Below are 72089 nucleotides of genomic sequence, written 5' to 3' on the forward strand. Positions count from 1 at the left end.
TTTGAGTTGAGGTTTAGGGTCTTTCCCTCTTGTTTTTGCTTTTCTAGGATAATAGCTCAGCTAAGTTTTGGTTTTGTCTTTTTGGTGTTTTTTTTTTGGCACAACCTAACTGTCCCTTTCTCCCCCACATTTGTTGTTTGAATCTGGGTTATTTAATCTGTGAGAGCGCTGCCATTAAACCTTTTTCATAACACCTGTACCGAGTTTCCGGAGTTGTTGTGTTATCCCCTCCTGCCCTCGAGGAGACGTAACAATGGTCAACAGTATCGAACGCTGCACTAAGGTCTAGCAGGACAAGCACAGAGATGAGTCCACTGTCAGAGGCCATAAGAAGATCATTTGTAACCTTCACTAAAGCTGTTTCTGTGCTGTGATGAGCTCTGAAACCTGACTGAAACTCTTCAAATAAACCATTCCTCTGCAGATGATCTGTTAGCTGTTTGACAACTACTCTTTCAAGGATGTTTGATATGAAAGGAAGGTTGGAGATTGGCCTATAATTAGCTAAGACTGCTGGGTCTAGAGATGCTTTTTGAGTAAAGGTTTAACTACAGCCAGCTTGAAGACCTGTGGTACATAGCCGATTATTAGAGATAGGTTGATCATATTTAAGATCGAAGAATGAATTAATGGCAGGACTTCTTTGAGCAGTTTTGTAGGAATGGGGTCTAAAAGACACGTTGATGGTTTGGAGGAAGTAATTATTGAAGTTAACTCAGAAAGATCAATTGGAGAAAAAGAGTCTAACTTAACATCAATGGTACTAAGAGTAGCTGTAGATAATATTACATCTGTGGGATGATTATTGGTCATTTTTCCTCTAATGATAAAAATTTTATTTGTGAAGAAGTTCATGGAGTCATTACTAGTTAACGTTAAAGGGATGGTTGGCTCAAAAGAGCTCTGACTTTTTGTCAGCCTGGCTACAGTGCTGAAGAGAAACCTGGGGTTGTTCTTATTTTCTTCAATCAGTGATGAATAGTAAGATGTTCTGGCTTTGTGGAGGGCTTTCTTATAAAGCAGCAAACTATTTCTCCAGGCTAAATGATGATCCTCTAAATTTGTGACACGCCATTTCCTCTCCAGATTACGAGTCATCTGCTTTAGGGTACGTGTTTGAGAATTATACCACGGAGTCAGGTACTTCTGATTTGAGACCTTAGTTTTCACAGGAGCTAGAGTATCCAGAGTCGTACGTAGTGAGGAGGTAAAATTATTAACAAGATAATCGACCTCTGTTGGGGTAGCATTCAGATAGCTGCTCTGCTCTATGTTGGTACAGGGCATTGAAGATGATAACAGTGGGTGGATTATATTCTTAAACTTAGTCACAGCGCTTTCAGAAAGACATCTACTTTGATAAAGTCTACTCTCCACCGCTGTGTAATCAATTATTGTAAATGTAAATGTTATCAGGAAATGATCAGACAGGAGAGGGCTTTCAGGAAACACTGTTAAATGTTCAGTTTCTATGCCATATGTTAACACAAGATCTAGAGTGTGATTAAAGTGGTGGGTGGGTTCTTTTACATTTTGAGAGAAACCAATTGAGTCTAATAACAGATTAAATGCCATGTTGAGGCTGTCATTTTTAGCATCTACATGGATGTTAAAATCACCCACAATAATTATTTTATCTGAGCTCAGAACTAAATTAGATATAAAGTCTGAGAAATCAGACAGAAACTCTGTGTAAGGCCCAGGTGGACGATAGATGATAACAAGTAAGACTGGTTTCTGAGTTTCACAGCTGGGGCGGACAATGTTAAGCATCAGGCTTTCAAATGAATTAAAAGTCTGTCTTGGTCTTTCATTAATTAATAGGCTGGTGTGAAAAATTGCTGCCACACCGCCCCCTCGGCCTGTGCTTCAAGATTTCTGGTAGTTAGAATGACTCGGGGGTGTTGATTCATTTAAACTAACATAATCATCCTGCTGCAATCAGGTTTCTGTAAGGCAGAGTAAATCAATTTGTTGATCAATTATTAAGTCATGTACTAACAGAGACTTGGAGGAGAGAGACCTAATATTTAATAATCCACATTTCACTGTTTTACTCTTTGGTTCAGATGTGGATACTGTATTGTTCTTTCTTTGTAATTGTTTATGTTTAAGTTGTTTGTTGCTGGTTTTTAGTTTGTTATTTGTCTTTTTGGAAGCTGACACAGTGTCTATGGAGATGGGTTTTTGGGGGGGTAGCAGGAGGAGAGAAGCTGCAGAGAGGTGCTTCCTGGTCCCAACTCTGGATAGTCATACAGGGAGTGCAGAATTATTAGGCAAGTTGTATATTTGAGGAATAATTTTATTATTGAACAACAACCATGTTCTCAATGAACCCAAAAAACTCATTAATATCAAAGCTGAATGTTTTTGGAAGTAGTTTTTAGTTTGTTTTTAGTTTTAGCTATTTTAGGGGGGTATCTGTGTGTGCAGGTGACTATTACTGTGCATAATTCTGATTTATTGATTTTATTGATTAACATTCAAATTCAAATCTCAGTGAAAACAGTGAAAAACAAAACAAAACAAACAAACAGTGAAAACAGAACAAAAATCTACCATAAAGAAAGAAAGCATGAGACAAGGCTAATCAAAAGGTATTGGCTGAAGCATTTGCTTATTATGCCAACCCTTTTCTCAAAATATCTTTTTGTATGCAGCTCCTGTACACAGGGCTTGAAGAAAATAATAATTATTAGGCAACTTAACAAAAAACAAATATATACCCATTGTCAAGTGTTCTCTGACTGTGAGGTGTCCACACTTGAAAAAGACCAGACTTTGAATTTCACTCAACTTTATTTAGACCAACTAGTTTGATAGCTGGTAGGTAGCAGCAGGTAAAAAACCTTTCAACACAAAAATAAAGAACATTTCATTAATCATTCAGATAAATTACACAGAAGACAGATGAAATAACAAAATACACTTCAGTAAAGCCATTTACCATGTAATTAACTGTGGTTCTTAAATAAATATACACAATGTGTCTTCTTTGCATTTAACACTTTTTTATAAACAATTGTATTTTAAAGTATACATTTTAGCGTTCACAAACATTTTAATAGACTTTAACTAAGGATTTTCTTTACAAAGAATTATTTTCTTTAAATCAAAACCAAACATTTATTCACTAGTTTTACGATCCACCCAAGGATTTGGGGGGGTCGCTATTTTTAATATTAAGTAACATAAGTATGTGGGAACACTAACTGCACAAACAATTTATTCAAACTTAAACATTCTTTTCTGTCAATATAATTAAACTTAAATGCAGCAACTATTTCCCTAAGTGTAAAACATTTGCACAACTGAGCTTCCATAGTCCCAGATACATCTGCAAAAGCAAAATGTGAACTCAAGAGCTTACCGATAGCCTGTCTTGTTCAAAGTCTTCCTCACAGTGGAAAAGTGCTTTGTTTGCCGTCCTCTCAGTATGTTGCACCCGGGTCAAATGACTGCTGCATGCATTTAAAGGTTTACTTGGCACGCCCACCCTTGATTGCTCTAATGTGGCTCACCTGGCAGGGCGGCGCACACCAGGCCGTGCTTAGTTGTTGATTGCACCCAAGGTCTAATCAGCGGCCATGGGTAAGCAGCAGCACCGAACAGGTAGAGGGCAGGAGGAGGAAAAGAGGAATAACAGCCACACCTACTAGGTCAGCGCGACACCTCCCACTCGATCTTTGCTCAGCACTGTCTGGAAAGATCGCACTCAGGTGGGCTGGTCCCTTACTTGATCTTCCACCGGTAAAAGGACCACAAGACGCCGGATGTCCCGATGTAAGGTGGTGCCCAGCTCAGGACTTGTGGTAGCGGGTTTTGGACTCTTGATCGCAATGCTGGAACTTGGAGAGACCCTCACATGCACATCTCGAACGGTCCCTTTGGAATCAGGATTCACGCTAATGACTTTTGCGAGTCTGAACTGCCCTCTAAGGGCATTTTGGTCGCAGAGCCAAACTATGTCTCCAACAGCAATGTTTCTCTCTGCAGTATGCCATTTACTGCGGATGAACAGGTTTGGTCCAGCGAGTTGGCTCCAGGACCTCCAGAAGTTGTTGACTATGGTTTGTATTTCCTTCAGCCTTTTGAAAGGATAATTTGTGAAGTCGACAGTTTTGAAGTCCCCACTTTGTGCGGCTCGACCAAGCAACAGATTATTCGGCGTGATGTAGTCAATGCGATCTTCTCGGCTCTGAATTCTGGCATCAATGGGTCTCTCATTTGCAAGGTTGGCGGCTAGCTGGAGTGCTGTCAGAAACTCACTAAAGGTAAGAGCCTCTGTATTGCCGAGAGTATGGAGGGCTCTCTTGATAACTCTGACAGCAGCTTCGGCGGCCCCATTTCGGTGAGGTGAGTCAGCGGGAAGAATCTTCCATGCCCAGGTGGTCTCATTTTTGGCAGAGTATTCTTCAAGCGACTCCTTGTTTTGTTGTCCCAGGTAAGCATACATTTCTTCCAAGACAGGTTTGGCGCCGACAAAGTTTGTGCCAGGATCTGACCAAATTTTCCGGGGATGGCCTCGGACAGAAGTGAACCTCTGGTAGGCAAGCAGGAAGCTCTCTGTTGATAGTGTGCTCGCTAGTTCGACGTGAATGGCTCGGCTTGCCATACAGCAAAACACAACTCCCCAAACTTTCATGGTCACTCTTCTCTTGACATCATCCCTCACATGATAGGGTCCAAACAGGTCAACAGATGTAAATTCGAATGGTGCAGCAGGATTTGACCTCTCTTCAGGTAAGTCCCCCATTACTTGCTTGCAGGTTCTTGCCTTTGCCTTCTTGCAGATGATGCACTGGTCAACGACCTTTTGGGCAATAATTCTTCCTCTGACAACCCAAGCCTTCATTCTCATCCGCAGTAAGGTTTCTGCCACTCCGCCATGTCCCTCGCTGTGTGCTTCTCTGGCAAGGAGGGTGGATAGCCAGGCTTGGAATGGTAGAAGGGGAACGGCTTTGCGGTCTTTTTTGAAGGTTTGGATTCTGCCACCACAAACTAGAAGTCCACTTGTTTGGTCTCTGTAAACGACTAGTCTGTCTGTTGTGGTGCTTGGGAAGTTGACGCCCTCTTGTGCTGCTAGGCAAAGGTCTCGAAAAGCATCTTGTCTCTCGCAGACTGTGAGGACACCGGAAGATGGTACTACCTCCCACTTTTCTTGGTCTCTGGTCTTTGATCTCATGAACTTTTTGGCAACCCTCCAGACCCACGCCACGGTCCCAATCAGCCTTCTCAGGTTGCTGAATCGCCTTTCGTCGATTAGCTGTTGGGTTGCTACTCCTCGTGGTCTTCTCGACTCTACGTGTGCTGAGTCCTGAGCTGCCTTGATGTGGACTCCGGTAAGGACCGCAACAAAAGTCTTTTTCTGTAGCTTTGTGACCGTTTCTCGAGCTTGGGCAGCGACTTCTCCGGCGGATTTCTTCAGCCACTCATCTTCAGGAAGTTGGAGAAACTTTGGACCCGACTGCCACTCGGAGTCCTCTGTTAGGGCATTCGGACTGGCCCCTCTGGTGAGGATGTCTGCAATGTTTGCTGACCCAGGAATCCACCACCAATCCTGGGCATCAGTGCTACTCTGGATTTCACCAACGCGGTTTGCGAAGAAGGTCTGGAAACCGTAGCTCTCACGCTGGATTGCACCCAAGACGGTCTGGCTGTCAACGAGGTGGTACCATTTTTTGACCTGGATTCTGCAGTGTCTCTGGAAGTAGGTCTTCAGACGGGCAGCAAAGACTGCGCCACACATCTCTGCTTTAACAGGATCGCCTTTGTGATTGAGAGGCGTCAGTTTGGCTTTGGACTCTACTAGTCTCACAATGACACTATGGCTGCAGCTCCAGCGAAGGTACATCACTGCACCATATGCATGTTCACTGCCATCAGAGAACGTGATGGCACTGGGCTCTGCACAAGGATCTGGTGGAGTCAGGGCTCTAGTGAAATGCAGTTTCTTCAGGTCAGCATACTCTTCCAGAACCTTTATAGCGTCTTCTCGGAGACCTTCAGACAAGGCTGCGTCCCATGTGTCTTCGAGGCAGTGCTTTACTTTTGCTTCTTGGAAAGCTCTCCTTACCAGGATGGCACCCTTTTGTTTGACGGGAGTCACTAGACCGAGTGGGTCGTATAGGCCGGAGACTTGGCTTAGCAGTTCTCGCCTGGTGAGTGGATCAGGTGTTTGCTCTCTGACTTCTTCTCTGAGCAGGTCTTGACCAAGGCGCATTTTCCTCCTTTTCTTTGAGAAGTTCACTGCGACCATGACATGAAGCTTGTCATCATTGATGGTGTAGCCAAGGCCAAGGGCTTTGTTGTCATCTTCCGTCAGCTGGTTTGGCAGGATCATAGTCTTTGGCTCTGATCGAGGCAACTCTTTCTTTGACTCCTCCCTCCCACTTTGACTGGAGTAGACCCAAGGCTTCATGTAGAATCCTCCAGCTCTCAGGATGTGCTCGATGTTGGCTGTTAGGCGTCTCAAATGGTCGAGGTCATTGTGTGATGTCAGAATGTCATCGACATAAGCATCTTCTTCCAGCACACGTTTCTCCTCTGTGAAGTGACTGAATGAAGGTAGGTTTGCAGTTTCTCTCATGGCGACTTGGGCTATGCAACCAGCAGGTTTGTCTCCAATGTTGACTCTTGTTATGGCATAGTCTTCTACGTCTGCATCTTCTGTGTCACGCCACAAGAATCTGTGCAAGTGGACTTCTCGATCTTCCAGCCAGACGGAGTTGTACATCTTGCGGACGTCACCAAGGGCGGCGTAGACACCAGCTCGGAACCTCAGCAGGACAGCTCTTATCGGGTTCAGGACATCAGGACCTTTGATGAGGATGTCATTCAGGCTGAGGCCTCTGTACTTCTGGCTGCTGTTCCACACCAACCTCACTGGGGTAGAGACAGAGTGTGGATTTGGCGCGATGAGGTGGCTTATATACCATACTGGCCCAGTCCAACTCTGCAGGACTTCTTTGGACAGCTTCACTGCAGCTCTGCGGTTTACCATCTCATGAACTTGTGCAGCATAGGCCTTCTTCCATTCAGGTTCTTTAGATAGCTTCATCTCGGTTCTGATGAATGTTGCTTCTACTGCTTTCCTGTTATTTGGCAAGGTTGCTGGGTCTTCTACCCATGGGTATTTAGCATGCCAATGCGGTTCACTGTTGTGGGCATCTCCAGTTGAGTAAGTCAGGCCATTCCTCACGATCTCCATCTCCCTCTCTTCTGCAAGCGTCATTTCTTTACCCCCTGGCTGGCAGCTCCCACAACGACACCCTCCACATCTCGGCTGGCAAGCGGCTCCGATGCTTTCCCACCTCCACCACTTCAGAAAGTCTCTGCTGCTGGTAGCTGTGGTGGATAGAGTCTCAGGGTGATCAGGGTGCTGACAGGAAGCTAGGTCTTTAGTGAACTCTTGGTACTTGAATGCAGCAGCTCTCATTGATCTTGCGAAGTGAGTTTTGGAGGTGTGGGCCATCAAAGTGACTTCCTCAAAGAGGTCTGGATGCGTGCCCCCGATTGTTTTGCCAAGTGGACCGTCCCAGAGAACCAGGTCACCGATGGAACGGATCTTTTGGGGCACCAGCTGGCCTTCTTTATGGCTGATTAGAAGCTGGATCTCTCTGGGTCTGATGAGGTCTTGGAGAGGGATGTCAGGGAAGATCTTTTGTAGCTTTTGAGGTGGAACATGTCTTGTCACTTCAGCAATCTTGTCAAGACCATAGCAGACTAACTGGTGAGGCTTTAAAGTTCCTTTTGAGGTGTTGACACGGATCTTGAGAAGGTAGCGCTTGGTTGCCACAGACACCTTCATACCTCCGATACCCTGGATGACAAGCATGACGTCTTCACTGCGAAGGTTGAGCTTACTTGCGGCTTTATGGGTTATGTAGTTTGTGTCAGATGCTAGATCAATTAGTGTCCCAACTCTCTGCCCATCATTGGCGATGACGTCAAGGAGCATCAGGATCACAGGGTACTCTTTTAGACCAGTCCCCTCCAGTAGACCTCTCTCTGCTGCCATGGAGTTGAAGGCTCGTGATGAGACGTTGCAGAAAGCTTTCCGACACTCCTGCGCTAGCTCTGGTGATAGTTTAGAGATGAACTCTTCTTGAACCTCTGTATACCTCCTCCCCTCAGCTCTCGCCGGACCAGACTTGGGCCTTTGTGATAAGGGTCGTGGCAAGGGACAAAGAAGGTAATGATGCTGGTCTTTGCACTCTGGTTTTCCACACAGGTAAGTAGTCTTTCTGCAGGGTTCGTCGTGGATCTCGAGGCACCTCTTGCAGGCTCCAAGTTGCCGCACTGCATCTTTTTTCTCCTGTAACTTTGTGTTGGTTCAAAACCGTCTGCAGATGTAGAGCTTTCTCTTGTGCTTTGGGTCCCCACAGATGATGCAGCCTGCTGGATCAGTACTGGATTTAACTGACTTGGTACGGGCGTACTTTACTGGGAACTTTATTCTCTCCTTGGCAGGGTCGATGTCTCTCAGCTGGTCTAACTGCTCGTAGATGGACTCTTGAGATTGGAGGTATGCGAGCAGCTTGTCAAACCGGTTCTGATGAGTCACAGCATTCTTTGGATCAGCAGCGTGGGTAAGCCAGTCTTTCTTTAGGGACTCAGGCAGCTTGCTTTCAATAGACTTTATTACTAAGAGGTTCTTTATGGCATTTGCTTCATCCAGCTCACTCAAATCATAGAGGGCCTTTTCAACTGCGTGGATAAGCTCTATAATTCTTCTAGGCTGGTTGCTACGGACAGGAGGGATAGCTTGAAGCTCCTCAATGATTTCAATGGCGATGGTGGCTTGATTTCCATAGCGGTTCTCGAGGACTCTGAAGATCTCATCGGCTGAGGTGTATGTGGACAGGCGCAGATCTTTGGCCACTTTATCATCGAGGCTATCGAGAAGTTGGAATTTCTTTACTTCCACGGACCCGGTTGGTTCACCTTGCTTTTGCAGAGCCTCCCATTCCTTCCGCCATCTGTAGAACTCACGCTGGCTGCCGGTGAACTTTGGTAAAGCTGTGGCTTTCAATTTTATGGCTGCGACTGAGGCTGCGTTGCGGACTGTGACAACTGCTTGGTCGGCATCTCTTTTAATCCTCTCTGCTTTGATCAGGACTGCCTTCCCTGACACCAGCTTTGGAAGGCAGGTTTCGAGCTCCATCAGTCGACGATCACAATCTCGCCTCTCAGCAGGTGGAGCCCAGCGGTTCCATGTCTGGTGTGCCTGCTTAGCTTTCTTCACCAGTTCTTCTAGATGGCGGAGCATAAAATCATATGCCTCCAGGGGTGTATCAGGCTGAGTGGATGTGACGTTCTCACACGCCATTTCTGCTGATTTCAGAGCAAGGGTCAGTTCTTTTTCACCATATGATGTCCACAGTGTCTCTCTGATCAGGTGCTTCACCTCCTTCAACTTCTGCTCACATTCTTTCTCCGTTTTTTCGACGTCTGCTCTCTGTTGGCCCATCAGCTCCGGTGTGCCCTCTGCTTCACACTGCGTGATGTAGGCGGCCTCAAGCTCCTCGTTCGCGTCAATCACTTTGGAGCCCTCTACTGTGAGTCTCTTGAAGGAATCCTGCAGCTCCTCTACAGACATATCCATGTGGGTCCTTATTATATGGTTGGTGAGTCTGGAAAATAGTCTCTTTGCAGTGGTTCGCTCTATTTTCAGCTCTTCGAGTGACTTGGACTCAGCCATGCTGTTTTCTCGGTTGTTGATTGGACAGGCAAACGGTGTGCAATTTCCTCCAGGCCCCCAGGTGGAGTCTTCTCCGTCTTTGTGGTGAGCTTTTGTGGAGTCTTCACTGGTCAAGGCCGGTTTCTCTACTGGCCAGGCCGGTTTTTTACTGTCAAGTGTTCTCTGACTGTGAGGTGTCCACACTTGAAAAAGACCAGACTTTGAATTTCACTCAACTTTATTTAGACCAACTAGTTTGATAGCTGGTAGGTAGCAGCAGGTAAAAAACCTTTCAACACAAAAATAAAGAACATTTCATTAATCATTCAGATAAATTACACAGAAGACAGATGAAATAACAAAATACACTTCAGTAAAGCCATTTACCATGTAATTAACTGTGGTTCTTAAATAAATATACACAATGTGTCTTCTTTGCATTTAACACTTTTTTATAAACAATTGTATTTTAAAGTATACATTTTAGCGTTCACAAACATTTTAATAGACTTTAACTAAGGATTTTCTTTACAAAGAATTATTTTCTTTAAATCAAAACCAAACATTTATTCACTAGTTTTACGATCCACCCAAGGATTTGGGGGGGTCGCTATTTTTAATATTAAGTAACATAAGTATGTGGGAACACTAACTGCACAAACAATTTATTCAAACTTAAACATTCTTTTCTGTCAATATAATTAAACTTAAATGCAGCAACTATTTCCCTAAGTGTAAAACATTTGCACAACTGAGCTTCCATAGTCCCAGATACATCTGCAAAAGCAAAATGTGAACTCAAGAGCTTACCGATAGCCTGTCTTGTTCAAAGTCTTCCTCACAGTGGAAAAGTGCTTTGTTTGCCGTCCTCTCAGTATGTTGCACCCGGGTCAAATGACTGCTGCATGCATTTAAAGGTTTACTTGGCACGCCCACCCTTGATTGCTCTAATGTGGCTCACCTGGCAGGGCGGCGCACACCAGGCCGTGCTTAGTTGTTGATTGCACCCAAGGTCTAATCAGCGGCCATGGGTAAGCAGCAGCACCGAACAGGTAGAGGGCAGGAGGAGGAAAAGAGGAATAACAGCCACACCTACTAGGTCAGCGCGACACCCATTTCAATTATTTATTTTTACCAGTGAAACCAATATAACATCTCCACATTCACAAATATACATTTCTGACATTCAAAAACAAAACAAAAACAAATCAGTGACCAATATAGCCACCTTTCTTTGCAAGGACACTCAAAAGCCTGCCATCCATGGATTCTGTCAGTGTTTTGATCAGTTCACCATCAACATTGCGTGCAGCAGCAACCACAGCCTCCCAGACACTGTTCAGAGAGGTGTACTGTTTTCCCTCCTTGTAAATCTCACATTTGATGATGGACCACAGGTTCTCAATGGGGTTCAGATCAGGTGAACAAGGAGGCCATGTCATTAGTTTTTCTTCTTTTATACCCTTTCTTGCCAGCCACGCTGTGGAGTACTTGGACGCGTGTGATGGAACATTGTCCTGCATGAAAATCATGTTTTTCGTGAAGGATGCAGACTTCTTCCTGTACCACTGCTTGAAGAAGGTGTCTTCCAGAAACTGGCAGTAGGACTGGGAGTTGAGTTTGACTCCATCCTCAACCTGAAAAGGCCCCACAAGCTCATCTTTGATGATACCAGCCCAAACCAGTACTCCACCTCCACCTTGCTGGCGTCTGAGTGGGACTGGAGCTCTCTGCCCTTTACCAATCCAGCCACGGGCCCATCCATCTGGCCCATCAAGACTCACTCTCATTTCATCAGTCCATAAAACCTTAGAAAAAACAGTCTTGAGATATTTCTTGGCCCAGTCTTGATGTTTCAGCTTGTGTGTCTTGTTCAGTGGTGGTCGTCTTTCAGCCTTTCTTACCTTGGCCATGTCTCTGAGTATTGCACACCTTGTGCTTTTGGGCACTCCAGTGATGTTGCAGCTCTGAAATATGGCCAAACTGGTGGCAAGTGGCATCTTGGCAGCTGCACGCTTGACTTTTCTCAGTTCATGGGCAGTTATTTTGCGCCTTGGTTTTTCCACACGCTTCTTGCGACCCTGTTGACTATTTTGAATGAAACGCTTGATTGTTCGATGATCACGCTTCAGAAGCTTTGCAATTTTGAGACTGCTGCATCCCTCTGCAAGATATCTCACTATTTTTGACTTTTCTGAGCCTGTCAAGTCCTTCTTTTGACCCATTTTGCCAAAGGAAAGGACGTTGCCTAATAATTATGCACACCTGATATAGGGTGTTGATGTCATTAGACCACACCCCTTCTCATTACAGAGATGCACATCACCTAATATGCTTAATTGGTAGTAGGCTTTCGAGCCTATACAGCTTGGAGTAAGACAACATGCATGAAGAGGATGATGTGGACAAAATACTCATTTGCCTAATAATTCTGCACTCCCTGTATTTTTGGGGGGTTTAATAAATTTGTCCATATTTCTAGAAATGAGAGCTGCTCCATCCAAAGTGGGATGGATGCCGTCTCTCCTAACAAGACCAGGTTTCCTCCAGAAGGTTTGCCAATTATCTATGAAGCCCACTTCGTTTCTGGGACACCACTCAGACAGCCAGCAATTTAAGGAGAACATGCGGCTAAACATGTCACTCCTGGTCTGATTGGGGAGGGGACCAGAGAAAACTACAGAGTCCGACATTGTTTTGGCAAAGTTGCACACCGATTCAATATTGATTTTAGTGACCTCCGATTGGCGTAACCGGGTGTCATTACTGCCGACGTGAATTATGATTTTACGGAATTTACGTTTACCCTTAGCCAGCAGTTTTAAATTTCCTTCAGAATTTGACCCCTGGCGGGTGTGTCGCCGAGTGGGGAAAAACGGTTAGACACATTAACGGGTTGGTGGTGTACCTGGGGCTTCTGTTTAGGACTATGCTTCCTCCTCACCGTGACCCAGCCGCCCTCTTTCCCCAGCTGCTTGGGGTCTGCCGGGGAAAAGCTAGCGGGGCCTACGCTATCTTCGGCTGCACCAGCTACAGGGGCCTGGCCAGCTACGGGTGAATGAAGGGTGCGAAGCAGAGTCTCCAATTCAGTAATCCTGGCCTCCAGAGTTGCAAATATGCTACATTTGTTACAGATATCATTACTGCTAAAGGAGGCCGAGGAGTAACTAAACATCTGACATAATGAGCAAGAAAGTGCAGCAGCGACAGGTGAAGTAGCCACGGTGCTAACGAGTCGGCTACGAGCTAAGCTAAGCTAGCGAAACAGTACAGAGACAGTGAGTGAATACTTTGGCTATAAATTAGGTAGTGAGTACACAGAAAGTGTGCTTCGGATGAAGCACGTGAAGATTATACTATGAAAGAAGAATGTATTTAAAAGTTTTTAATTAAATTGCTAAGCAAATAAGCTACTCAGAAACACCACTGTGTTTGAGCAGGAACAGGAAGTGATACTCTACCGCAGAGAGAGCGAACACCAAGTGATAGCACCACCAAGAGTATCAGTACGGTTTTCAATTCCATGTTCAATGGAACCGATAAAAAGAGTTGTATTCAAGTGGATCTCCGTTGAAAGTTGGAATGGAGATGTCAGGTAATAGAGAAGCTTTGTGATTCTTTACCACATACTGTAGGTGTCAAACTCTGGCCCGCGGGCCAAATTTGGCCCGCAGCCTAATTACATTTGGCCCGCGAAGCCATACCAAAAATACTATCAGAGCTGGCCTACTGGTATTATACAGCTAATATATATATTGTTTAGTATTAAGCTTTGCTTGTTCCATATTCAGTTTTTCAGCAAAACGTGTTTGAGTCCATAAGAAAAGATTCATTCTTATATCTGGAGGAATAAATACAGTATATTTCAATAAATATATTTCAATAAATATTAACGTTAGCCCGCAACTTTGTTCCAGTTTTGAATTTTGGCCCACTGTGTATTTGAGTTTGACACCCCTGCTTTACCAGGTACTCAGTGACATTAACTTGCTGAGAAATGGCTTGACACAAACTATCGAGCATAGGTTCACCAGCCCTTTCAGTACTTGGCGCAGGCACTGTCCTTTCTTGCATTGGTGTCTGAACATCATTGTCGTCGTAGGGTACAGATGAGACGTATTGCAATGTTGGGTGGAATGTGGTTTTAATTTCAGTTTTGCCATTCTGATCATCATCTGCAAAAATGCTCATGCCTGGCTGTGTATCTTCATATTTTTGCAAAACTTCCAGTTTTGCGTCTGACTCAACAAGGGCAGTCTGCATAGCATGCATTTCCTTTTTAGCCTTTATTGCAGCCTCTCTTTGTTTTTCTTCCACCTGCAATTGAGCCTCTTTTCCTTTCATTTCTGCATACCAATCCGCTTCTTCCTTTTCTATTGCCAAACTCTTCTCCAGAGCTGCAGCCTTTGCCTTTAATGCAGCACGCTCCATTTCTACCTTTAATCTAATAGAGGAAGATGTAGAGGAAAGGTTGTGATCCAGATCTACTGGAGCGTTTGCTTGCCGACTTGATGATATGGACCTATTATCTGCCTGCTTTCCTATGCCGTCCTCTCTGTTCTGTTCAGAGCGTTTCATGACTTCATTCATCCACCCTTCACATTTCCAAAATAAATCATTCAGGGACTTGTTCTTTGGATCAAACCAACTATTTTGATCTTCCAAAAATTCATCTTCACTCATAAGTTGTTGCAGTTCAGAATTTAGGCTTGCAAAGTCTTGCTGCAAAGAGCTAAAGTCAACTCGTAATTTAGTTTTAACGAGGTCAACATTTGCATCATCTTCCATTAATTGCTCAATTTCTTTTTTCATGCCTGTTAATTGAGAGAGCTTATGTCTACGTTTGTTGACATTTCTAGTCTTGCAGTCTTCCATAACCTTCTCAGTCATTTTTACAATCCTTTTTCCACTGCTTTGTTCGTCCATGGGCAGCAAAATTCCAAACTCAATCAATACACATGCACCTCAGCAAATTGAAAAAGGGCAAGGCAATTTAAAACTTACGGTTTTCCATCTTCAGTTTTTCCTCGGTTTGGTATTTCCTTCTTACTTACAGTTTTTTCTGAATGCTTAAACCCTAACTGTGATTCCTGTAGCACAATCTCTAAAACTATTCAGACTTATAGCAAAACCACTCACTGAGTTTGCAAAACTAAAAGCACAAAAACTGCTTTGCACTCAGTTTGCAATTTTGTAACACACACTTTGCAAAACTGTAGGCACAATTCACTGCACAACACTCAATTACCAAATTTCCAACACACTCCTAGCAAAAGTATACACATGTATGGCTATCATTAACACTAACTTGCCAACAGTCTGCCAGACTTTCACACGTGAAAACTTTTTTAGATAATTAGTTCACTTTGCAATCAGCCTAAGCACTATAATACAGGTAAGCTGTGTGTGCGGAGTACAATGGAGGGAGCAGAAAGAGTGAGAAGTAGAGGAGGCCGAGGAAGAGGACGAGGAGGTGAAGAAGTAGGATGAAGAGGACGACAAGGACAAGGAGGAGCAAGAGGAAGACGAGGAGGGGGGAGAGGAAGATGAGGAGGGGGGAGAGGAAGGGTAGGAAGAGTAAGAAATAGAATTGCTGATGACATCAGAGCTACAATAGTGGACCATGTAATCAACCGTGGAATGACCCTGAGGGTAGCTGGCCAACGGGTCCAGCCTAACTCGAGCCGCTACACTGTAGCAAGTACCATAGGGACATCTTGAAATGAGAATCGGTTAGTACAGTCACTTCGCACAAAGATTTGTAGCACTGCCATATGCCAATGAGAAACACACCAATACCATTGGTGTAAAAATACTGAAATTGTTACTTTACAGAATTGCTAGATGACCAGATGCTGGGGCAGAGGAAGCATGTTCACTGCAGACCAAGTAACCCATATAGTCATTATGGCGATTGCAAATAATCCTATACTTGGAAATAAACACTTGTGTTTGTTTTGATGTGTTTGAATAAACACCAGTACTTGAAGTTTGGATCCCTCTATGCTTATGGATCTATGACAGAAGTATGAGCTCAAACTGACATAGCCTACCTTGTGCACAGAGAAAGGAAAAGCCAGATGTGTTTTGTATTCATACCATCAGTGTGCAGTTGGCGCATTTTGTGCTTAGTAGATGATGGCTTGTGTGTACTGTTTGATACGGAAACACCATTTTTACGAAGGTGTGAAGAGTTAATCTAGCTGTGTTTGCTTTTGCAAGAGAACTACAATGTTTTGATTATTGGGTGACAGGTTTTCTTATTTGTGTGAAGAGTTTTGCAAAATTAGCCAATAGTTACAAAAAATGTGCTTAAGCAATCAGAAAAAACTGTAATAGTCAGGCATTTTCAAACTCCATTAATCCGTGAAGAGCAGGTTTTTTGACTAATGTAGGTTTCCTTTGAATGGAGCCTTAGCTTGACGCTCCGCTTAGTCCCTCTTTCCATATCCAAAAAACAAAAAACAAAAACAACAGTCCTTGATAGTTTCTCAATATTTATTTCAAAAGTCCAAACAGGTACACAGCAACAGAATTCCAAATTACGAAAACTTATAAAGCTCAATTCAAAATGGATGAAGAGAGATTGCGAGGTCAAAAAACCATGTGGCTCCACTGTCCTCTCGCCCAACTTCCTGTTTTTTCTGCACTATCAAAATAAAAGCATATATTTCAAATTAAACTGCATGTAGGCTTCTACAGTACTCATGGCCAATGATCAGTGGTCTTTGATCAGTGTTGGTGATCAGTGGTCATGACAATTTGCATATTAATGATCAAGATATTGACCTCACAGCCCATTGTTCACCAGTTTCATTCATTGTGCAAATGTTCTGTCTCACTCAGGAGTGGGCACACTTCCATCCTCTCGAAGCCATTCAGTGTGTCCACTCCCAAAGTATGTGGGAAAAAAAGCATGTGAAAAAGGTATGTGAAAAAAAAATCCATGAATTCACATGGTAGGATTTGTAAAGAATTTATTCGTAAATTAGGGTGGAAAATAAGTATTTGGTCACCTCAAACAAGGAAAATCTCTGGCTCTCACAGACCTGTTACGTCTTCTGTAAGAAGCTTTTCTGTCCCCCACTCGTTACCTGTATGAATGGCACCTGTTTGAACTCATCATCTGTATAAAAGACACCTGTCCACAGCCTCAAACAGTCAGACTCCAAACTCCGCCATGGCCAAGACCAAAGAGCTTTCGAAGGACACCAGGAAAAGTATTGTAGACCTGCACCAGACTGGGAAGAGTGAATCTACAATAGGCAAGCAGCTTGGTGTGAAAAAATCAACTGTGGGAGCAATCATCAGAAAATGGAAGACATACAAGACCGCTGATAATTTCCCTCGATCTGGGGCTCCACGCAAGATCTCATCCCGTGTGGTCAAAATGATCATGAGAACGGTGAGCAAAGATCCCAGAACCACACGGGGGGACCTGGTGAATGACCTGCAGAGAGCTGGGACCAAAGTAACAAAGGTCACCATCAGTAACACACTACAACGGCAGGGAATCAAATCCCGCAGTGCCAGACGTGTTCCGCTGCTGAAGCCAGTGCATGTACAGGCCCGTCTGAAGTTTGCCAGAGAGCACATGGATGATACAGCAGAGGATTGGGAGAATGTCATGTGGTCAGATGAAACCAAAGTAGAACTTTTTGGTATAAACTCAACTCGTCGTGTTTGGAGGAAGAAGAACACTGAGTTGCATCCCAAGAACACCATACCTACTGTGAAGCATGGGGGTGGAAACATCATGCTATGGGGCTGTTTTTCTGCCAAGGGGACAGGACGACTGATCCGTGTTAAGGACAGAATGAATGGGGCCATGTATTGTGAGATTTTGAGCCAAAACCTCCTTCCATCAGTGAGAACTTTGAAGATGAAACGAGGCTGGGTCTTCCAACATGACAATGATCCAAAACACACCGCCCGGGCAACAAAGGAGTGGCTCCGTAAGAAGCATTTGAAAGTCCTGGAGTGGCCTAGCCAGTCTCCAGACCTCAACCCCATAGAAAATCTGTGGCGGGAGTTGAAAGTCCGTGTTGCTCGGCGACAGCCCCAAAACATCACTGCTCTTGAGAAGATCTGCATGGAGGAATGGGCCAAAATACCAGCTACTGTGTGTTCAAACCTGGTAAAGACCTATAGTAAACGTTTGACCTCTGTTATTGCCAACAAAGGTTATGTTACAAAGTATTGAGTTGTATTTTTGTTATTGACCAAATACTTATTTTCCACCCTGATTTACCAATAAATTCTTTACAAATCCTACCATGTGGATTCATGGATTTTTTTTAAAAATTCTGTCTCTCACAGTTGAAGTGTACCTCTGGTGCAAATTACTGACCTCTGTCATCATTTTAGGTGGGGGAACTTGCACAATCGGTGGCTGACTAAATACTTTTTTGCCCCACTGTATGTGTAATGAGAGTGTGAGTAATGTGAATGTCTAAGTTGTGGGATAAAATTGAGGCAGAGGCAGCCAGAAGGGGACAAAGGGGGGGATGCCTCATCTGCACCCTGGTGACACACCCCTACTCCAAGGCCCTGCAAAGGCAAGGGCCCCCACAGCAGCAGTGCCACCGAGCCCCACAGAGCTCGAGGCAGCCTACCCGACCCCACTGCACAGGGAAAACTACACCCACCGCAGCATTCAGTCAACTCCCACACAACACAAGTTGTGCTGTCAAAATTAATGCGATAATTTATCAGATTAATGTGAAACATTTAATGCGTTAAAAGAATTTAACATAATTATTGATTAACATTCAAATTCAAATCTCAGTGAAAACAGTGAAAAAAAACCAAAAAAAAAAACAAACAAACAGTGAAAACAGAACAAAAATCTACCATAAAGAAAGAAAGCATGAGACAAGGCTAATCAAAAGGTATTGGCTGAAGCATTTGCTTATTACGCCAACCCTTTTCACAAAATATCTTTTTGTATGCAGCTCCTGTACACAGGGCTTGAAGAAAATAATAAAACAAAGCAAAAACCAAACAAACAAAGAAAAAAAACAAAAAAAAAACAAAGAAAAAAAAAAAACTTTCCACCTTAGATAAGTAACTACATCAAAGCAAAAGGATCAAGAGGTTGGTTTTTTTTTTCTCCTTTTTGCTCTTTTCATTCTTGATTTCTATATTTTTCTATTACTCTATTTTTAAACATGTTTTTAAACAAGGAAAATGAACTCCACCTTTTTAAATCACTGTCATAACTATTCCACAGGTTAACTCCTCTAACAGAAACACATCTCTGCTTTATTTTTGTCCTTATCTTGTTTTTTTTTTAAAGAAATCTGTTCCCCTTAAGTCATATTGACTCTCTCTGACTTTGAACAGCTTCTGAGTACTGGGGCAAAGCAAGGTATTTTGTGCTTTATACATTATCTGTGCCATTTTATATTCAACTAAATCATAAAATTTCAGGGTATTCAGATTAATAAACAAAATGTTAGTTGGTTCTATATAGTTTGATTGGTTTATAATTCTTATAGCTCTTTTTTGTAACTTGAAAATATGAAGAGTGTTCGTTTTATATGCATTACCCCATATCTCCAGACAGTAAGTCATATATGGAAGCAACAGAGTACAATAAAGTGTGTATAATGATTTTTTGTTCAGGACATGCTTTGTTTTATAGAGAATAGCAATGGTTTTTGACATTTTTGTTTTCACATGGTTTATATGAGACTTCCAACTCAGCTTATCATCAATTATCACTCCAAGAAATTTATTTTCGTACACTCTTTCAATTTCAATTCCATTAACCCTGATTTTAGATACATTTTTCATTTGTCTAGTGCCAAAAATAATCAATTTTGTTTTCTTTATATTTAATGATAACTTATTTACATCAAACCAGTTTTTTAATATATTTAACTCCTTTTCCGCTGTAGTCAGAAGCTGTTCTAAGTTTTTACCTGAGCAGTACAGAGTGGTATTATCAGCAGACAATACACATTTTAACAGTTTGGAAACACTACATATGTCATTTATATATAATATAAATAATTTAGGGCCCAGCACAGAGCCCTGAGGAACACCACAAGTTACCTTCAACTGCTTAGATTTTACATTATTGAATTCGACATATTGATATCTTTCATCCAGGTAACTTTTCATCCACTTGTATGCTATCCCTCTTATGCCATATCTCTCTAGTTTATTCATTAATATAGAATGATCAATTGTATCAAACGCCTTTTTTAAGTCTATAAAAACACCAACAGTATATTCCTTATTATCTATTGCATTAGATATCCCTTCAACAAGTTCCATCACTGCCATTGAAGTGGACCTTTTCACTCTAAAGCCATATTGGTTATCACTTAGGAGATTATGCTTCTCAATATATTTATCAAGTCTATTAACAAATAACTTTTCTAAAATTTTGGAGAACTGTGGGAGTAGTGATATTGGCCTATAATTGGTAAACTGACATCTCTCTCCGTTTTTATGGATTGGAATAACTTTTGCTATTTTCATTTGTGAGGGAAACACACCAGTTTGAAAGGACAGATTACAAATGTATGCGAAAGGTTGCACTATATATTCTATAATACTTTTAACTAATATCATGTCAATACCAAAACAGTCAGTGGACTTTTTATTTTTAAATGTCTTCACAATGTTAATTATTTCTCTATGAGTTACAGCACCAATAAACATGGAGGACACATTCTGAGTAATATGTTTATTTAGGTCGTTATTATTTCTTGACTCTGGAATTTCTTTTGCTAAATTAAAGCCAACATTTACAAAGAAATCATTAAATTCATTTGCAATGTCTTTAGTTTTATCAAGCACAATATCTTTATCTTTTTTAAAATAATCTGGATAATTCTTATTTTTTGAGCCCTTTTTGATTATACTGTTTAATATCCTCCATGTTTCTTGTGTGTTACTTCTACTTTGCTCCAATAATTTGTGGTAATATTCTTTCTTACTTGTTCTTATACTATTTACTAATCTATTTTTATATAACTTGTACTTTATTTCAGCATCTTTTGTCCTCTGTTTTATGAATCTCTTATATAGATTATTTTTCTTTTTACATGCATCTTCTATCCCCTTTGTGATCCATGGCTTATTTGATCTGTGATGCTTTCTAGTGATTTTCATTAAAGGACAGTGTTTTTCATATAGTGAAATTACAGTTGATAAGAATGCATCATACGCACTATTTGAATCTTCATTTGCAAAAACCTCATTCCAATTGTGTTCCTTTAAGTCCACCTGGAGGGCAGCAATGGCTCTTGTTGTTCTATGTCGTATCATATCAAATATTTGATTCTTTTGTTTAGTTTTAATCCCAAAACAATTTTGAAAAATTGCAAAAACAGGAAGATGATCGCTTATATCAGTTATAAGAAGTCCACCTACTATTTCATGGTCAATTTTATTTGTGAATATATTATCTATCAATGTAGCTGTATCAATTGTTATTCTACTTGGTTTTATAATTACAGGGAAAAGGGAGTTACTATACATTGTATTTATGAAATCTGTTGTTTTCTGATGTCCATTTGGGTTTAGCAAATCTATATTAAAATCACCACAAATTATTTGCACTTTTTTATCATTTAGGTTGCTAAACATAGCAGCAAGTTTTTCATTGAATATCTCAAGGCATGAACCTGGTGTCCTATAGATGCAACTTATAATTATATTGTTAGCTTTTTCAACATGAATTTCAATAGTGACACATTCCAATATGTTATCTATGGTGCTTGACATGCATTCAATCAGACTACATTTCAAAACTTTATCTACATATAAAGCAACACCGCCTCCTTTTTTATTCACCCTGTTCATTGTAAATAATTCGTATCCTTCCAGTCCCATTTCACTAACTTTCTCATTATCGAGCCATGTTTCTGATATTGCAATTATGTTAAACTTTTTTAACTTACTTAAACATTCTGTAATTTTAGAAAATTTTTTATACAGGCTTCTACTATTGAAATGTATGACCGACAATGCATTTGCCATTTTAATATTCACATTGAATTGGTCATCTGTATAGTACTCACAAGTATTATTGGTGTTATTGTAGAAGTGGGTATCTGGGTCAATGTTACTTTCAGGGTCATTCATGTTGTGCTCTGCATAGTTAAACGTTTTGAAGTTCGTTTTCTCAACGTGTGTGGCAAAATAACCACCTTGACAGTCCTTTTCATAATCAAAGTCTTCCTCTTCAATATCTCCGAATGGAAACCTATAATCTGTGTCCAAACTTGTCATTTATGTGTTTTTGTTGTTGTTGTTTCCATTGTTTTTGAGCCATAAGGCCAGAAACACTTTCCATACCCATTGTTCATTATCCAATCGTCACTTTTCCAATAGATTCCATAGCAGATTCCTGATTATTTATATTGCTCTAAGTCTTTGAGTTCTCTTATCATCACAACTTTCGCTTCTTCGGGATTGCCATTTAGTCTTATCATTACTTTGCAGTTCCTCGTCCATGTCGCTTGTATCTTATTTTGTTTTCTCAGGCTGCGTGCCTGTCTTGCAATTTCAGCAGTCTTTTTCGTTAAATGTTCATTTAAATACACACCAGTCCCTTTTAGCTTCTTACCCTGTTTCAGTAACTCAATCTTTGTTTTGCGACTCACAAACCGAAGAATGATTGCTGGCTTTGTTTTACTGTCTTTTCTGGGGAGCGTGTGGCATGCTGCAATATGATGGCTCTGAATACTTACATTCTTCGTTTGAAGGAATTTTATCACTTGCTGTTCAAGCGTTTGCAGCTCCTCTACCGGGGCATCTTCACCGTCTTTACCTCCGCCAGCTGTTACTCTGGCGTAGGTTCGGTGTTGCGTCTCCAGACCACTTATGACTAAATCATCCATTCTTGTGTATTGTTCAATTAATGCAGTTTTCTTGTTTTCCTATAATCCAAGACCTTTAAACTTGTGAGCAGCTCTGAAGGAGGGGGCAGCATTGCGCTGTACTGGCATTTTGGCTTGCTGGAACAGGTTAGAAGAAGAAGTGATACCATGCTACAGGCTACAGACGCAAGCATGGACAAGAACGGACGGGCTCAGTGGTCCAGCAAGCTTGTGCAAGTGAGGAATGTCGCTCTCAAAGGAGACCACTGGACTTTGGTGAACAACGATAACTACTTGGTAACAATATTGACTCGACTCTACAATCGTTTGCACTAACGGTGAGTAAAACTGAAGAGAGACACTATGCTGAGGCGTGTGCTGGACATTTTTTGACTATTGCAAATGAATGGAAAATCAAGGACAAGTTAACCACCCCTGTCATCGACAGTGCTCGTAACATGGTTGCAGTTGGCAGACTACTTCCATTTGAACACCTGCCCTGCATGGCCCGCATTCTGCAGAGAACAGTCACAGTTTCTCTCATGACAGAAGCGCCTTGAGGCGACTTTTGTTGTGATTTGGCGCTATATAAATAAAATTGAATTGAATTGAATTGAATTGACAGTGGATTTGAAAGGGTTTTGGCCAAATGTCACAAGACTGTTGGATATTTTAAGCATAGTCCAGCAAACGCTCAGGAATTTAAAGGAACAGCAAGTTGTACATGGACATAAAACAGTGTGAGAGATTATTCTCACTCTCATGTCACATCATTCAAAATAAGCGTACTTCTTTGTCCTCAGATAATGTAAACAAAACAGTCTGCCTCAGTTATTGGCTGAGTGCAAAGGACCAGGTCAAATTACTTCTTTGGAGTGAAAAATTTTCAACATTCTGGGTTTTCAGCTGTGTCTTTTTGTGTTTTAAATATTGACTTTTGTGCATTAGGATGTTACACATTTTGTTGTTTACATTTCTATTGTTGCTAGATTCTATAAGACAGTATTATTATTAAAACTAAAATCTCATTTTAATGTCCTTTATTGTTATGGTATTCTGCTTCCACTTTTTAGGCGTGGGTTCAGTATTATTTCCTATGAGCAGATACTAGAAAGATGTCTTTAATGTGAGTCACTGTTGATGACCTTGAAGGTTTTTTTTTAAAGTTGTATTTCACAGGAGAGAACCCGTGTTAAAAGATTGAAGAAAACTATTAAAATTCTCTTTGAATTTAAGCGTACATTCTTGTGCGATTAATTAGTTTTTTTTTTTCAATTGATTGACAGCCCTATACATAAGACTACAGACACCCAGGTTGAGTTCATCCTCCACCTCTGCTAGATTTCTGCTAGAAGTTTAGAGTCCACCTGCCACTAGGTAACAAAAGGTCAACACTGCCCCCTAGCATCCTGGAGCACTTCCGTTGTGTTTTAGAGTTTGTACGTGTTTTGGAGTTTGTACGTGCTTTGTCTCTAGGGTACGGTAGCCCTGAAGTGCAAATCACACCAACAAATTGCTAAACACAACAAAAAAATTGAGAAGCTCTGAAGCACAAAAACAAATTAAGACGCACAAAAACAAAACTGAGAAGCACAAAAACAAAATTGAGAAGCACAAAAACAAAAGAAGAATCACAAAAACAAATTGAGAAGCACAATTACATTAAGAAAACCGGAAAGGGTAGGTACCAGTCGGCAACAGGAGACATCACTGATTGGATGTCCGATCTGTTCGTCTTTGGAACCGGAAGTTACTCTGCCTGTAGCGCATTTCGTTTGAAGAAGAACGGCGGAATGTTTTGTCCTAGCTGTGGGAAAAAGCTGGTTGAGGAGTCGCCGAACTTTTGCAGCGGCTGTGGCGAGAGGCTTTATCACGCATCTTGCATCGGAGACACTTCACTCCCATTGAGTAAGTTACAGTTTTTTACAGAAGCTAGGACACATTTCCCAATACTTAGGTCACTTTTGCAAAACACTTCACACAATCCTCCTAACTGACCGTCAGCTTGGCAAAGCAGTTCATTTCACATTCAAAATGCACTACAACTACCAAAACACTTCATTCAGGTCTCAAATAAACTCATTCTTCCAGAACACTAGCAAAGGTTGACAGCCGACAAACACACTTTGTCACCCACAAAACAATGACCTAAAAAACACTAACAACATGTAGCATTACACAGTGTTTTCTTGTGTGAAACAAGGACACATCTCTGTTTATAATTTCAATATATGTTACTGGAATGAATCAGACATCATGCAGAATTTGTTAATATTTGTTTATGTATTTTTATTTTTTTTGCACTAAGTAATCCCAAAATACAAGAATTTGTATACACACCATCCACTGATACACATACAATAGTAATGCTAATCTACTCGGTCTTCTCCATTTGGCCACAGGTTCTCATCCACATCACATCTTATGTCATCTAGGGCAACACACCTAGGAAAGAATCTTCTGGCTGCCAGAATTGAAGGAGTTGAACAATTGAAGGAGTAACACCTGTGTAGATGTTCATCTACAATGAGAATCAGCTGTGGCTGGTTAAACTGCATTTTTAGATTTAAAATATGTTTCAATAAAATATTGCTGTTGCATTTTGCTGTCTTTTTAAGTTTTGCATTGTGTTATTGTTTTGGCCATAAGTTTAACAGTTTTGAAAACAGTATGTAAGCACATGCAAAATGTCCTGTCCGTAAAAAGATTTTTGGCAGTTGTTGTGTCTGAGTGAGAAGATAATTCATGAAATTTGAGAGATGTAGTCATTGAATGCATTTTGTGCCAAAACAATGATAACTGGTCCTCAGTTTAGCCCACATAGACTTCTGTTGTGCTCACTGTGTGAGGAGTTTTGCAAACGTGACCTAAGTATTGAGAAATGTGTCCTAGCGTCTGTAAAAAACTGTAATAAGCATAATAAAATGTTTATTATTTATTGATTTATTAGCCTAGCGTTAGCTGTTTCCAGACCATAGCAGACCAGAGGGCTGTTCCACTAAGCGAGCTCAGAAAATCGAGGTTCATTTGAAAATGCACGCAGCTGTCAAAATGACTGCTCAAGACCTTTCTAGTAGTGAAGGTTTGAGGGCAGTTCTGGTGTTAACAAACCTCGCAGCTAGGGTGCCACCGACCAGACTTGTCCACAAGCATATTGCATAATGAATGAGCAGAAAGACTGCAGGTTAGCCTCGTTCCTGGAACCGAATTTGGGGCAATCGAGCCTGGATTTTCAGAGTGAGCCTGGCTTTTGGGATTAGCTTGCTTCGTGGAACAGTCCTCTGAGCATTTCCACAACTGAAACGATAATAAATTAGTTCATTTATTATGTTTGGTTAACTTTAGGAACTAACACTATTATGTGTCTATACATTAAAACTTACTGGTGTAGAATTGTATTGGTCAATAGTATCAGTTGCATTGTCATTCCTTGGTAGAAATTTTCTAGTGAGATTATTCAGTGTTGTCCTTATTTGCGTGTTGTGTGGACAATGGAATGTCACATGAATGAATGTCTTTAATGTGTGACATTGTAGTACATTTTTCCTTTGTTTCCCTTTAGCATCACAGACTACCTCAAACTGCCCGACTCCAACCTTCAGCACCTTCATAGAATACAGAAAAAAGAAAAATGAAGAGAGGCAAAAGTTTTCTGAAGGGAGGAAGGGCTTAAAGAAAAAGGAAAAAAGAAAGGTTCAGGTAGTTTGGCTAGCTCAGTCTGAAAACAAGTTGAGGTTAATTTTCTAATGACATTCTTTTGTTATTCCTTAGGGGAGTTGTGTAAAAAATGTTCAGTGTAGTAAAGCTATCCAGAATAAGAACAATTGTTTAGGAGTAATTGTACATTTAGGTTGTCAGGAAGATCCCTCTTTTGCAGTTAATAAATATTCAAGTTTGAATAGATCTGCTTAGAGTCATATTAGTATCTACTTGGCCCATTGTTCATGTCTTTTTCCCAACCCGTTCTCACTCCCGACGCGTAAAATAATGACGATTTGTCACGTCCCTTAACTTCTCATGCTGACGCCTAAGGTACCCTTCCACGTTTTTATGTGACGCTGTGGGTTGTCAATTCATTCCAATATGAACCCGCTCACAGCGATCAGAGACGCTTCGAGCAGAAGCTCCAGCCATCCATTTACTCCAATAATAACCCCGTCACGGCGAAACATGACGCCGTGAAGCACAATCTAACTGGAGAACCGGGGACCCTCTCCGCGAACAGGTTTTTCTCCCTAATTTAATGCTTTCTTTTAATGACATCGTTAACATTTCTCAACAAAAACACGTGAAAGTATCACTGATAATTCAACAATAAAATCACTTCATGTTGTGGCCATCACACAGTGTTTTCCAAACTGATTCACGATCTGAAAGTGCGCAGATTTAACGTATACATAATCCTTTGTTAGGTTTATTATTTTCATTTCACACGTAAAACACATTTATAGATTCATTCACCACTCCTGCTAGTTTTGGATGCGCTCGGCTCCAACCAATCAGACCAATTTACGCAGATGCACTAATCCCGTAACTGCACACTACCCATAATCCTCAACCGCCGTCGCTATGGAAATGAAGATAACAACAGCTTGGTGCTACCCGTTATTCCTTTATTTACTCTAAAATAATAACCAGCGATAATACGAAATTAAACTGGCCCAGTGTTTAATTATGTAATTAAAAAATGCAAATTGTAGTATTTTATTTTTTACAAATTGCAATATTTATCTACAGCGCGCCTTTAGCGACACGTCAACAGATCTTAAGCAAGGCGATTGGATGGTTTTTACTTCAATGCATCTTGGGAGTCGTAGTAAATGTATCTTTCAACTCACGGTCCTGCAGCGAAGTTTTCGACTGGACACGAGGCAGATCCTAGCTAAGTAAGTTGTGATAAACTGTGGGTAATTTGCATGTTCACTGAAATATTAATTTCAGTGATATTAAACTGATATTAAACTTGAAATGTTTTCACAGAGCAGTCTGTGTACCAAGAGAACTACTTCTGCAAAAGTTTATTTAAATTTTTTTGTGATGTATTCTCATGTGTAAGACACTTGCTTGGCCACCCAGCTAATGTTAGTACTGCTCTATTTTAGCAATGTATCTTTTCTGTAATCAATTCAGGTTTTTTTTTAACCCTATTCACGTAATTAACTCAATATTAATGACTTTAATCTCGTAATTGATTTTTTTTTTCTAAATATGGTGTAATACTGCCTCGTAATATAAGTTATTTCTTTGGTCATAAATTATTTTTGTAATCGTTTCACCAAAACAGACCTGAAATAATCCCTACATGTTCCATTTTCATTTGCAGAAATGACAGAGCCAAAAACCAAACCATGCCCTTCCTGTCAGGCCCCAAACACCTGCAACAGGAAGACATGCAGTGGATGCCTGGGCAGCCTGAACCTAAAGGAGGGATTGAAAAAGAAACAAGAACAGTTTAAAAACAGTAACTGGGCTGCCTCTGTTAAAAAAAACAGAAATGCGAGCAGGGTGGTTAATTCAGCCCAGTTGTCAGTAAGTTTAAAAGTTCTGATCTAATAAGTGGTTGGTCTGGTAGACAATTCTTTATTAATCACAGTTGTCAATGTTTTCTTGTATATCATGAAGTAAGAAACTAACAAGACATGTATATACACATAAAATATTAATTTATAAAAGAGCATAAATAAAAAAGTTATGCACATCAGAATAACATCATCACACTAAAGACATCCAACTAGAAAAAACTTGTTAAAAACTATTTTTATTCAAGCTACTTCTGATTTTTAATTTAATCGGCTATTAACTGAGAGACAAAACATTTCAAGATGGATTTTATCATACATTTACAGGTTTGGTCACCATAAATACTTTTTAACTATCGACAACAATAAAACAACAAAGATGTGAAACTTAAAGGTTTGTTATACATCCGTTTGCTTACATGAAAGACTGGCTGCATGTTTTTCTTTGTTGTTCTTGCAGGTTTCAAAGCTACATGCCCTGGGCTACCAACCAATTCTGTTTCTTGGACAGTTTGACCGTAAGGGCCGTATAGTAGGGGACGTGATCACTCAGATCGAACCAGCGGAAGGTGCTGCACGTGACATCCTCATGAAGATGAGGAAGCTTTATGAACACCTTCTGAGAAGTAAGATATGCTTTGTCCATTATCTGTAACCAGGTGTCCTTATCAGGTAGCCTATCCTAGCTGTCTTTGGGTGATACTCATGGTACACCCTAGATAAGAAGGCAGATCATCACGGGGTACATAGAGACAAACAAGATGGTGAGGATGAGGATAGTTAACAGTCACCAGCTATTCTGTTCTACTCTACTCTATTCTGTTCTGTTCTATTCTATTATTCAGCCAAGGTTCAGACCAGTAACCTTCTTGCTGTGAGGTGACAGCTGCCCTACATGTCCTGTTGCTAACATGAAAATAGTGTTATATCTGCCTTATTACCTCCCCATGTGTCGGTCACATCACCAAAGCTAGCCATACTGAACCTCTGGTGTTACCCACCTGAACAATTTTGTATGTGTGTGTGTGTATAGTATGGTCTTTCACACTCATGTATATACAAATGTAATTTTAAAAATCTTCACGAAAACCAGACCTGATAATTCTCTTCGAGACTTTCTAGTATAACAAATGTTATATAATGTTACCAATATGAACACCAAGATTCTTAAATAACTTATATACTTCTTAAGAGGTTACCTGATTACCTCCCTGAGGTAGTTAGCATCACCACTGTACAAAACTCCTAAGTCACAGTACTAGCTTGAAGTGTCAAATGTTATTCACTACAAAGTCAGGAAAGTAGTGTCATCAGAGGAAAAAGTCATTATCTATCTGGATTTATAGTCACACTCATTAATTTTTTAATGTACAATGTAGAAAAGCACTACAGATGTCACACTACCCTAGAGGGCACTTGTACTGAATGATTTGGGTCAGTGAGTGTGCGAGATGACTTATTTGATGCCAATATTTACCAGTTGTATCTTTAGTAAAAACTTAACTGAAAACATGCAAATCACTACTTATTATGTGTTTATGTGCACTGTACATTTTTTCAACCCATTTTAATGAATGTTTAATATTTAAAATTTTTCAGAATTACAAGCTTCACCTCCTGCTAAAAGTTCTACACCAGCAGCTGGACCATCCTCTGCTGACAGTGTCGATGCTGGACCAGTCCCAGACCCAGAGGCTCTAAACGAGGAATTTATTCTTCATTTAGAGCCTGTACCAACATCTTCCCTCTGTCAGCCTCCTGCATCCTCCTCTTCATCTCTGCTTCCTCCTGCATCCTCCTCTCCATCTCTGCTTCCTCCTGCATCCTCCTCTCCATCTCTGCTTCCTCCTGCATATTCCTCTCTGTCTCTGCTTCCTCCTGCATCCTCCTCTCCATCTCTGCTTCCTCCTGCATCCTCCTCTCCATCTCTGCTTCCTCCTGCATCCTCCTCTCCATCTCTGCTTCCTCCTGCATCCTCCTCTTCATCTCTGCTTTCTCCTGCATCCTCCTCTCCATCTCTGCTTCCTCCTGCATCCTCCTCTTCATCTCTGCTTTCTCCTGCATCCTCCTCTCCATCTCTGCTTCCTCCTGCATCCTCCTCTCCATCTCTGCTTCCTCCTGCATCCTCCTCTCCATCTCTGCTTCCTCCTGCATCCTCCTCTTCATCTCTGCTTTCTCCTGCATCCTCCTCTCCATCTCCACATCCTGCATCTCCCTCAATTTCTACGGTGTACACCTCGGATGTCCCAAACAAAAAAAGGACAAGGAAAGGTTAGACGTTATGGTATTGTAAATGTACGAAACACATGACATGTTCGTTAAGTTTGTTAAGATTTCTTTTTCTTAATTTTTGCATTTTTTCCAGTTTTACAGAACTCATGTAAATATTTCATTTGTTATTTTTCAGAATGCCGAAAACACCGTACACAGAAGATTTTCAAATATGAAGAGATAGTAGACAGGAGAGTTGTAAATGTAAGTAATTTAGCCTGCTGTTGTGCAGATTTGTTTGCGTCTTTGGACTTCCCGGATTTGAACTGTGCCTGACTGAATATCCATAAGCTTTTGTATTTGATGAATCTACACTAATTCAGCCACTGAGTCAGGATTTCACTCCAAATAGGACATTAAATAAGAACAGACCACCTGATACGACCTGGTCATGCTGCCTTCCTGATGTTTAAGTTCTTTAAAGTCCTCCTGACATCATGCTCAGAAGGAGTGATTGATGTGGAGGTGCTCCTTCCCATTCAGTAACATCTGCTTCAGTTAGTTTTGCTTGTGAGCCACAATGTAAGCAGTGTTGCTTTGCTGACATGCACTCGATGCTGGCAGTACAAGCATTGTAGTGGTTCTTATGTTTTTGTAAACTAATTGTATAATATATTGAGCCATTCAATAGTACACAAATGTTTATAAGCTCCTTTTTGTATGCAACTTGCATGTCTTTCTTAATTAATTGTTTGTTTATATCATGTTTTTCAGGAAAAAGAAGAAGTTAAAGTCAAGTGGAAGCCTTGCTCAACATGGTATGTAGTAACAACTTTGTTGGAGGGGAACAGACATTCATATTGTTGATAAATAGTTATCAACTCAATTTGAATTCATGTATTTGGACTAAAGTAAATTGGGAGCTTTTAGCTATCGAGCTCCTCTTCTGTGAGGAGCTTGATAGCTGTCCACCTCCAAAGTCCATTATGAGTTTTGGAGGTGGACATGGTCAACACTTTTAAGAGTAGGCATAAGACTTTACTTCTTTATAGAGCTTATAGTTAGGGCTGGTTCAGCTCAGCCCTTAGTTATGCTGTAATAGGACCAGACTGCTGGGGGTTAGTGTCCCCCCCCCTCTCTCTGTCTCTTTTAGGGTTATGCAGGCTCAGTATTGGTTGGAGATGCAGTCACGTCTCCTTTTACTGAAAACTCTCCCCCTCTCCCTCACCACCATCTGTAAACATACATGTCTCAGTAATGCAGTTCATGCATGTTACTAACTAAACTTCTTCCCTGGAGTTTCTGTGCTCTCTCATCCAGCAGGTTCCGATGGATCATGGCTGCTGCTGTGGTCCTGCTTGACATCTACTACATATATTAATACTCTCTGACTTGATTTGATTAATTTATATTACAATGAAGGTGTATAAAGCATGACATGAATATAGAAGATATTTCATCCTAAAAAATTGTCATATGTCACAACCTAAATTGTCCTATTTTGTGTGTGGTTGTCGTTGTTGTTTGTTATGTTTTTCTCCTGACAGTGGCAAAGTGTGGGATGACACATGGGAACCTGCGCAGTTTTACACACAGTAAACCAGGCACCACAGGTCGCAGAGATCGCACAGTTCACAGCTTGTAGTTCAGCATAAAAGTTCAAAATAAAATATTTACTATACATTTCAACCAGTGTCAGTCTCTGTTTCACTCTCTAATTGTGGCTTAAGTACCTAACATATTCATGAATCTGATCGATCAATAATATCTTCCCTGCACTCGACATCTCATAGTTTTACATATCAGCCAACATTATTGTCTACATCCTCATAAATATAGAAGTGACTTGCTTATTATAACATATTACAAGGTAAAGTAATACTGCACTGCACGTATAGTAAGTAACACCTACTGTGTATGGGAGCCTAAAGCAAAGTTAACTGCACCAGTACCAGCTTCAGAACATATTGTATATTATATGTTTCTACCTTTTTGTAATATGTCATGTTTAGATGCAGTGACAATTGCACATTTGGAGTTGTGGTCATATGTGGTCTTTATATACAGGGTATTAAAAAAAATTGACATTTTTTGCTATTTTTCTTGTTTGTTTGCACAATATTATTGTGTACATATTACATATGTAACATTATTGTTAATATTATTATTAGATATCAAAGATACAATTTGATTGAGGGTTTTCCTGTCATAATTTCAATAAAAATGCAATTACACACGTAAACAATAGGATCAAAATAAACTTTTAAAAAGTCTGTTGATCAAATGCTGATTTTCAAAACATTCTAGAGGAAAACAGAGATAAAATAATCTGAACAGTAACAGTGATTGTGGATGATGATGGAGGCTTCAATGGATTATTCTGTTTCAATCAATAGGTTCGTATCTATGACAATAATTTGATAAGTTTAACAGGTTGGTTTAGGCCTGGCAATACAGCAAATATTCACAAACTTTTGTTTTTGAAGAATGTTTATCTTTTTTGGGATGAAGCTATCTGGCAAAATGAGACAACCCTTTTAACCTCATCTTTATGTCTTTTTTGTGGCTATGATACTGGATTTTGGTTTGATGCATATGCAGGTTACAGCTGGGGAATGGCAGTATGTTGTGGATTGATTTGGCATGTTCAACCACTGTTACACCAAACTCTCTCACTTATAACATGATAAAGGCCTCTTACTCAGTGTCATGGATTTTCTATACTTTTGGGGACACAGGGCCAAAGTCTGAGGCAATAAGTCAGATCAAAGAAGGCAATGATTCTAAAATGGGAGTTTACTTATGTCATTATATATATCCAGGAATATGTGCCAGAGGATAGTTGTCATGAAATCAATATTAAATCAAAGTATTCCTTAATTACCACAGCTGACACGAGTTCTCCATAGCTGCCTGCTGTCTCAGGATCTGTCTCCAAAAAGGACCAGGGAGCGCTAACATGTTATGTTCTAAAATGATGAAGAAAATGTACATTAAACATAATATAAACTTACTGAGTGAAGTAATGTCAAGAGGATTCCTTTAGCTCCTATTGGGTTGGTTCCTTGATCAATGCAATACAGAATCATTAATCTGGTTTTATGTAATGTCCTCAAAACATGTCAAAATGAGGCTCACTAGTCTGTGTGGCCTCCACATGCCTGTATGACCTCCCTACAACACCTGGGCATGCTCCTGATGAAGTGGCAGATGCTCTCCTGATGGATCTCCTCCCAGACTCCAGGACTAAAGCATCTGCCCACTCATGGACATTTTGTGGTGCAGTTGGTGGATGGAGCGAGACATAATGTCCCAGTTGTCCTCAATTGGATTCAGTTCTGGGGAATGGGCGGGCCAGTCCACAGCATCAATGCCTTCGTCTTGCAGGAACTGCTGACACACTCCAGCCACATGAGGTCTAGGATTGTCTTGCATTAGGAGGAACCCGGGGCCAACCGCACCAGCATATGGTCTCACAAGGGGTCTGAGGATCTCATCTCAGTACCTAATGGCAGTCAGGCTACCTCTGCCGAACACATGGAGGGCTGTGCAGCTCCCCAAAGAAATGCCACCCCACACCAAAACTGACCCACTGCCAAACTCATGCTGGAGGATGTTGCAGGAAGCAGAAGGTTCTCCACGGCGTCTCCAGACTGTCACAAGTGCTCAGTGTGAACCTGCTTTCATCTGTGAGGAGCACAGGGCGCCAGTGGCAAAGTCGCCAATCTTTGTGTTGTCTGGCAAATGCCAAACATCCGGCACTGTGTTGGGCTGTAAGCACAACCCCACCTGTGGACGTCGGGCCCTCATACCACCCTCATGGAGTCCATTTCTGACCGTTTGAGCAGACGTGCACATTTGTGGCCTGCTGGAGGTCATTTTGCACAGCTCTGGCCTTTCTTTCCTACCCCACAGTACCTTCCCTTACCATTTGTTTCATACTCTTTTACTTCTTCTTTGATGACGGTTGTCTTTCTAGATAAGCAATTTCATTTGCTCTGGGGCGAGTCAATGGCTCGGGTGCATTCTGGGACTGTCAGTTCACCAGTGTGCTGGCATGCTTCTTAACAAACACACCACTACAGCAAACATCTCAGTTGTACTTGTTGATTTCTTCGACAAAACACTGAACAAAAAATTTACTTGTGAGTGTGCTGCCTGGTGCTTTTAAATTTTGTGATAATTTGAGCAGCCCAGAAAGCATCCCATAAATTAAATTATGTTATCGTATCTGAACATGTACACTAGTCATTAAATTAGATGGGAAATAATGATTCAGGGTAAACAACTGCACCAAGGAAATTCCATTTTTCTTATCAAAATGTAAAATGTCTGTTGAAAAATCACATTGAACAGAGATGTGATTAACTTTTTATTTTACCAAACATAACATCAATGATGACACAATCAGTCTTCATCAGAAGTGCTCAAATCACTCTCAGTGGCATCGTCTGGAATGTCCTCCTCCTCCTCCGAGTCCATTTCCAGGAGTGGTTGGTGGCTGACGATTCTCTTGTACACGTCCTTTACTTTGAGCATTTCAGCTTTCAGTTCACTTTGTTTTTTTAAAACCAGGCTACAGAGTCCCTTCTGTGCATCCTCCGACATGCCAACAAAGGAGGCTGTAAAAAGAACAAAACAAATAAATATGAGAAAAGTAAAAAAAACAAACAAAAAAAAACCTCACCTCATAAACACAAGGAATTAGGATGCTGTAATTAAACATTTTTTTAAAAGGGAGAAGGCAGTGTTAGCTAGCAATCTAGATATAGGTAAAAGATCCAGTAAGACTTTAGCATCTGCTCTTATTTTCAATCGATTCATCAAAAAATTAATAAATAAATAAAGTGCTTACAGTCTGAGGAGATTGTCCCCAACACCACAGAACGCATTCGCAACACTGTCCAGTGATGCCGCATCTCCCTGCAAAGGATCATCTCCTCCTCTCTCAGGCGCCTCACAGCCATCACCTTCTCAAAGACCTTTCTCTTTGTCCGGAGGTCAGCAGCAGCTACAGTTTAACAACATCAGATGGGAAAACATAGCAGCATATTATGATTCAAGAACAAAACATTCAACTACTGCTCAGATACTGGGAGTTTGTTTAAAAAGGATATTTATAAATCAAGAGCTTACGTTCACTTGTGCTCTGCCAGGGCCAAATATCGGTCTGCATGAGGGCATCACTGGATACGATTTGCTTTGTTGGTTCAGCGAGCTTGTTGTAGTCGTCAACAGCAGCCGCCAAGCGTTTCTTCTCAACTAAGATGACCTTGCGAATTCTGTGTCGCCTCTTGTTGCTATCTGTAAATAATCATAAAAATTCACACCTTCACATAATGTATATAGTTTCATTTTAATCTACACTCATCAATTTGTTTGCTAGAACAAATCACATCCAGCTCAAACAAACCTGGATCTGATTTGATTCTGTTTACAAAGTAGCTGCACAAGCTGTACAAACTGAGCATCAAACGGTCCGTTTCAAAGAAACTGGGACGTACCATTTTGTCTGTAAAGACTTTGTGTTCGCACTCTGATGATGACGACAAGCTCCTCTATTCGTGCCTGCAACGCTCCAAGGCTGCCATCAGTTTGATCACTTTCTAAGTGAGAGGAATATTAATCAGAGCACAGGATGAGTAACAGTCACCAAACTACAGTGGACTCTGTAATCACTGACTTGATGACATTCATTATAAGACATCTGGAGCCTTCATGTGCTGCTATCTCATGATAATCATGAGATAACAAGTATGTTGGTGTTCAGGTTTATAAAACCAACTAGTACGACATCATTTCAACCCAGGTTCTATCCAATTTGATGAAACGCAACAACTCTGCCATAAATTTGCTTTTACAAGGCTTATTTTTCATTGTTTGTTGACACTGTCAGAAAGATCTTAACTCTAAGTTCTTTAATGAGGCCATGGTGGGTCCTATTGTTATACATGAGTGCATTATATTGAGACTCACCTTCAGCCCATTTCTGCACATCGGCCACCCATTGCTGCAGTGTGTCGTCATCCACACCCAGCTCATTTCTGATCGCATTCAGGCTCTCCACTTGTTCTCTAAGGATCCTTATGATCTAAGAATGCATTCATAAATGTCATTCATATTGACATTAAAAGAGTACTGGTGTTTTACCCCCATTACCACACACATTAAAATGGGTGTTGAAAAAATGACCTTTAGATATCGCTGGCTCAAAGTGCGGCCCAGTTGTTCCATTTTCCTTTTGTTCCACCCCAAAGCCAGGAGGGTCAGCATGTCTGTTCGCCCTGCATTTCAGTTAGTATACAAATTAGAATTAATGAGCAGGAGACTGAGTGGAATCTCAGACACGGACACACACCTGCTTTAGACATGTACTTCGTTGTGATGGCCACCCTAGACAGGAAACTGTTTACTTGTTCCACCTCTTCTCCAACTGTTGAACCGGCCCCATCCTAAAACGCACCTCCCCATTTGATCTATAGAAAGGAGGTCACAATACATGACTGCTGAATTCATTCAACCTTATAACAAAATGTCTCAAACTAATCCAAAACTACAAGCTGCAGTATACCTCGCATTTCCAAGTGTGAGCCTTTGCATGCATGACGGAGAGAAAAGGACGCATTGACAAGAGGTTCCTCAGCTCAGGGCACTGCTGAGCCACCTTGGTTAAATAGGGGAAATATTTACAGGCCACATCGGAGCAAAGGAACGTAATACAGTGGGGCAAAAAAGTATTTAGTCAGCCACCGATTGTGCAAGTTCCCCCACCTAAAATGATGACAGCGGTCAGTAATTTGCACCAGAGGTACACTTCAACTGTGAGAGACAGAATGTGAAAAAAAAATCCATGAATCCACATGGTAGGATTTGTAAAGAATTTATTCATAAATCAGGGTGGAAAATAAGTATTTGGTCAATAACAAAAATACAACTCAATACTTTGTAACATAACCTTTGTTGGCAATAACAGAGGTCAAACGTTTACTATAGGTCTTTACCAGGTTTGAACACACAGTAGCTGGTATTTTGGCCCATTCCTCCATGCAGATCTTCTCAAGAGCAGTGATGTTTTGGGGCTGTCGCCGAGCAACACGGACTTTCAACTCCCGCCACAGATTTTCTATGGGGTTGAGGTCTGGAGACTGGCTAGGCCACTCCAGGACTTTCAAATGCTTCTTACGGAGCCACTCCTTTGTTGCCCGGGCGGTGTGTTTTGGATCATTGTCATGTTGGAAGACCCAGCCTCGTTTCATCTTCAAAGTTCTCACTGATGGAAGGAGGTTTTGGCTCAAAATCTCACAATACATGGCCCCATTCATTCTGTCCTTAACACGGATCAGTCGTCCTGTCCCCTTGGCAGAAAAACAGCCCCATAGCATGATGTTTCCACCCCCATGCTTCACAGTAGGTATGGTGTTCTTGGGATGCAACTCAGTGTTCTTCTTCCTCCAAACACGACGAGTTGAGTTTATACCAAAAAGTTCTACTTTGGTTTCATCTGACCACATGACATTCTCCCAATCCTCTGCTGTATCATCCATGTGCTCTCTGGCAAACTTCAGACGGGCCTGGACATGCACTGGCTTCAGCAGCGGAACACGTCTGGCACTGCGGGATTTGATTCCCTGCCGTTGTAGTGTGTTACTGATGGTGACCTTTGTTACTTTGGTCCCAGCTCTCTGCAGGTCATTCACCAGGTCCCCCCGTGTGGTTCTGGGATCTTTGCTCACCGTTCTCATGATCATTTTGACCCCACGGGATGAGATCTTGCGTGGAGCCCCAGATCGAGGGAGATTATCAGTGGTCTTGTATGTCTTCCATTTTCTGATGATTGCTCCCACAGTTGATTTTTTCACACCAAGCTGCTTGCCTATTGTAGATTCACTCTTCCCAGTCTGGTGCAGGTCTACAATACTTTTCCTGGTGTCCTTCGAAAGCTCTTTGGTCTTGGCCATGGCGGAGTTTGGAGTCTGACTGTTTGAGGCTGTGGACAGGTGTCTTTTATACAGATGATGAGTTCAAACAGGTGCCATTCATACAGGTAACGAGTGGGGGACAGAAAAGCTTCTTACAGAAGACGTTACAGGTCTGTGAGAGCCAGAGATTTTCCTTGTTTGAGGTGACCAAATACTTATTTTCCACCCTAATTTACGTATAAATTCTTTACAAATCCTACCATGTGAATTCATGGATTTTTTTTTTCACATTCTGTCTCTCACAGTTGAAGTGTACCTCTGGTGCAAATTACTGACCTCTGTCATCATTTTAGGTGAGGAAACTTGCACAATCGGTGGCTGACTAAATACTTTTTTGCCCCACTGTATGTCCTGGGACGTTAGCTGCCAACTTCCTCTGGAGAAAAAGGGGGTAAGCAAAGATCTCCCCTCGAAACATGTTCAATGCAGCTAAGAGGACTCCGTGGCGACAAACAGCTATTTCCATGCCCTCCTCATCCAACTTCCCAGTGGACTTTTTGGACGACTCCTTTGCTGCAGTCCAAGATGAAGATCCGCACAACCCTTTCCCCGGGACCTATACACTCAAAGATTTTAACATAAAAGATATGACATGATTAAGCCCTATCAGGGACAAACTTTTTAAAACAAATGCATAACAATTAGCTGAATTAGCCTCGAGTCACACAAGACCTCATATCTCCCAAGGACAGCACTGATAACACAAAATAAAAATCATGTTGTTTTTTTTAAATACACATGGTGACAAAATTAAGTACACATTAAGATAAAGTAAAGTAAATAGTATTACGACAACACCAAGAGAAAAATAAAAAAAAATATCGACCCATCCATATATGTCCACACACACACACACACACACACACACACACACACACACACACACACACACACACACACACACACACACACACACACACACGTATGTGTATATGGTTACGGCATTAACGTCATTTTAACAAGATTAACGCTAACAGCACTAATATATATATGTGTATCTTACATGATTTGTGTGTCTCTGGATGTATTTCACAAACTCAGCAACTTCCTCATCTTTTTCAATGAAGACACCTTCAAAATTCCCCTGCTCTGAAGTGCTGAACGAACACAGTGACAGTTGTTTGAAAAGAAACATTAAAATACATTTTTCTACAAATCCATATTTGACTTATGTACACAATGCATAACGTACCTTGCATTAGACTGAAAGCGATAAAGCTTGCGGTTTCCATCAACTGAGACGGCAAGCATGTCTGGAGTGCAGGCAGGGCAGCTAAAGCATGGCTCCTTGCACATCCTGTCCACCTCAAACTTTACAGCACTCCACTCCAAGAAACTTTTACTGAAGGCATCAGCTGATATTCGGCCATTCTTTTACATAGAGGACATACAACAGAATATTCAAGGACAGTCATCATAAACATTGATTTGCACAATTTCCTTAAACTTAGCAAATTTAGAAACTCACCCTTCCAAAATGGGCTGTTCGTTCATCCAGCATTTTGACAAATGCCTTAAGTGACATCCCTGGTGCAGCCTTCTTAATGTCATAGAAAGACTGAAAGACATCCATTGAAAACAGGGTGCAGAAATTTAAGGTGCCAGGCCAATATCCACTACCCAGGATGTCCTTAACTGAGGGGGACCACATTAGGCCACAGCTGGTGCAGCTCACCACTGGCAGTGCAAGGTTATAACGGCCTTTAGAAAGGATAAGGATAAATTCAGTCATGGCTCAAAGCATTCATTTTTTTCATGTTGTTTTCAAATCGGTCTGGTAAATCCAAATGACCTTTGACAGGTTCCCACATATACTGCGGGCCGAGAGTAATTAAAACCAAGATAGCAATGCACAATTTGCAATAAAACCTCCAAACACATCTATTGTGTATGTAGTGTGTGACAAAAGGGCAACTTACCATTTATGGTTACAAGAGCCACAATTGCGCCGGGTGAAACCTCAACGTTACCTGCTGGGCAGTCACACACATGGTCTGGCCTTTGCACAGGCAACAGCCGAACTAACATTAAAACACACAATATATATAAAAAGAATTAGAAATTAACTGATACACAATAAATATACAATAACAGCACCCACTCATACTCATACATAGCAAGAAATGCATAAGACTTAAAAACTGTACCTATTGGCTTGTGAAACTCTGATGAAGGCTGCAAAAACTCTCCTGTTACTGCCTCTCTGTTGTGCAGGACAAAGCGTGTGTGAACTGCAATATCACAGTCAGCACAAAGGAATGGAAGAGGCAGGCAGTCCAGACACCTCACAACTACTTGTTTGCCACACTGACACACACGGTGTGACTGTGGATCCAGAGTAGCTGACATATTGTCTATAAGACAAGGCCTGGCCTCTTTCCACTTTTGCGAGGACACCATATTTCTGATCGCCCAGTGAGTAGCAGCTGACTCAGACGACATCTCACAAGTCATGGCTGTGTCCTCTTCTCCATCCTCCAACAACTGAAGGAGCTCCTGACGAAGCACCTCAGTTCCATACACTAACAGAAAAAAAATAAAGAAAGGAAGAAACTCTTCCACAAAGTGAAAAACACTCTGGGCAGTATGTTTCTTAGGACTGCACAAAAGCCCTGCATAACTCAACTATAACAACAAATATAAAAGTAAACAGAAATCACAACATATACAAGAAGGTAAAGTACCTTTTGTTGGGTTGACACTGGCAACATAACTAGGTTCTTCACGTGGACATTGATGCTGCTCTCTGGACACTGGGGGGGGAATGAAGAATATTTACTTACTGAAATTCTTTGGTGAAAACAAGTTGTGAGATAAAATCAATGGTTGTGTGAACACTGACCACGTGGCATGCAACTAGTACTTCGACTGGTTGATGGTCTTTGAGGAATAAAAGCTCCCTGTCTGTCACGTTTTTTCCAGCGCACTGGTCTTGGCTGAGGTTCACTCTGTGCATCATTCTACGCAATTAACAAGGAAAAAAGGGAACACCTAAAATACAGTCTATGGTTAAAGCAAAGATTATCAAACATCTTAAGTTAACCAACTTAATTTGACATAAACTTTAAAAAAAATTCAAATAACATAACGTTTACTCCGTACAAAATATTAGACAAGCGTGTTCCCTCTTTAACAACTGTTTCCACTAAAAATGTTACCTGCATATCTTGAAGGAGTTCGTCAGCAGCCTGAAGCTCTTCCTCCAGCTCGGGATCCTCTAAATCACTCATTTTCAAGCTAAAGAGGAAAGAGATTTTTGCAGAACTCAGTGACATAAACACATAACTAACGCAATTCAAATGATTTTCAGTCTTGGCGCTCCGGTTAATGTTAGCAATTAACGTTAGCATCATCAGTTTGTAAAGAGCTAGCAGAACTCTTAGCGCAAAAACTGCTTTACGCACCATGTGAGGGTATTTTGCAGCACACAAGTCCTTTAACGTTTGTAATAGAATTAATCCATCATCGTTGGATTAAATGGCTAATGCTGCAGTAGCCACGTGTAGTCGTTACCTAGCAAGCATGCTGACGGTAGCTGTAGCCATTTTTAAATACATTACACCGTTTCCGAGATCAGTCACCTCTGTTTGTTTGAAGCTTTTATGAAAAAACAAACTTTGAAACACACATCAAGGTATTACTTTAAATATATGTATTTTTTACATACCTGCATTAGAATCAATCAGTTCCGCCTCATTTTCTTATTCTTATAAATGGGTCTCTCCGTTCTCCCATCAGGCTTTGCTTACACAGGTTGCGTCTGATTGGCTGGAGCCGAGCGCGTCCAAAACTAACAGGAGTGGTGAATGAATCTATAAATGTGTTTTACATGTGAAATGAAAATAATAAACCTAACAAAGGATTATGTATACGTTAAATCTGCGCACTTTCAGATCGTGAATCAGTTTGGAAAACACTGTGTGATGGCCACAACATGAAGCGATTTTATTGTTGAATTATCAGTGATACTTTCGTGTTTTTGTTGAGAAATGTTAACGATGTCATTAAAAGAAAGCATTAAATTAGGGAGAAAAACCCGTTCGCGGAGAGGGTCCGCGGTTCTCCAGTTAGATTGTGCTTCACGGCGTCATGTTTCGCCGTGACGGGGTTATTATTGGAGTAAATGGATGGCTGGAGCCTCTGCTCGAAGCGTCTCTGATCGCCGCGAGCGGGTTCATATTGGAATGAATTGACAACCCACAGCGTCACATAAAAACGTGGAAGGGTACCTTAGGCGTCAGCATGAGAAGTTAAGGGACGTGACAAATCGTCATTATTTTACGCGTCGGGAGTGAGAACGGGTTGCTTTTTCCTTACAGATAAATGTCGGCTTGATGACCATTAAAAAGGGTGGTTTGAAGCCATACCGTGGAAAAACTATTTTCCTAACAACAGACCCTGACGTTACTGCCACAAGTCTGCTCAATCAAGCTGTTAAAAAAATGAAGGCCTGGGGCTCGGTCACTCAGGCACAGCTGGCTGCCGGCGGAGCTCACGGGCGCGTCACTGCAACTCCCCCTGGCTTCTGCTCCGCGGCTGCTGAGTGAGCCCTCATCTGGGACTCTCCTCAGCTCTTACTGGGACAGTGGCGCGGCTGCCCCTCTGTTGGTCTTCCATGGTCTCTTGTGTTCTGGGGGCCTCTGGATGTCTGGAGTTTTGATCTCCTCCATACCTGCTTCACACCCTGGAGGACGGGGCTGTGGCTCCCCACACTCCCTAGCAGATCGTTACATGGAGAAACCTTTGGAATGCAAGCATGCTGATCCACACAGGTATGCACACAGGTGTACACACGGGTATTCACAGACGTGGACTACAGCTTTCTTGGCTGCTGCCTCAAAGCACATTGTGCGCTGTCTATCTTGCGTGCTGCACAATATCGTTTATTACTTAGTATCTACTGATATTTACTGCTAGCTAGTTTATTGTGATGGTGCCGTTTTTTTTATTATGTTGCTCTTTGTTGTTTGCTTTCTCTTCTGTTTTTTTTTCTCCATACAGGTGACCCAGGTGTTTTGTTTTTTTTGTTTGTTTGTTTTTTTCTTTCTTCCACCCCTTCTCACCGTCTCTTCTCCCCTTTGGTTTTCTTTCTCTCCCTCTCTTTCTTTCATTCTTTCTCCCTGTCCTATCTCCCAGTCATGTCTGTCCCGTTTGTAGGAACTGAAAATAAAATAAATTCATAATTATAATAAAGGTCAATCAAATGGACCAATATGGCAAGGCCATGATCATCCACTTGGTAAAATAAATCCGCTTGGCATCTTTCTTGGCCTTAAGACAACAATTCTGATGGCTAAAGATCCAAACGGGACACAAAAAAAAAAAAAAAAATGAAGGACTTTAACAAAGATCTAAAAGATGGACCTTTCCTTCTTCTGTATCCGGATGGCACTGAGGTCATTACTGTCCCTGGAACACAAAGACCATTTGCACTTGAGGCTTATAAGGCTGAAGTTGGCAAGCCTTATCAAAGAATCACTGTTTTCATCTGCTTGAAGAGTGACTTTGAAGATGGTAAGCTGCTAATGTTTGTTTGGATTTTGACACAGATTCCCTTAGTTTCAACAACTGCTAATTTTGAAATTGTGAAATGTTAACATTATGCATAAAGCACCCAAGTCAATAGCATACCTACATTAAAATGGTGAATGGCCTGTATTTGATATAGCACCTTCTAGGGTTCTACAACCCCCAAGGACACTTCACAACAAAAGCAGTCATTCACCCACACACATTCACACACTGCTGGTGATTAGCTACAATGTGGACACAACTGTCCTGGGACTCACTGACTGAAGCAAGGCTGCTGTACACAGATGCCACCTATCCCTCCCACTACCACCACCTGGCATGGAGGGTGAAGTGTCTTGCCCAAGGACACAACAACTGCGACAGACTGAGCAGGGCTCAAACCTTCAACCTTTTGATTACAGGGCGGGCTTTTAACTCCTCTGCCACCATTGCTCCCTAAATTAGCTTGTATATGTTATGTTTCTTCCTGGAAACATGAAATTCAGCCATTTTTGGATCTACTGAGTCATGAGTTTTCAATGCTAACTTTATGCCTTTCGTATTAATCTATTATTGATGATCAAATAAAGTTTCATACATTAGTATGAATTTAGTTAGCTTAGCTTGATTTGTTTTCATGTTTTGTAGTTGGAGAAAACTCAGAGTTGTCTGACTCTGACCCAGAGATTGTTATTAAAAGGCCCTCTGAGTTTGATCTTGCTGATACACTGGTAAGTACAATTTAACATTTTTTATAGAGTTTTCTTGTTGTTTAGCCACCACCATTTGCCTCAGTTCAGTAAAACAGTTAATAGTTATATGTGAAATACATTTTGTGTGTGTGTGTGTGTGTGCGTGCTTGCGTGCGTTTGTTTGTTTGTTTGTTTGTTTGTTTGTTTGTTTGTTTGTTTGTTTGTTCGTTTGTTTGTTTGTTTCAGCCATGGGAACTTCAACATGAAAGCAGTCCTTTACAGAAAGCGGCAGAATATGAGTAAGTGATATTTTAAGAACATGTAATCTTTTACTGTTTTTTGCCAACACTTTGTATTAATGAGATATACTCTTTTGTCAAGGTTCAAGGTTCTTTATTTGTCACATGCATAGTTATACAAGTATAACACACAGTCATTCAGTCTGTATATGGTTTTTGGAACATGGACTACATAATACTTGTATTGCTTGTTTGTTAATCAAGATGCTTAAATATTTTCAAAGTGTCAATTAATATTTTCACAGTACACAACAATAATGCTTTTCTTTGTTCTCTAAGGAAGGGTGCTGGGGATCTTGTGCTTGCTAATGAAGTACAACAGGTAAAAAACTATTTTATTAGTAAAAGAGTGCAGCAGACAATCTCCACCGCCTTTACTTTGCAATTAGATAACGATTCACTGTTTGCTTATTACATTCATTGTTATTATACAATGCATTTCACATCATCAATTTTCATACTATCAATAGTTTATAACATTCACCCCTTAAAGGTACAATAAGTCATACCGGTACATGAAATAATCACAAAGCAGTCTAATGTCTCAATCATGTTGGAAGGAAGGTTACATTGAAACTAACTGTGTATGACTCGTCTTTGTCATCTAGAATCTTCTGGCGCTGATCCGTAGCCATGAAACTCATGGAACGGGAGGAGGGAGAGTCACTCGTTTGTTTATAAAGATAGACTGCAGTACACAGATTTGACCACAGGATGTTCTTCTTATTTCATTCTTACTTACTTATTGTACCTTTAGATAATCTATTGGGATAGGGAACCTAAGGTACATCCATCTACTTCCGGACCATGGGTCCCCTACTGCTAAAAAAATAGGAGTCTATGAGCCAATAAAAATTATTTTCTGATCCCGTTTGATGTGTGCCATGGATTTAAAATATGATGTCCGTGAAGTATATAAACACATTTTGATGCCAAAAAGTGCTTAAGCGACAGGTGGCAAAGGTTATTTTAGGTTTTGTTTGAAAAGACGTGGCGAAATGTAAATGTTCGTCTCACAAAATTGACATCATTGAACCAGACACAGAGAAGAGGACAAGCTTAGTTTTGTTTAGCGAGCTTCGAATCCTTCTTCCAGGATGATGTGGAGAAAACCACTATAAATCTGGTCATGTGATAATTTGCAGTTATGCTGGGGGAGAAAAGCTTCTGAGGCGACGTCATATTTGCGACATCTGACTTGTAGTCATTTTAATGACGAATTTTTACAAGCTAACAAATCTCAAATTACATTACAGACATAGTCGAAACACAATTATTTATTATTTAAATTGAAGTACAACATATGTGTGATTCAGAGAGTAAGGCAAAGCAGACCAGAAAATAACTTTTATAGCTCCATTCACTTCCATTCATTTTTCTTTTGTTCAGGGACCCACGAGCAGACCAGAAGGGGAGGAGACTTAGGCTCCCTATATTAAAATAATTATCAATTGGTCAAATATGAATTTTCATTCATCCTCATTTCTGTATTTCCAGGTCATAGATTTGGAAGAAGAAAACGATACAGGCACTACTGAATGCCTCACTGTCGAGAGCTCCTGTTACAGGTGCGTTGTATCTTGAGTAATTATTCCAGAGGGTTGCACAAAATATATACACACAATTATTATAAATGTATGTAGTTTGACTCTTTTACATTTGATTCTTCAGAAAAAAAAAATAGTAGAATCGTTCTATAAAACTGGAACTGCATGTTTATGCATTTGTCTTTTTGCATCTACACTTTGTGTACATGTTTTCACTCTGCAGAAACTACACACAGCTGTTTGAACCGATTGTGATTGATGATGAAGATCCTACTCCTAACGAAGCCAAAGCTGAGCCCCCAGAAGAACCTGTGTTAGTAATTTAAACATTTGAATCCAATTAACCGCCATCTTGTTCTGTACAAGACATCATGCAATCATGAGAGAAGTATATACACCCTTTTTTCTTAGAGACACCAATTTGCAGGCACATGAAATTATTGCAAATTTGGCACTGGAACTTGACCACAAGACGGTCAGCAGGTTCAATATATCAAGGTCAGCTGTATGGGATGGAGCTGTTAGAGGATTTCGACGCAGCACATACTCTGACAACTACGACATGTTCATCAAGTTTAATGATGATGCTGGCAGCTTTGAAGAAGGTTTGGATACAGGTGGCCTGGGGTGTGAATTCCTCACACTTCTTATGGGCAGTCTGACAAATCGCCCCATCTTTGATGGACCTCCAGAGAGCCGTTATCTTGTATATAATTCAAGAGGTGGATGTTTTCTCCGTAATTATTACAATGGAAATTTTAATAAAAATTGGCTTATTTTTTTCATTAGCATATTTTTTTTTTTTCTAAATGACATCAGAAACAGCAGTATGCGACATTACGTGATGGCAGAGCTTCAGTTCATCCTTTGTCTTTTTTTTTTTTTTAATAAATAGGACAGGGGGAATGAATGAGAGAAAGAGGGGGAGAGAAAGAAAGAAAACCAAAGGGGAGAAGAGACGGTGAGAAGGGGGGGGAAGAGAGAGAGAGAAAAAAAAAAAAGAACTCCTGGGTCACCTGTATGGAGAAAAAAAAAACAAACAAACAAAAAAAACAAACAGAGGAGACAGCAAACAACAAAGAGCAACATAATAATAGAGAAAACAAAGCACCATCACAATAAACTAGCTAGTCATAGATATCAATATTTACTAAATAATAAACGATATTGTGCAGCACGCAAGATAGACAGCGCACAGTGTGCTTTGAGGCAGCAGCCAAGAAAGCTTTAGTCCGCGTCTGTGAATACCCATGTGTGCATACCTGTGTGGATCAGCATGCTTGCATTCCAAAGGTTTCTCCATGTAATGATCTGCTAGGGAGTGTGGGGGGGCCACAGCCCCGTCCTCCAGGGTGTGAAGCGGGTATGGAGGAGATCAAAACTCCAGACATCCAGAGGCCCCCAGAACACAAGAGACCATGGAAGACCAACAGAGGGGCAGCCGCGCCACTGTTCCAGTAAGAGCTGAGGAGAGTCCCAGATGAGGGCTCGCCCAGCAGCCGCGGAGCAGAAGTCAGGGGGAGTTGCAGTGACGCGCCCGTGAGCTCCGCCGGCCCCCAGCTGTGCCTGAGTGACCGAGCCCCAGGCCGAGAGGCCGGGGGCACCCCACCTCCAAAGGGGCCCGAGCGAGCCCCAGGCCCCAGGCCCCGACAAGCGGCCGCCAAGGAGTGAGCCGGTGTGTACCCAGACGCCCACCCCCAGACACAAAGAACCACCAACACACCGACACCTGAGGGAGTCCGCCACCGGCAGGGGAAGTGGTGGTGGGTGGAGATAGGCCTCCAAACCTTGGAGGGCCTGAGGTGTCCCCAGAGAGGTGGCGTCTGATACCCAACCTGACATATAGACACAGACATACAGGCACACACAGACACAAACATCCATTCCCACCCTCATGCTCTCATATGCACTCACTCCACACTCAACCAACGTGGAGACAGACATAAAGAGACGCTGTACACACATTAGCATATTTAATAGCAATTAACCATGATAATTATGTGCCCTGTATAACAGCTGCCAGGCAAGATGAGTACTTTTTAGCAGGAAAGATGATCGCTGTATCCATTGTGCATGGGGGACCAGCACCACATTTCCTCTCCAAGAACCTGGTCAACCACATCACAGGGAATCAGAGTTTCAGCGCCACTGTAGAAGATGTGCAAGATGAGGAGATCACAAAAGTTCTACATCAGGTAGAAAATTACCTAGGCTCAGGGAATGGGTTTACTTAGAAGACACTTGGGGCCAGTTTAAAAGATTTAATCAGGATAAAAGTTATCCGGGTTGGATCATATCTTGAAAGTAGGTTCAAGGCAGATTCTGTAATCTGAAAGGACAGATTTCCACCTCCCAACAACACAAGTGAAATAACAAATTGATTATTTTTTTAATCCAATGTTTGAATGAATCGTAAAAGTAGTGAAAATTATTTTTGCTTTTCTTACAGTAAATCTTTTTTTTTTTTTTTTTTTTTATAGGTCCTGAAAGCTGAATCAGAGGAGTCTTTGCATAATCTTATTTTGCAAAACAGCACAATCTTCCAAACTGCTGGATGCCTCAGAAACGTCAAGCCTTGTGAGAAACAAGCATTTGTGGAGGAGTACCTCAGATGGTACATCCTTGAAAGAAACCAAAGTGTCATTTATTGGTAAACTCATTACTCCTTTTAAATTCAGGATGGCCAGATGCTCATCACAGCAGCCACTGACATTTTCAGACCTTCAGATGTATATGAAAAAACTGATTCGGTAGCATCTGTGTGATCTGATGAACAACAAGTTAATTCCTGAGCCACTGTCGCACGCTATTAACCTTTTGACACTAGAACTCTAATTTAGTATACATTTATTGTTCACAATGACCCATAATAATCAGTCATGCAACATGATTAATTTTTCAGTTATTTATAAAAAGAGGTGATCCCTTGTTTGACACACTTGTTTATTCCAGTGTGAAAGCACTGATTTTTTTTTAAAAGCTGAAATCCCAATGAGCTCTTCTTTTTTTGCTGTCACAGTTAATTTCTGAGCACTATGAATTGTTTTTGTGTATGCATTTGAAATCTGTCCAAATTTATAATGAAAGATCTAGTAGGTAAAGACATTTAAACACAATTTAGAAGACTGCAATAGTTATAGCTATAAACCAATTATTAGTTATTTGTCTATCCTTTGCAGATTTAAAGATGGACTGGAAAGTCTGAATTTTTTAAGTGCACTGCAAAAACATTCCAGTGTGCTGGCCCCACTCCTATGCTTCTCTGCCAAGGCCCTGACTGCTTCAGAACTGGAGAGCATGTTCAGACCAGATCTCAGCCCAGCAGGAAGCAACAAGCGGCATAAGGAGGTCCTAACACTTGGCTTTTGGGCAGATTATCTCCTTGATTGTGAAGGTTTGAATGGCCGTTTTTAATTGTTTATAGTTTTATGAAAGGAGAGGTAAGGAAATTAATTTTCTGTAATGTACTACAGTGTTTACTTTCTTCTTTCAGAGAAGGCAACAGCAGTGTGTCTGGAAGATTTGATGATGTTTGCCACAGGGCTGATGGCAGTTCCACCGGCAGGAATGACACCACCACCATGCATCCAGTTTTTAAGTGATTCGCCTTTTCCAGTTGCAAACACCTGTGCAAATACTCTGAAGCTACCCATCTGTGACTCATATGGCATCTTTAAGGCCAACATGGACTTTGGAATTCAAAATGCTCCAGGATTTGGATGTTCTTAAATCAGCAAGGTCATCAAGTTACAGTTACTGAGTTACCCTGTTAGGTTCAGCTGCCGTTGGCACACTACTTAACACATTCATGTGACAAGCAACTTCCATATTGTTAAACATTTAGTTGTTTTTTCTGAATATTGTGTATGTTGGAAAAGTGACAGAAATGCTGGACACTATTTGTAAATGGTTTTATTAAAGAAAATTTTAAATGTTTCCTTGTGGTTAAATGTTAATATTTAAATCCATGCCAGTTCCTGTATATTATGAACAATATTATATTCAATTTAGCAAGAGGGAAAGGAAACACTACTAACATTAAAAAATGAAGGAAAAACAGAAGGGCTGGAGCACTCAAGTCCAAAGGTTTTATTAGGTGCAAAAAAAGGAAAGAAACTAACGTTTCGACACCGTGTGTGTCTTCGTCAGAGTAACTCTGACAAATGTCATTACAAACTGAAGTTCAGTTGGTATCTAAAACCCAGCTATGTCCTTCAGGGCCAAATACAGTTCTGTGGCCGATTCCCAGTCTTGTGGCTGCTGCAGTGTGTTTTGTTGTACAACCTGTTGTAAATATTCCTCAATGTTTGGATCACCACACAATCCAACCAGTAGCCCCTCCTCGGGAAACACATCCAGTTCCCTCTCCTCAACAGCAAATCCACAGTCTCTTGAACCATATCTGCAAAATGAAAATAGAACAGTGAAGGATTTTTTGCTGACAATATGGAACTATATAAATCAACGCATGCAGTGACATGTTATAAACTGCTCTATCATACTTATGTGTAAAATTATGAATATATATTAACCAACTTAAGCAATAACAACACCTTGCATTTAGTTTGATGCAAAAGGTTAATTCATTTTGTTAAGAACTCAAATACCTGTGAGGCAAGAGAGAGTTTGTTTGGAATCCCCCCTGGACACGATGCAAGTCTGCTTGGCCGGATCCTGTGTTTGTTCCAGAGGTCCTTGCATTCATCCAGGTCTTTCTGTAGAACCCCTCTGAAGCAGAATCTCAGCAAGCATTGGTGTTCGTGGCTTCCATTAAGTTTCGAGAGTCTCTTAGGTCTCCAAACAAGTCCATCCAAAACTGAGACCTGGGTATATAATTAATATTTAAGAATCAATTTAGCTTTGTTCTTGGTCATTTTATAGGGTTTGTTACATTTTGGTCCTATTTAAAACATGCCACAAATGGATGTCAAACAAAGTAATGCATATTAGTTTTCCATAAATATTGAAGCGACCCTGCAGTAATGTTCTTGTTAAAAATGCCGTATTCTTTTCACTCTGTTCTGTGTGTTGATTGTGAGGAGTGGAGAGTTTGGTCTGAGTTTTTCATTTTGTATTGGTGTCGTTAAATCTAGGCAAGCATGCTCATTTCGGCACAACAGCTGACGGTGACCATTTTGAGTTCCTGCAATAAAGTGACGGCTGTTAACGTCTATCTCATCCAACTTTTCAACACGTCCAGCAGGACGCTACTCTATTTTCTTAAATGCATGTAAAAAAAAACGATCTGATCAGCTTTCACTGTACCTTACACCTACCAGACACAAATGTACCCACCTTCCTCTTCTGAAATAAGACCACCATGACTCGATGCGCTGATTCCCAGTAGATGATCCATAACTGTGGCTTGACGATCCAGCATAATAGTCCGTGTGCGCGTGACGGAGGGTACACTGTATGGCTGCCATAGTCCCATTCTCAGTCCCGAAGTCTGTTCGTAATCTCATTGGTATCACACCAAGACTCTTTACACAGTTTATATAATTGTGAGCTATAACAGCCGGGTTGTTGTTTGTTGCTCCACACACAAGCCACATCAGTCTTCTTGAAAAGCCATCTATACATCCTGACAGGGCCAAGCCAAAGGGTTTCAGTTTATCATAGCCATCTACATGCCATATGTAATTGGGCCCCATGGAGTGATACGTGCGTCTTGTGAACCTCCTTCGAGTTCTCAAAGCGATTCCTTGAGGATTTAGTTGTCTCAACAGCCTCATAACTACATCACGCTTGACACGCAGCTTGTGTTTTTGTTTGAGAACTTGCCACATGGTCCGATATCCAAACAATTGTCCTGGTCCTCGAAGCTCGGCCAAAATGGCACGCCTCACCTCAGGAAGTGGAGAATAGTTGCCTCGTCTGTGCAGTCCAGATTCTTTTAAATGCGTTTTCAGTGTACGCATACTAATTGAGATGTCACGATTACACTTGAGCATATCCAGTATCACCTCGTATGTATGTCCTGAATCAAAATATTCTCGCATAGCGACAGCTATGTTTGGGTCACCGGTAATGTTCATGTTTGAAAAAAAATGTGCTACAGGCAGAGTAACTTCCGGTTCCAAAGATGAACAGCGCGGACGTCCAATCAGTGATGTCTCCTGTTGCCGACTGGTACCTACCCTTTCCGTTTTTTTTAATGTAATTGTGCTTCTCAATTTGTTTTTGTGATTCTTCTTTTGTTTTTGTGCTTCTCAATTTTGTTTTTGTGTTTCTTAATTTGATTTTGTGATTCTCAGTTTTGTTTTTGTGCTTCTCAATTTTGTTTTTGTGTTTCTCAATTTTGTTGTTGTGTTTCTCAATTTTGTTGTTGTGTTTAGCAATTTGTTGGTGTGATTTGCACTTCAGGGCCACCGTACTAGGGGCCTCTGTAAATACATTTTTATTTATTCACCCCGCATAAAATGTAATAAATAAATTATAAAATACAAAAAACAACTATTTACATTTCAGCTTTTAACTATTTACATTTTCAGCTTTTTTCTTTTAAACAAATTTAAAGTGAAACAACACAAAACGCTGCAAACCACAACACAATTAAATATAAATTAAAATATGCAAAACAAAAAGAACATGCACATTCTCTGTCATATGGGCCGGGGATGATTTTTTGGGAGAGTGTTTTCCTGCTTTGAATTGCAACATTGGATTCACTGCATGAATAAACTTTCTGAATCCTTTATCATCTGCAACTTAAAATAGTTGTTGATGATTACTATACCTTTCTAATGTGACGTTGTTGTCCCTGGCTCTCTTTCTCTCTCTTTCCCTCCGGCTCTGTTCCTGTGCTACTGAGAGTGTAACTACTGCCCCTCCCCCCACTGCTCAGCACAAAGCACAAGGCTCGCGTGCTGAGTGAAGCGGAAAGAAAGTGCGAGAGAGAGGGCGAGAGAAAGAAAAAAAACCCGATACCTCCCAATAAGGAGTCGGTTCGCGTCATTCACTTCAAAGAGCCGGCTCTGATGGACTTCCGGTGTCATGGTGGCGAGAGTAGCAGCATAAACAGGAGCTCCTGCATCGATAGCTAAAATAATCCGCAATTCAAGAATATAATTCATTAAAAGCGACTTTCCCTTTAAGAATAATGAGTGGAGATAAAAATAAGAAGGGACGAGCCCCAGGCCGAAGCTTAGAAACGCGACTTGAGAGTAAGACATATGAAACACGCTCCGAGCAAGAGGGCGAGAAGATGGCAGCGGAGGCCGCAACATCAGCGCTAGGCCCCCTCAGACAAGTGGTGAGTGAAGTAGTGGCGGAGGGCATGCAAGACCTTAAGGCAGAGATGAAGAAGGAGCTATCGCTCGTGAGAACAAGTTTGAAAGAGGACATGAAAGCCCAAATGAGCGAGTTAACACACGAGATAAATCAACAGGTTACCGCCGCCACAAGCAGGATCGAGGAGGCGGGGAAATGTCTGGAAGAAATGGAAAGAAACATGGTAGGGAAGGAGAAATGGGACATTGGAGTGAGGGATGCCATTGTTCAGCTGCTGGATAACCAGAGGCAGCTCCAAGAGAAGGTTACGGATTTGGAGGGGCGCTCACGCCGTAATAACATACGGATATATGGCATCCCTGAGAACATAGAAGGCACCTCCATGCTAAGGTATGTGGAAAGCATGATGATATCGGAGTTGGGGGACGATGTGGACTTGGGCAGCGAGAAGAACCTAGGGATAGAGAGAGCTCACCGGGCGCTGGGAGTGCAGCCGCCGCCGGGGGCGCCCCCTCGATCAACGGTGGTGCGCTTCTTAAAGTTCAATATTAAAGAACAAATCCTATGCGCTGCATGGAAGAAGCCTGTATATATAAAGGAGAAACGGATTTTCTTTGATCACGACTATGCCGAAAACATACAAATGAAGAGAAAAGAGTATGGCCCGGTTAAAAAAGTACTTAAAGAAAACGCCATCCGGTTCCAGACCCTGCTTGCTAAAATGCGGGTTCATTTTGACTCGGGAATGGTCCTATACAATAACGCGGAGGAAGCTGCGGCGGATCTAAGAAGACGCGGATACACGGTGGGACCGGTGGCCACAAGAAAGCCCAAAGGCATTACGGCGGAGATGATCAGCAGTATCCTACCGACGAGCGTGGGTGGGCCGCGACGCGCCGGGAATACAGCTGATCTACGCGGGAGCGCACGGGAAAAGCTGAAGGTTTTCCAGCGCACGGAGGACGTCGGTACGGAGGAGTAACACCTGCGCCCCACCCGCCCCGTTTCGCTGTTAAGATGAACATAAGACCAACGGAACAACAGGTGCGCTGGGCTGCTGATCAATACAGGGGGATATATGGTTGGATGGCCTCCTCCCCTGGCCGTGATGGAATATGGCACGTCGATACCCCTTTGAGCATAGAGTGGTGAGGGTCCAATGCAGGTGACTCACATGTTTTTTGTTTTTGTTTTTTAGTTTCCCTTTTTCTTTTAAAATAGGAAACGAGAGGGGCCCCACGCTGTGGCATTTCCCCCAGACTGAGAGGAGAGAAAAAAAACCTCTCTTATGGAAGACCTGGTTTATTTGGTTAAGACAAGTTCTGTCTTTGTTCATGTGTGTTTATTATGTGTTCTGAGGGCTGGGAGTATTGTTATGTTGGTGCAGGAAAATAAGTTGGAAATATATAGAACATATGCGGTATTATAAGGTATTGTCTTTGAATGTAAATGGTATAAAGAATCCCATTAAGAGGAGTAAGATAGTTTCAAAGCTAAAAAGGGAAAAAATTGATATTGCATTTCTACAAGAAACGCATCTCTCAAAGGAAGAACATGAGAAGTGGAAGAGAATGGGATTCAAAAATATCTATTATGCCTCACATAGATCTGGCAAAAAAAGAGGAGTGGCCATCCTGATACCGAACAAGGTTGGTTTTGAGTTTACTGGAGAACATAAAGATAAAGAGGGAAGATTTGTGTTGGTGAAAGGGAAAATGGAACAGGAGGACGTCACGCTGTGTAATATATATGCACCCCCTGGTAGTAGTACAGGGTTCTATAAGGAGATATTCAGTCTTATTGCTGCAGAAAGTGTTGGTACATGTATATGTGCAGGAGATTTTAATTTACTTCTCCATCCAAAATGGGATACAACTAACCGAGACCGGAGGGGAACTAAATTAGAGAAACAAGTAAAAACAATGTTGTCTGAGTTGGGGCTTATAGATATATGGAGATATTTACACAAACATGAACACAAATTTACATTTTATTCAGCGAGACATGATATGTACTCGAGGATTGATTATTTCTTTACTTTTAGTAAAGATCTCCACAGAGTGAAGGATTGTATAATAGGACAAAGAGATTTATCTGATCATTCGGGACTAACTATGAAGATTGGGTTTAAAGCTAGCCCCAAAAACACCTTATGGAGGCTTAACACAGGTCTGTTAAATAATGACTTGTTTAAAAGAGAAATGGGACAGGAGTTAAAAACATATTTAGAACTCAATGACAATGGAACAGTTAATCCTACGATTTTATGGGATGCGGCTAAGGCATACCTTAGGGGTAAAATTATTGCAAAATGTGCAGTCCTAAAGAAGGTCAGAGCAAAAAAGCTGTCAGATTTGCAGGAAAATTTGGGAAAATTGGAACAATTGCACACCGTTACAAGGTGCCCCCAGGTATTGGAGCAGATGAGGCCGGTTAAACAGGAGATCCACAAAATTTTAAGTGAGGAAATTGAAAAAAAATTAAAATATCATAGACAACGGTGGTATGAGGCAGGACCCAAAGCTGCTAGGCTATTATCATGGAGACTCAGGAGGCAACAACAGGAGAACACTATTCATAAAGTTCGAAATTTAAAAACAAATAAGATAACTAATAAACTTGAAGAAATTCAGAGAGCATTTGAAGAATATTACACTGAGCTATACACACAACCGGACAAAGCAGATGAGCATAAGATTCAGAATTTCTTATCCAGCCTAGATCTACCATTTATAGGTAAGCAGCAGAATGAAAAACTCATCAGAGAAATATCAGCAGAAGAGATTAACATTGGGATCTCAAAACTCCAGACTTTTAAAGCCCCAGGATATGATGGATTTCCACCAGAGTGGTATAGGCAGATGAGGGAACCCTTAATCCCGCTACTAAAGGCCTCTTTTAATTACTCTCTGAGTGGGGGGGCACTCCCACCATCGTGGCGGGAGGCGTATATCTCTGTCATACCAAAAGCAGGGAAGGATAAAACTGACCCCAGAGGTTATAGACCTATTAGCGTGTTAAATATAGACTATAAACTATTTGCCGCGATTTTGGCTAGGAGGTTGAGTACATTGATGCCCACGCTGATAGAGGAGGATCAAACAGGCTTCATTGGTAACAGACAAACACACGATAATATCAGAAGGGCCATTCATATTATTGACCGGATACTTAAAGGGAAAACTGGAACAGTTCTCATTGGGCTTGATGCGGAAAAGGCATACGATACAGTTGGGTGGGAATTTCTGTTTCATGTGTTGAAGAGATTTGGGCTATGTGACAGGTTTATTCAGTGTATAAGAATGATTTATATGTCTCCAACAGCGAGGATCAAAGTTAATGGAAGCCTCTCAAATCGGATAACGCTACAACGTGGCTGCAGGCAGGGCTGCCCGTTGAGCCCACGGCTCTTTAACCTTTTCATTGAGCCGTTGGCTCAATGTATCAGGGAAGATACTCGATTGGAGGGGGTTACAACGGGGAATGTGGAAAATAAAATTTGCTTGTATGCAGACGATGTGCTGGTAGCGCTAGGAAACCCGGAAGAGGGAATTCCTCTGCTTATGGAAATACTGGAAGAATATGGCAGACTGTCTGGTTATAGACTGAACATTCAAAAAACTCAAATCTTGACATTCTTCTTAAACCCCTCAAGACAATTGGTAGCAAGATATAGATTCGGATGGCATCAATCTCAAATGGAGTATTTTGGGATCCTGCTGACAAAAGACCCTGCATTGTTATATGAAGTTAATTATAATCGGGTGAACAAGAAGATATATGAAGATCTGGAGAGGTGGGGTCTGCTCCCCCTCGATCTGGGCAGCAGAGTTAGAGCGATAAAGATAAATATCCTCCCAAAGCTGCTATATTTGTTTGCAGCACTTCCAGTTGAGGTTCCAGCAAAACAATTTAGGGAGTGGGATATGCATTGCTCAAGATTCATATGGGGAAATAAAAGGCCGAGAGTGAAATATGCAACAATGCAGCTGCCTGGTGAGTGGGGGGGGGCATGGCTCTACCGTGCTTTGAGGCTTACTATCTGGCAGCCCAGATCAGACCTGTAGTGTGCTGGTGTAACTCTAAGTTTGAGGCAAAATGGAAGGACATTGAGCTTTCTTTGATGAATTTCCCAATGCAGTCTGTTCTGGGGTCTCTTGAGAGTTTGCCACAGGCATATCAGATGCAAAATTTATGTGTAAGTTTTTCCCTGAAAAAATGGGCAGATGTGATTAAAATTTTTGGTCTTAATAGGGAAATAGGGTTGCTGGGATGGCCAGCGTATCTCCCACGCTTCCTTCCAGCATTGTTAGACCATAAATTCAGGGAGTGGTCCAGGCATGGAATCACTGCGATCTGTAAGATAGTTAAGCATGGGGAGCTGATCAATTTTGAGGACGTGTCAGATTTACGAGATCGGCAGGGAAGATTTTTATCGTTACCTGCAGCTTCGGAGCTTCAAGGAAATTAGAATGCTTGACGCAGATGCTAGTGGGGTGATCCAAATATTTATGGATGCTTATGGTGAGAACATTATAAGAGGTACTATAGGCAAAATATACAGAAGTTTTACAGCCATGAAAAAGACCTCAACAAGATATGTCAGTCATCGATGGGAAAAAGAAGCAGGTATAACTATCTCAGAGGAAGATTGGTTGCAGATGTGGAAGAATGTGTTGTCTACCACAAATTCTTTAACATGGCGAGATTTTGGATGGAAGAATTTAATTAGATTCTTCATCACACCAAAGCAGAAATCCAAAATAAGTGGTTCAGGCGCTTCATACTGGAGGGAGTGCGGGGAGGTCGCTGCAGGTTGCTTCCATGTCTTCTGGTCATGCCCTAAACTGAAGACCTTTTGGGAGGAGATTAAACAAATGGTGATGGATGTGCTGTAAGTAACACTGGACTTCTCCTTTAGTACCATGTACCTTGAGAATATCCCTGAGGATATAAATAACAGAGACTCATACTTGCTGAAAATAATTATGGTTGCATGCAAAAAGGCAATTACTAAGTGTTGGTTACAGACAAGCCCCCCCACACGGAAGCTGGTCATAGACATTATTAACACAATTCATCATATGGAACTGATTACCCTCTCACTGCGGCTACAGAAGGAGAAAGGAGAGAGACTTTGGGAACGATGGGATCGTTATATGTCAAGAGACTAGAAACTGATACCTCTGTGATGCAGAGGGACAGCTGCGAATTTGTTTGAATGGAACATGCACCTGTGTAATGTGTAATATGTGTAAGTAAAACAAGGCGTTGTGTATTTTGGAATATGCGAACATATGTGACTGTGTTGGTTTCCCTTGCCCTCTTTAGTTCTGTATGTAAAATAAGATGAAAATCAATAAAGAGAAAGTATTAAAAATAAAATTAAAAAATTAAAAAAAAAGAGCCGGCTCTAAGAGCCATTTCATTTGAGACCGACACATCGCTAGTGACGTGGGCCAAAAGTGGCCCCAGGGATGCGAGTCTGAGACCCGTTTTAGACAATAACTTGGGTGGTTGAGATAAAGGAATTGTACCACAGTTGGTGGTGTTTGTAACTTGATTAAGCCTAAATTTATTTTTTACTATAGATTTAATTTATTGCTATGCTAAGAATCTGTTCTTATTGATCCCATACTCTGTAACTAATCTGTCAAATGGAATATATGTTCCAAGTATTTAATTCCTTTACAACTCCAATCTGTGAAGCTAATCATGTTATTGTTCTGTAATATGTCAGGATTGCTCCACATAGGTGTATGTTTGCATGAGATCAATAAAGACTCGGTCATTTTTAGAAACTCTCACCATGCAGTCAAAGAAGAGCTGATGTTGATGCTTTTAAAGCATTCATGTGGTTTGATGTTTGAGCTGATAAATGGTAGGTCTGAAATCTCTAGATTATTGCATAGTGCCTGTTCTATATCTAGCCAAGGTTCATCTGAGAGGGTGTGTTTTAATCATCCTGAGATAAATTGAAGCCTGTTGGCTAAGAAGTAGTGTTGAAAGTTACGCAGATCTAGTCCTCCTTTATCCTTGGTAGAGTGTTTAACTTAATAAACAGGGTTTGTCTTTCCAAAGGGAAGATTTTAGGCACCTACTTAGTTTCTATCTATACCGACAGACTAACATGCCCAAGGGTAAAGAATGCAGACGACAGACTGGATTGGCCAGGCAATAATCAGATGACCCCCTCTGCTCTGCTCTCTCTTTCTAGTTCCTGTCAGTATTCTTGCTGCAGTATTTTGGATCAACTGAAGGCTTTTCAAGAATTATTATGATATCCTGATAGCAACAAATGACAGTAGTCCAGCCTAGAAGTAATAAATGGTTTTAAGCATCACTCTGACACAGGAAGTACATATCGTGGTTAAAAACATCAGATCTATCAGATTTATTCTGATGTGAAAGAGAGTGTAAAAACAGATCATGTTGAAATGAATATTCATGTGTGATGGAGCAAATGTTAAATCTGAGAAAATAATAAAATCATGGTAAAATAGCATAAAACTGAAAGAAATATGAAGGAAACAATATGCATTTGGGTTTTAATAGTTGCAACGGAATTCATTATTAATTCATTAATAATTAATTGTGTTAATGTATAACATAGAAAAAGTGTTCTCTGCAAATGTTAGCCCATATGGAAAAAAATAGAAAAAACTTATAAAAGACTTGCATCAGATTTGGCTTGCTTCATATAGTAAATCATATAAGGCTTATATGATTTACTCATGAAAGTAGCCATGTTCTCATTACTTTCATATATTGTTTTAGGAAGTATCCAAAACATACAAGTTTTATTTATATAGTTTTTCAAGCGATCTTATATCTGTTTTCACTCTTGTATGCTTTTCATACAAGTTTCACACAAGACAGATACAAACTTTGTGGATTTATATATATCTTTTCTATATGGGAAAGTTTAGACTGTCGACTTTGATTTTATGTTTTGTGGCTTTTTTGTGTTCACTTTTGCTGTGTTAGATTGTAAATTCCACTATTTTCCTGTGGATTGAATTTCTAAGGGATGCTGCTTTTCTGTCTCTCTCCTCTCAAGATCAGAACAAAAATCAGCATTGGCTCAGAGTAGGTTAATTAGGTGATATGTTTTAGTATCCAAGTGATTTGTGTCTGTGAATATTAACATTATTTTATTTGGCTTTTGCTTTGCTTCTGTTAAATTCTTTTAGTAAAATGTCGCGTATTCAAAAAGTTGAAATTGTGGACACATGGGCGGTGTGTACAAAGGGCAGGGACTTAATCAACGCGAGCTTATGACCCGTGCTTACTGGGAATTCCTTGTTCATGGGAAATAATTGCAATCCCCAATCCCTTTTAAACCTTTTGTGAAACAGTAAAGCCTATGTAATACCTATGTATTACAATAGCAACACTCATAAGCCCTTTTGTGGATTATTCTAGCCTTAAAAATGAAGGGATCCTTGGAACTTAGTTTTCCAGGCCACTAAATTAAACCCAGTTAGTTACCAAGTGCATGGCTTTAGAATAGACCTGCTGATAATGGGTGTTGCTGAAGAGGGAGAGGACTTGGCCAGAGGGCCACCCTGGTCAAGAGTGCCTTCAGAGGACATTGCATCGACATCTGGAGGGCTGAGTAGCAGTTAGAGCTTTGCAAGTCTCGTCCCTGACTCCATCTAAGCTGTGTTTGCCTACTGGATAATACTTGCAGGATCAGATATAGAACTTTTTTAACAGAGAGGCAGTTCCAGCCTTCCTGTATTGGAGGTACCTGTTTGAACATCAATAACTATTCAGTTTAGTTTGACTTTCCAAAGCTGTATTGAGTTTGTGCTTGCTTTTCCTGGGGGAAGGCTAAAGTAATCCCTCTAAAATGACTTATTGTATTGTGCTTTACAGACAATGTCATCATTTGTTTTAATAGAGAGCAACTCCTATTAACATGCCTCTGTGAAAAGGTCTATATTGCCTCTCTGGTGTGGGCTATATGAGCAAGAGCCCAGGAGGGCTTTGGAGAAATGAAAAGGGAGAGAGGGAGAGAGTCTGCCTATTAGCATTCATGAATAATTGAATTCTGCGTATCTGGCTGAAGTCCAAGTGCATAATTCACTAATTGCAATCAGAGAGGGAAAGCCAGGGAAGCAGAGAGCTCTGTGGTATTGTGTATATGAGTGTATATGTGTGTGTGGCTTGGAGATATGAAGGTAAGGGAATTGGCTTTCTGGATTTAAAAAGGAGAACTGAACCTTCCATGCATGGTAAAACCTCTTCTCACCGGACCTGCTTTGCTATTATACAAGCAAGCAAGGGGCCTGTGTGTGTGTGTGTGTGTGTGTGTGTGTGTGTGTGTGTGTGTGTGTGTGTGTGTGTGTGTGTGTGTGTGTGTGTGTGTGTGTGTGTGTGTCACTGATCCAGTGTTTATTGTAATATTAAGTAAAATACTATCAGAAGCATCATAAATCATTTTAATCGTTTTTGCAGTTTTTAGGGAATATATAGATAAGAATCATGAGCTAACTGAATAGTTTGGTTATCTTTCCATTCAGACAGTGGTGAGGTATGGTTGGAGTGATGGGTTCAATGGGGTGGAATTGCATCAGGGTTAGCAGTCTGAGAGCAAAGTGCTTTAAGATAAGATGGGGCATAGCTGTACAAGACATTGTATGTGAGTAAAAAGACTTTACATTTTATTCTGGATTTAACAGGGAGCCAATGAAGGGAAGCCAATATACTGTAGGAGTCAATACCCTTGATGCAGCATTTTGGATTTTTCAGGGAGTAGTCCAGCCTACAAGCAATAAATTCATGAACTAGTTTTCATAAGACCCTTATGAAAAAGACACCGAGGGAACAGTTTACCCTGCCCGGGATAGGGTTACCGGGGCCCCGCCCTGGAGCCAGGCCGGGGGAGGGTGCCCGAGGGCGAGCGTCTGGTGGCCGGGCCTTAGTCCATGGGGCCCGGCCGGGAACAGCCCGAAGAGGAGACATGGGCCCATCCTCCCGCAGGCCCACCACCCGCAGGAGGCTCCATAGGGGTCGGGTGCATTGTGTGCCGGGTGGCGGCCAGGAGCGGAGGCCCTGGCGGACTGACCCCCGGCTGCCAAGACTGGCAATAGGGACATGGAATGTCACCTCTCTGGTGGGGAAGGAGCCTGAGTTAGTGCGTGAGGTTGAGAGGTACCGGCTAGATATAGTCGGGCTCACCTCTACACATGGCTCAGGCTCTGGAACCAGTCTCCTGGAGAGGGGCTGGACTCTGTCTCAGTCTGGAGTTGCCCCTGGTGAGAGGCGGCGGGCTGGGGTGGGTATCCTAGTATCCCCTCGGCTTGCTGCCGGTACGTTGGGGTTTTTCCCGGTGGACGAGAGGGTTTGTTCCCTGCGCCTTAGGGTCGGGGAACGGGTCCTGACTGTCATCTGCGCGTATGCGCCGAGTGGCAGTTCAGAGTACCCAGCCTTCTTAGAGTCCCTGGGCGGGGTGCTGGAGGGTGCTCCACCTGGAGACTCTGTTGTCCTGCTGGGAGACTTCAATGCTCACGTGGGTAACGACAGCGAGACCTGGAGGGGCGTGATTGGGAGGAACGGCCTCCCTGATCTGAACCCGAGCGGTGCTCTGTTATTGGACTTCTGTGCTAATCACAGTTTGGCCATAACGAACACCCTGTTCGAACATAAGAGTGTCCATAGGTGCACGTGGCACCAGGATGCTCTAGGCCGTAGGTCGATGATCGATTTTGTAATCATATCAGCAGACCTGCGACCATATGTTCTGGACACTCGGGTAAAGAGAGGGGCTGAGCTGTCAACTGATCACCACCTGGTGGTGAGTTGGATCAGGTGGCGGGGGAAGACGCTGGACAGACCTGGTGCACCTAAACGCGTAGTGAGGGTGTACTGGGAACGTCTAGCAGAGGCCCCAGTCCGCGAGATCTTCAACGCACACTTCCGGCAGAGCTTCAACAGCATTCTGAGGGAGACTGGGGACATTGAGTCCGAATGGACCATGTTCAGCATCTCCATTGCCGAAGCTGCTGCATTGAGCTGCGGCCGCAAGGTGGTTGGTGCCTGCCGTGGTGGTAATCCCCGAACCAAATGGTGGACACCAGAGGTGAAGGGAGCCACCAGGCTGAAGAAGGAGTCCTATCGGGCTTGGTTAGCCTGTGGGACTCCGGAGGCAGCCGACAGGTATCGACATGCCAAGCGGAATGCGACTCGGGCAGTGGCTGAAGCAAAAACTCGGGTGTGGGAGGAGTTCGGAGAGGCCATGGAAAAAGACTTTCGGACTGCCTCTAAGAGATTCTGGCAAACCGTCAGACGTCTCAGGAGGGGAAAGCGGTGCTCTACCTGCACTGTGTATAGTGCTGGCGGAGCGCTGCTGACGTCGACTGAGAAAATTGTCAGGCGGTGGAAGGAATACTTCGAGGACCTCCTTAATCCCACTGACACGTCTTCCGAGGAGGAAGCAGAGTTCTGGGGATGAGGGGAATGACCCGCCAATTTCCGGGGGCGAGGTCACTGAGGCAGTTAAACAACTCCTTGGTGGCAGAGCCCCTGGTGTTGATGAGGTCCGCCCCGAGTTCCTGAAGGCTCTGGACGTTGTAGGGCTGTCCTGGTTGACACGCCTCTGCAATGTTGCGTGGAGATCAGGGGCAGTACCTGTGGACTGGCAGACTGGGGTGGTGGTCCCCATCTTTAAGAAAGGGGACCGGAGGGTGTGTTCCAACTACAGGGGGATCACACTCCTCAGCCTCCCTGGGAAAGTCTATGCCAGGGTGCTGGAAAGGAGAGTTCGTCCGTTAGTCGAACCTCAGATACAGGAGGAACAATGCGGTTTTCGTCCTGGTCGCGGAACACTGGACCAGCTCTTTATCCTCTCCAGGATACTTGAGGATGCATGGGAGTTTGCCCAACCAGTCTACATGTGTTTTGTAAATGGCCTGCATTTGTATAGCGCTTTTCTAGTCCATAGGACCCCAAAGCGCTTTACACTACATTCAGTCATTCACCCATTCACACACACATTCACACACTGGCGATAGCAAGCTACATTGTAGCCACGGCTGCCCTGGGGCACACTGACAGAGGCGAGGCTGCCGGACACAGGCGCCACCGGGCCCTCTGACCACCACCAGTAGGCAAACACGGGGTTAGTATCTTGCCCAAGGATATTTGGCATGCAGCCAGGAGGCAGCCTGGGATTGAACCACCGACCTTCTGATTAGTGGCTGACCTGCTCTGCCACCTGAGCTACAGTGGACTTGGAGAAGGCATTCGACCGTGTCCCTCGGGGTGTCCTGTGGGAGGTGTTGCGGGAATATGGGGTGTCTGGCCCATTGCTATGGGCCATTCGATCCCTATACAACCGTTGCAAGAGCTTGGTTCGCATTGCCGGCAATAAGTCGGACTCGTTCCCGGTGGGTGATGGGCTCCGCCAGGGCTGCCCTTTGTCTCCGGTTCTGTTCATAATTTTTATGGACAGGATTTCTAGGCGCAGCCAAATGGCGGAGGGCTTTCGCTTTGGTGGTCTCAGAATCTCATCTCTGATTTTTGCAGATGATGTGGTTCTGTTGACTTCATCGGGTGAGGGCCTCCAGCTCGCACTGGAACGGTTCGCAGCCGAGTGTGAAGCAGCGGGAATGAGGATCAGCACCTCCAAATCTGAGGCCATGGTTCTCAGCCGGAAAAGGGTGGAGTGCCCACTCCGGGTCAGGGATGAGTTCCTGCCCCAAGTGGAGGAGTTCAAGTATCTCGGGGTCTTGTTCGCGAGTGATGGGAGAAGGGAGCCGGAGATCGACAGACGGATTGGGGCTGCAGCTGCAGTAATGCGGACGCTGCACCGGTCCGTCGTGGTGAAGAGGGAGCTGAGTGTAAAAGCGAAGCTCTCAATTTACCGGTCGATCTACGTCCCTACCCTCACCTATGGCCACGAGCTGTGGGTAGTGACCGAAAGAACGAGATCGCGGATACAAGCGGCAGAAATGATCTTCCTCCGAAGGGTGGCTGGCCTCTCCCTTAGAGATAGGGTGAGAAGTTCGGCCATCCGGGAGGGGCTCAGAGTAGAGCAGCTGCTGCTCCACATCAAAAGGAGCCAGCTGAGGTGGTTCGTAAATCAGGGTGGAAAATAAGTATTTGGTCAATAACAAAAATACAACTCAATACTTTGTAACATAACCTTTGTTGGCAATAACAGAGGTCAAACGTTTACTATAGGTTCTTTCCCTGACACTGTTAGGAATCTGGGTGTGCTACTTGACAGCTCATTTAAACTTGACAAACAAGTATCTGCTGTCGTCAGATCTAGTTTCTACCAACTTCGCCTTATTTCAAGGGCCAAACATTACATCCCGCACAATGACTTGGAAAAGCTTATCCATGCCTTTGTTACGTCACGACTAGATTACTGTAATTCACTTTATTATGGTCTCCACTCTACCCTTTTACATAGATTACAGACAGTCCAGAATGCCGCTGCACGCATTCTAACTAAAACTAGGAAGTTTGCTCACATCACTCCCGTCCTTGCTGATCTGCACTGGTTGCCTGTGAAATTTCGTATTCAATTTAAAATTCTGTTGTTTACTTTTAAAATTACTAATAACACAGGGCCAAGTTATCTTAAGGAACTCTTAAATTCATATCTTCCTACGAGGGCCTTAAGATCTTCCTCACAGTCATTGTTGGTTCAGCCCAGATCTCGCTTGAAGTCTAGAGGTGATCGAGCGTTCGCTCTAGCTGCACCTGAGCTGTGGAACAGTCTCCCGATTGGCATCCGGGCGTCTGATTCTATTCAATCTTTTAAATCACGGCTAAAAACATATCTGTTTGAACTTGCTTTTTCTACCAGTTAAATTCTCGCCTTGCTTCTAGTGTGTTGTTCTAATGTTCTAATGTGTCTGGTTGTTTTGCGTTGTCCTGTGCTGTCAATGTTTTCAATCACTGTGTTTGATGGTTCAGCTTTACAGCTTTACTCTGCTATAGCTCTGTGCTATAGTTTATTCTTATTAGTGGTTTTTACCTGTGAACATAATCTCACACTTATATGACTCTGACGTTATAGTCTTAATTATTTTATTATTTTATTGTTGCGTTGCCTATGTCCTCTATCACTGTGTATGATGGTACAGTTCTCTTTGCTACAGCTGTGTGCTATTGACTGTTCCTATTAGTGGTTTTTACCTGTGAACATAATCCCACACCTATATGATTCTGATGTTTTAGTGTAAATCATCTTATTGTTTTATTGTTTCATGTAAAGCACTTTGGCATGCCCCTGGCTTTTAATGTGCTCTATAAATAAAGATTGTTGTTGTTGTTGTTGTGTTGTCTTTACCAGGTTTGCACACACAGTAGCTGGTATTTTGGCCCATTCCTCCATGCAGATCTTCTCGAGAGCAGTGATGTTTTGGGGCTGTCGCCGAGCAACACGGACTTTCAACTCCCGCCACAGATTTCCTATGGGGTTGAGGTCTGGAGACTGGCTAGGCCACTCCAGGACTTTCAAATGCTTCTTACGGAGCCACTCCTTTGTTGCCCGGGCGGTGTGTTTTGGATCATTGTCATGTTGGAAGACCCAGCCTCGTTTCATCTTCAAAGTTCTCACTGATGGAAGGAGGTTTTGGCTCAAAATCTCACGATACATGGCCCCATTCATTCTGTCCTTAACACGGATCAGTCGTCCTGTCCCCTTGGCAGAAAAACAGCCCCATAGCATGATGTTTCCACCCCCATGCTTCACAGTAGGTATGGTGTTCTTGGGATGCAACTCAGTATTCTTCTTCCTCCAAACACGACGAGTTGAGTTTATACCAAAAAGTTCTACTTTGGTTTCATCTGACCACATGACATTCTCCCAATCCTCTGCTGTATCATCCATGTGCTCTCTGGCAAACTTCAGACGGGCCTGGACATGCACTGCCTTCAGCAGCGGAACACGTCTGGCACTGCGGGATTTGATTCCCTGCCGTTGTAGTGTGTTACTGATGGTGACCTTTGTTACTTTGGTCCCAGCTCTCTGCAGGTCATTCACCAGGTCCCCCCGTGTGGTTCTGGGATCTTTGCTCACCGTTCTCATGATCATTTTGACCCTACAGGATGAGATCTTGCGTGGAGCCCCAGATCGAAGGAGATTATCAGTGGTCTTGTATGTCTTCCATTTTCTGATGATTGCTCCCACAGTTGATTTTTTCACACCAAGCTGCTTGCCTATTGTAGATTCACTCTTCCCAGTCTGGTGCAGGTCTACAATACTTTTCCTGGTGTCCTTCGAAAGCTCTTTGGTCTTGGCCATGGCGGAGTTTGGAGTCTGACTGTTTGAGGCTGTGGACAGGTGTCTTTTATACAGATGATGAGTTCAAACAGGTGCCATTCATACAGGTAACGAGTGGGGGACAGAAAAGCTTCTTACAGAAGACGTTACAGGTCTGTGAGAGCCAGAGATTTTCCTTGTTTGAGGTGACCAAATACTTATTTTCCACCCTAATTTACGTATAAATTCTTTACAAATCCTACCATGTGAATTCATGGATTTTTTTTTTCACATTCTGTCTCTCACAGTTGAAGTGTACCTCTGGTGCAAATTACTGACCTCTGTCATCATTTTAGGTGAGGAAACTTGCACAATCGGTGGCTGACTAAATACTTTTTTGCCCCACTGTATGCAGAAAATGGGAAACAGCAGAAACTCTTGAAATCTACTACATACTAACTATTACCCCTGATAGTACCCCCTAAACCTGAAGATGGTGCTATATGTGTGAAAACTGAAAAGAGAAGATATAGGAGTGACAATTGTTCAAATTACTAAGCAAATATGACAATTAATTTCTGAAGACCACCTTAACTAATGTGACCAAATAGAAAAAGTGGCACTTGAAGAAGTGGCATTAGATTCAAGAGAAACTGCATGTTTTGTGTATGAGATTCAGGAGAGGGGAGGATGCAGTTGTTTAAAAGACAACGTGCAAAGAAATAAAGTGTTTTTTTGGCTTCTGAGTTTTACAGCTGGAGTGGACGAGGCTAAGCATCAGGCTTTCAAATGAATTAAAAGTCTGTCTGGGTCTTTGGTTGATTAATAGGCTGGTGTGAAAGATTGCTGCCACACCGCCCCCTCGGCCTGTGCTTCGAGATTTCTGGTAGTTAGAATGACTCGGGGGTGTTGATTCATTTAAACTAACATAATCATCCTGCTGCAACCAGGTTTCTGTAAGGCAGAGTAAATCGATTTGTTGATCAATTATTAAGTCATGTACTAACAGAGACTTGGAGGAGAGAGACCTAATATTTAATAATCCACATTTCATTGTTTTACTCTTTGGTTCAGATGTGGATACTGTATTGTTCTTTCTTTGTGATTTTTTATGTTTAAGTCGATTGTTGCTGGTTTTTAGTTTGTTTGTTGTCTTTTTGGGAGCTCACACAGTTACACACCGATTAAATACTGATTTTAGTGACCTCCGAATGGCGTAACTGGGTGTCATTACTGCCGACTTGAATTATGATTTTACTGAATTTACGTTTACCCTTAGCCAGCAGTTTTAAATTTCCCTCAATGTTGCCTGCTCTGGCCCCTGGAAGACAATTGACTATGGTTGCTGGTGTCTCTAGCTTCACATGTCTGAGAACAGAATTACATAGTTATGCTGTGTATTGCTTTGTATAGTTAATATATGTTTTATGAATTAACTATTTCCAGTGGCATAACCCTTTAGACATAGTAGCTATGTCATTTGTATTTCAGTTTTACTCCATGAGAAAAAACATCTACTAATTAAAAGGAGTTGGATGCTACATCCTGACTTTGCGCGGTATTTCAAGAGGAGTTTGGCTACTGCTGAATTGTGTAGCATACACATACACAAGGAGAGCAGGATAGTCTATCTAAATAAAAAAACGTTTCTGGGGGAAAGCTAGAATGACTAGGGATCCAAGAGAAGGGGAAGCAGCTAAAGGCATCTGCATTTGCATTTTCATCCAGTATGCCTCCAAAATCACAGTGTTCCAATAACTGTCTCAGCTCTGCCATGAAAGCAGCCACTGAAATGGGTGTGGAATTTGAAACTGAACAGTCATGGATGGTTTCAGGCAGTGATGATTTTGCACCAACATTACCAGTTCTTTGAAGCTGAAGTCTCTGGGTTTCCAAGACATTGTTATGTTTCAACTTGGACACTCTCGCCCCGCATGCGTTGAGAGGAACTATCCTTTTCTTGCCTTCATTATCAGTGTGGTTTGCCAAAAAAAGTGTTCCAGCCTGGAGCTAGCTGAATACAAAGTGCACCCCGACTGGAAACTCCCTAGAAAACACTCACAACTGTCTTGGTTTGGCTTTTATCATCATTGTCAAAAGGTGTTAACCTCAGGATAAAGATAGTCAACAATTAGAGCCCTTATTAGGACTTTTAATGGTCTTTTTTTAGACAGTTAAGTTGGGTTAAGATAGTTTCAGTAAATAATTCTCAGTCCCTTCTGCTGCATCATTTTACACACCTCCTGCTGTTCTTGTTTTTTCTCTCGCTCTCAGTAAAAGATTTTAAGGCAAAGTTTCTCTATGACATGTATGGAAGCCCGTTTCCGCCACTGAAAAAAAAAAAAGGATACTTAACTCGAAATTTCGACTTATTTTCTCAAAATTTCGACTTATTTTCTCGAAATTTCGACTTAGCAACTCGAAATTTTGACTTAATAACTCGAAATTATGAGAAAAATAACTCAAAATTTTGAGTTATTTTCTCAAAATTTCGAGTTAGCTCTGCCAATCAGTAATCTATGTGAATGACGTCATTTCCTTGTTACCCGGAAGCTGAAGCCCTCAGCTACAAATGCTACAGAAATGCTAACAGTATTACAGATACGGATCATGAATTCACAAATTGCTGAGTATTTTAAGCGTGGCTTCACAAATGAGGAGATTCTTGCATTATTAGCTGAATCACATGGCATTACTATCAGCCTCCGTACACTTGAAAGGATTTTACACAACAACCGACTTTGGCGCAGAAAGAACAAAACAGAGGTGGGAGAGGTGGCAGCTTTTATACAAGCACAATTGGCAACCTCAGGACAGTGTCATGGGTATCGTTGGATGCACCAGAAGTGTTGGATGAATGGCATTGTTACTGACAGAGAAACCGTTCGTCTTCTGCTCCGTTTATTCGATGGAGAAGGTGTGGATTTGAGGTCACGTAGACGACTGTGGAGGCGAGTGTATCATAGCAGAGGCCCCAACTATGTGTGGCATATCGACGGCTACGATAAACTGAAGCCATTTGGGATTGCAATCAGTGGATGCATTGACAGATTTTCAAGGAGTGTAATATGGCTAGACGCTTACAAGACAAATAATGACCCGAGAGTAATTGCTGGCTACTTCATGGATGCCGTGATTCAACAAGGTGGTTGCCCTGATCGAGTGAGATTAGATCTAGGAACAGAAAACGTCCATGTTGCTCACATGCAATGATTTTTGCACTTTACAGACAATGAACCAGAAAGAGAGCACGTCATATTTGGAGCAAGTACAGGAAATCAACGCATTGAAAGATGGTGGCTAATCTTACGAAGCCAGTGTATCCAGTACTGGATTGAACTATTTGACAAACTAAGAGAGGATGGCCACTTCTCAGACTCTTTCTTGGACAAATCATTGGTCCAGTTCTGTTTTCTTCACATTATACAGGTGAGTTTACATAGGTGATTGTGTAAACGACATGTATTGTAACTGTTTAATTTGTAACAACTCACACGGCCTTTGTATATTATAGAAACATCAGATATATTAAAGTACACGTGAAAAGTAGTGCTTTTTAAAAAAAAACTGTTTTGTTAAAAAAAAAAATCCACATATATATCAAGGAACACAATTATACATTATAACACATTGATTATTTATGTGTTTAGGCCTCTCTCTGTACTCGGTTAGCATTTTTGGTGGGGCAAAACTAAGTAAATAAGTATCTGTCTGTTCATGATATATATATATATGTGTGTGTGTGTGTGTGTGTGTGTGTATAGGTATGTGTGTATATATATATATATACAGATAGATATCATTAATGTAGCTCAAAGCTACATTAATGGTGTGTAAGCTAAGAAAATCAATGTTGTGCTTTTGTACATTAACATTTTCATACTGTATGCCTGAAAATGTTTCTTTTGTTCATTTTGTTTTCATCTAGGAAGAATTAAATGAAGTTGCTTTGGCCTGGAATGACCACAGAATGCGCCCAGTCCACAACTCCTGAAGTCCTCATGGCCGACCATCTTTTATGTATGCCCTCCCAGACATTTATGGCGCGAGGGACTGTCTCAAACATGTCAATATGGACAAAGTTGAAGCCTGCCTTGAAGAATGCGTGTTCAAAGACTTTCCATGTGAAGAGGATGTCTTTCATCTCTGTGTAGAACTCATGTCAGAACATAACCTGGACTTCTCAGATGATGTGTTTCATACAGTGGATCTGTATGTAAAGCTAAGGCAGTTGATGCTTACTGAGTTGGAGCTTTTGCCTTAAAGGTTAGACATCGTTATGCATTTTTAAAGCTGTATTTTCATATTTAAACTGTAAACTTTTATGAGTTATTAATTTTTGGATGGTTGTCG

General features: G+C 41.7%; 2 protein-coding genes and 1 long non-coding RNA gene across 5 annotated transcripts in view; 2 read left to right on the forward strand and 1 right to left on the reverse strand.

Annotated features, from left to right (window-relative positions):
• Positions 1 to 29288: 29288 nt before the first annotated feature.
• LOC145430873 (uncharacterized) lies at positions 29289 to 33504 on the reverse strand. The gene is made up of 2 exons (XM_080305858.1): positions 33266 to 33504; positions 29289 to 30276 (listed from the first exon to the last, which is right to left on the reverse strand). Exon 2 carries the CDS (start codon positions 30249 to 30251, stop codon positions 29751 to 29753), a length of 501 nt encoding a protein of 166 aa, XP_080161984.1. The 5' UTR covers positions 30252 to 30276; positions 33266 to 33504; the 3' UTR covers positions 29289 to 29750.
• An 8885-nt stretch (positions 33505 to 42389) lies between these two features.
• Positions 42390 to 50215, forward strand: LOC113029716 (uncharacterized). Of its 3 annotated transcripts, XM_080306289.1 has the most exons (9): positions 42390 to 43744; positions 44390 to 44472; positions 44680 to 44732; positions 45012 to 45054; positions 46230 to 46300; positions 46503 to 48474; positions 48760 to 48856; positions 49459 to 49673; positions 49773 to 50215. In XM_080306289.1, the coding sequence occupies exons 1-6, from the start codon at positions 43561 to 43563 to the stop codon at positions 46603 to 46605; spliced, it is 537 nt and encodes a 178-aa protein (XP_080162415.1). In that variant the 5' UTR covers positions 42390 to 43560; the 3' UTR covers positions 46606 to 48474; positions 48760 to 48856; positions 49459 to 49673; positions 49773 to 50215. The 3 variants fall into 3 exon arrangements, with proteins under 3 accessions (XP_080162415.1, XP_080162413.1, XP_080162414.1); XM_080306287.1 differs by having other exon boundaries at positions 46503 to 48929; XM_080306288.1 differs by having other exon boundaries at positions 46503 to 48856.
• A 20082-nt stretch (positions 50216 to 70297) lies between these two features.
• The window catches only part of LOC145430874 (uncharacterized), a 1933-nt gene continuing 141 nt past the window's right edge, over positions 70298 to 72089 (forward strand). The window contains exons 1-2 of the long non-coding RNA XR_013911188.1: positions 70298 to 71165; positions 71665 to 72089. The exon at positions 71665 to 72089 is cut by the window's right edge and continues 141 nt beyond it. This is a non-coding gene — a long non-coding RNA (uncharacterized LOC145430874). The remainder of the gene's footprint in view (positions 71166 to 71664) is intronic.

The sequence above is a fragment of the Astatotilapia calliptera genome, chromosome 9, assembly GCF_964374335.1.
Source record: "Astatotilapia calliptera chromosome 9, fAstCal68.1, whole genome shotgun sequence".
NCBI lineage: Eukaryota > Metazoa > Chordata > Actinopteri > Cichliformes > Cichlidae > Astatotilapia > Astatotilapia calliptera.

Excerpts from the sequence above, each read along its gene's own strand:
- LOC113029716 (XM_080306287.1), top strand. The coding sequence starts at position 43,561 with ATGAAGGACTTTAACAAAGATCTAAAAGATGGACCTTTCCTTCTTCTG. Across the intron at positions 44,733-45,011 it reads CAGAAAGCGGCAGAATATGA|GAAGGGTGCTGGGGATCTTG; the intron begins GTAAGTGATATT and ends TTGTTCTCTAAG. Across the intron at positions 46,301-46,502 it reads GTCGAGAGCTCCTGTTACAG|AAACTACACACAGCTGTTTG; the intron begins GTGCGTTGTATC and ends TTCACTCTGCAG.
- LOC145430873 (XM_080305858.1), bottom strand. The coding sequence starts at position 30,251 with ATGCAGGATGTGGAGATGGAGAGGAGGATGCAGGAGAAAGCAGAGATG.